This window comes from Zea mays, chromosome 1, assembly GCF_902167145.1.
Source record: "Zea mays cultivar B73 chromosome 1, Zm-B73-REFERENCE-NAM-5.0, whole genome shotgun sequence".
NCBI lineage: Eukaryota > Viridiplantae > Streptophyta > Magnoliopsida > Poales > Poaceae > Zea > Zea mays.
The window spans coordinates 297,367,735-297,430,928 of record NC_050096.1 but is presented as its reverse complement, the minus strand read 5'-3'; the positions used below and the strand labels follow the sequence as shown (position 1 = coordinate 297,430,928).

Here is a 63,194-nt window from a genome sequence, read left to right as displayed (position 1 = left end):
TAACCGCTCGAAGTGATGTCGGGAGATCACGCCAAGAAGGAGACCGGCGAAAAGCCCACTACAAGCTACGGGAGCACTTCATCGGAAGAGTCCCGCACCAAAAGGAGGGAGAAGAAGAAGAGCTCCTCCAACAAAGGGAAGGAGAAGAAATCTTCTTCTCACCACAAAGAGAAGAAGGAAAAATCTTCTTCCCACAAGCCACATCGGAAAGGCGACAAGCACAAGAGGATGAGGAAGGTGGTCTACTACGAGACCGACACTTCATCAACATCGACCTCCGACTCCGATGCGCCCTCCGTCACTTCTAAGCGCCAAGAGCGCAAGAAGTATAGTAAGATCCCTCTACGCTACCCTCGCATTTCCAAACATACACCTTTACTTTCCGTCCCACTAGGCAAACCACCAACTTTTGATGGTGAAGATTACGCTAGGTGGAGCGATTTAATGCGATTTCATCTAATCTCGCTCCACAAAAGCATATGGGATGTTGTTGAGTTTGGTGCGCAGGTACCATCCGTAGGGGATGAAAACTATGATGAGGATGAGGTGGCCCAAATCGAGCACTTCAACTCTCAAGCCACAACCATACTCCTTGCCTCTCTAAGCAAGGAAGAATACAACAAAGTGCAAGGGTTGAAAAATGCAAAGGAGATTTGGGATGTGCTCAAAACTGCGCACGAGGGAGATGAGCTCACCAAGATCACCAAGAGGGAAACGATCGAGGGGGAGCTCGGTCGGTTCCGGCTTCACAAAGGGGAGGAGCCACAACACATGTACAACCGGCTCAAGACTTTGATAAACCAAGTGTGCAACCTCGGGAGCAAGAAGTGGGACGACCACGAAGTGGTAAATGTTATTTTAAGATCTCTTATTTTTCTTAATCCCACTCAAGTTCAATTGATTCGTGGCAATCCTAGATATACTAAAATGACCCCCGAGGAAGTCATCGGGCATTTTGTAAGTTTTGAGTGCATGATAGAAGGCTCGAGGAAAATCAACGAGCTTGGCGAGCCATCCGAAGCTCAACCCGTTGCATTCAAGGCGACGGAAGAAAAGAAGGAGGAGTCTACACCAAGCCGACAACCAATAGACGCCTCCAAGCTTGACAATGAGGAGATGGCGCTCGTCATCAAGAGCTTCCGCCAAATCCTCAAACAAAGGAGGGGGAAAGACTACAAGTCCCGCTCCAAGAAGGTTTGCTACAAGTGTGGTAAGCCCGGTCATTTTATTGCTAAATGTCCTATATCTAGTGACAGTGACCGAGGTGACGACAAGAAGGGGAGACGAAAGGAAAAGAAGAGGTATTACAAGAAGAAGGGCGGCGATGCCCATGTTTGTCGCGAGTGGGACTCCAACGAAAGCTCAAGCGACTCCTCCGACGACGAGGACGCCGCCAACATCGCCGTCACCAAGGGACTCCTCTTCCCCAACGTCGGCCACAAGTGCCTCATGGCAAAGGACGGCAAAAAGAAGGTTAAATCTAAATCCTCCACTAAATATGAATCCTCTAGTGATGACAATGCTAGTGATGAGGAAGATAATTTGCGTTCCCTTTTTGCCAACCTTAACATAGCTCAAAAAGAAAAATTGAATGAATTGGTTAGTGCTATTCATGAAAAGGACGACCTTTTGGATTCCCAAGAGGATTGTCTAATTAAAGAAAACAAAAAACATGTTAAGGTTAAAAAGGCTTATGCTCTAGAAGTAGAAAAATGTGAAAAATTATCTAGTGAGCTAAGCACTTGCCGTGAAATAATTGACAACCTTAGGAATGAAAATGCTATTTTAAATGCTAAGGTTGATTCTCATGTTTGTGATGTTTCAATTTCCACTCCTAGAGATAATAATGATGATTTGCTTGCTAGGATTGAAGAATTGAACATTTCTCTTGCTAGCCTTAGAGTAGAAAATGAAAAGTTGATTACTAAGGCTAAAGAACTAGATGTTTGCAATGTTACAATTTCTGACCTTAGAACTAAAAATGATATGCTGCATGCTAAGGTTGTAGAATTAAAATCTTGCAAACCCTCTACATCTATTGTTGAGCATGTATCTATTTGTACTAGATGTAGAAATGTTGATATTGATGCTATTCATGATCACATGATTTTAATTAAGCAACAAAATGATCATATAGCTAAACTAGATGCTAAAATTGCCGAGCACAACTTAGAAAATGAGAAATTTAAATTTGCTCGTAGCATGCTTTATAATGGGAGACGCCCTGGCATCAAGGATGGCATTGGCTTCCAAAGGGGAGACAATGTCAAACTTAATGCCCCTCCTAAGAACTTGTCTAACTTTGTTAAGGGCAAAGCTCCCATGCCTCAGGATAACGAGGGTTACATTTTATACCCTGCCGGCTATCCTGAGAGCAAAATTAGGAAGATTCATTCTAGGAAGTCTCACTCTGGCCCTAATCATGCTTTTATGTATAAGGGTGAGACATCTAGTTCTAGGCAACCAACCCATGCTAAGTTGCCTAAGAAGAAAATTCCTAATGCATCAAATGATCATGCCATTTCATTTAAAACTTTTGATGCATCTTATGTGCTTACTAGCAAATCCGGCAAGGTAGTTGCCAAATTTGTTGGGGGCAAACACAAGGGTTCCAAGACTTGTGTTTGGGTACCCAAAGTTCTTGTTTCTAATGCCAAAGGACCCAAAACCGTTTGGGTACCTAAAGTCAAGAACTAAATTTGTTTTGTAGGTTTATGCATCCGGGGGCTCAAGTTGGATACTCGATAGCGGGTGCACAAACCACATGACAGGGGAGAAAAGGATGTTCTCCTCATATGAGAAAAACCAAGATCCCCAACGAGCTATCACATTCGGGGATGGAAATCAAGGTTTGGTCAAAGGTCTTGGTAAAATTGCTATATCTCCTGACCATTCCATTTCCAATGTTTTTCTTGTAGAGTCCTTAGATTACAACTTGCTTTCCGTTTCTCAATTATGTCAAATGGGCTACAACTGTCTTTTTACTGATATAGGTGTCACTGTCTTTAGAAGAAGTGATGATTCAATAGCATTTAAGGGTGTGTTAGAGGGTCAGCTATACTTAGTGGATTTTGATAGAGCTGAACTCGACACATGCTTAATTGCTAAGACTAACATGGGTTGGCTCTGGCACCGCCGACTAGCCCATGTTGGAATGAAGAATCTTCACAAGCTTCTAAAGGGAGAGCACATTTTAGGATTAACAAATGTTCATTTTGAGAAAGACAGGATTTGTAGCGCATGCCAGGCAGGGAAGCAAGTTGGAGTCCATCACCCACACAAGAACATCATGACGACCGACAGGCCGCTTGAGCTACTCCACATGGATCTATTCGACCCGATTGCTTACATAAGCATCGGCGGGAGTAAGTATTGTCTTGTTATTGTGGATGATTATTCTCGCTTCACTTGGGTATTCTTTTTACAGGAAAAATCTCAAACCCAAGAGACCTTAAAGGGATTCTTGAGACGAGCTCAAAATGAGTTCGGCTTAAGGATCAAGAAAATAAGAAGCGACAACGGGACGGAGTTCAAGAACTCTCAAATTGAAGGCTTCCTTGAGGAGGAGGGCATCAAGCATGAGTTCTCCTCTCCCTACACGCCACAACAAAATGGTATAGTGGAGAGGAAGAATCGAACTCTATTGGACATGGCAAGAACCATGCTTGATGAGTACAAGACACCGGACCGGTTTTGGGCCGAAGCGGTCAACACCGCCTGCTACGCCATCAACCGGTTATATCTTCACCGAATCCTCAAGAAGACATCATATGAACTCCTAACCGGTAAAAAGCCCAACATTTCATATTTTAGAGTTTTTGGTAGCAAATGCTTCATTCTTATTAAAAGAGGTAGAAAATCTAAATTTGCTCCTAAAACTGTAGAAGGCTTTTTACTTGGTTATGACTCAAACACAAGGGCATATAGGGTCTTTAACAAGTCCACTGGACTAGTTGAAGTCTCTTGTGACGTTGTGTTTGATGAAACTAACGGCTCTCAAGTAGAGCAAGTTGATCTTGATGAGATAGGTGAAGAACAGGCTCCATGCATCGCGCTAAGGAACATGTCCATCGGGGATGTGTGTCCTAAGGAATCCGAAGAGCCTCCAAGTACACAAGATCAACCATCCTCCTCCATGCAAGCATCTCCACCAACTCAAAATGAGGATGAGGCTCAAAATGATGAAGAGCAAAATCAAGAAGACGAGCCACCTCAAGATGATAGCAATGATCAAGGGGGAGATACAAATGATCAAGAAAAGGAGGATGAGGAAGAACCAAGACCGCCACACCCAAGAGTCCACCAAGCAATCCAACGAGATCACCCCGTCGACACCATCCTCGGCGACATTCATAAGGGGGTAACTACTCGATCTCGGGTTGCTCATTTTTGTGAACATTACTCTTTTGTTTCCTCTATTGAGCCACACAGGGTAGAGGAAGCTCTCCAAGATTCGGATTGGGTGGTGGCGATGCAAGAGGAGCTCAACAATTTCACGAGGAATGAGGTCTGGCATTTAGTTCCACGTCCTAACCAAAATGTTGTAGGAACCAAATGGGTCTTCCGCAACAAGCAAGATGAGCATGGTGTGGTGACAAGGAACAAAGCTCGACTCGTGGCCAAAGGGTATTCACAAGTCGAAGGTTTGGATTTTGGTGAAACCTATGCACCCGTAGCTAGGCTTGAGTCAATTCGCATATTATTGGCCTATGCTACTTACCATGGGTTTAAGCTCTATCAAATGGACGTGAAAAGTGCCTTCCTCAACGGACCAATCAAGGAAGAGGTCTATGTTGAGCAACCTCCCGGCTTTGAAGACAGTGAGTATCCTAACCATGTCTATAGGCTCTCTAAGGCGCTTTATGGGCTCAAGCAAGCCCCAAGAGCATGGTATGAATGCCTAAGAGATTTCCTTATTGCTAATGGCTTCAAAGTTGGCAAGGCCGATCCTACACTCTTTACTAAAACTCTTGAGAATGACTTGTTTGTATGCCAAATTTATGTTGATGATATTATATTTGGGTCTACTAACGAGTCTACATGTGAAGAGTTTAGTAGGATCATGACACAGAAATTCGAGATGTCGATGATGGGGGAGTTGAAGTATTTTCTAGGATTCCAAGTCAAGCAACTCCAAGAGGGCACCTTCATTTGCCAAACGAAGTACACTCAAGACATTCTAACCAAGTTTGGGATGAAGGATGCCAAACCCATCAAGACACCCATGGGAACTAATGGGCATCTCGACCTCGACACGGGAGGTAAGTCCGTGGATCAAAAGGTATACCGGTCGATGATTGGTTCATTGCTTTATTTATGTGCATCTCGACCGGACATTATGCTTTCCGTTTGCATGTGTGCAAGATTCCAATCCGACCCTAAGGAATCACACCTTACGGCCGTAAAACGAATTTTGAGATATTTGGCTTATACACCTAAGTTTGGGCTTTGGTACCCTCGGGGATCCACATTTGATTTGATTGGTTATTCGGATGCCGATTGGGCGGGGTGCAAAATTAATAGGAAGAGCACATCAGGGACTTGCCAGTTCTTGGGAAGATCCTTGGTGTCTTGGGCTTCAAAGAAGCAAAATTCGGTCGCTCTTTCCACCGCCGAAGCCGAGTACATTGCCGCAGGACATTGTTGCGCGCAATTGCTTTGGATGAGGCAAACCCTGCGGGACTACGGTTACAAATTAACCAAAGTCCCTTTGCTATGTGATAATGAGAGTGCAATTAAAATGGCCGACAATCCCGTCGAGCATAGCCGCACTAAGCACATAGCCATTCGGTATCATTTTCTTAGGGATCACCAACAAAAGGGGGATATCGAGATTTCTTACATTAATACTAAAGAACAATTAGCCGATATCTTTACCAAGCCTCTTGATGAACAATCTTTTACCAGACTTAGGCATGAGCTCAATATTCTTGATTCTAGAAATTTCTTTTGCTAAGCTTGCACACATAGCTCATTTGAATACCCTTGATCATATCTCTTTTATATGCTATGACTAATGTGTTTTCAAGTCTATTTCAAACCAAGTCATAGGTATATTGAAAGGGAATTGGAGTCTTCGGCGAAGACAAAGGCTTCCACTCCGTAACTCATACTTCGCCATCACTCCGAGCAACTCTCTATTCTTTGGGGGAGAAATGAGCATCAAAGAAAAGAACTTCATCCCTGGGGAAGAGAGTAAAAGCTCAAAAGCTTCGCTTTTTGGTATAATCTTAACTCATTTATTTTATGACCAAAGGGGAAGATAGCACTTCAAGGGCTCTAATGATTCCGTTTTTGGCGATTCATGCCAAAAAGGGGGAGAAATGAGAGCCCAAAGCAAAAGGACCGCACCACCACCACCAAATTCAAAAACTTAGTGCTTTCCAAAAGTCTTTATCATTTGGTATCCTATTGTGTTCAAAAGGGGGAGAAAGTAGTATTTCAAAAATGGTATATCAAAACCCTCTTGAACACTAAGAGGTGGATCTCTTTTAGGGGGAGTTTTGTTTAGTCAAAGGAAAAGCATTTGAAATAGGGGGAGACAATTTCAAATCTTGAAAATGCTTTGCAAACTCTTATTCATGTACCTTTGACTATTTGCAAAAGATCTTTGAAATGGATTTACAAAAAGAATTTGCAAAAACAAAACATGTGGTGCAAACGTGGTCCAAAATGTTATATAAGAAAGAAACATTCCTTGCATATCTTGTAAGTAGTTATATTGGCTCAATTCCAAGTAACCTTTGCACTTACATTATGTAAACTAGTTCAATTATGCACTTCTATATTTGCTTTGGTTTGTGTTGGCATCAATCACCAAAAAGGGGGAGATTGAAAGGGAATTAGGCTTACACCTAGTTCCTAAATAATTTTGGTGGTTGAATTGCCCAACACAAATATTGGACTGACTAGTTTGCTCTAGTGTATAAGTTATACAGGTGCAAAAGGTTCACATCTAGCCAATAAAAAGACCAAGTGTTGGATTCAACAAAGGAGCAATAAGGCAACCGAGGGCACCTCTGGCTGGAGGCACCGGACTGTCCGGTGTGCACCGGACAGTGTCCGGTGCGCCCGTAGACTTCGTTTTCTACCCTTCGCCAGAGGACTTCGACTTCAACCCTTCGCCCTCGGGAATTCGCGGAGGCCGGCGCACTATAATTCACCGGACTGTCCGGTGTGCACCGGACATGTCCGGTGCGCCAACGAACCGCGGCCTCCGGAACTCGTCATCCTCGGGTTTTCACGACAGCCGCTCCGCTATAATTCACCGGACTGTCCGGTGTGCACCGGACTGTCCGGTGTGCCAGCGGAGCAACGGCTCTCTGCGGCGCCAATGGCTCCCTGCGCAGCATTAAATGCGCGCGCAGCGCGCGCAGACGTCAGGGCTGCCCATACCGGTGCACCGGACATCAAACAGTGCATGTCCGGTGTGCACCGGACACCTCGGCAGGCCCACAAGTCAGAAGCCTCAACGGTCAGAATCCAACGGCAATGGTGACGTGGCAGAGGCACCGGACTGTCCGGTGTGCACCGGACTGTCCGGTGCGCCATCGAACAGAGACTGCCAGCAACGGTCACTTTTGGTGGTTGGGGCTATAAATACCCCAACCACCCCACCATTCATTGCATCCAAGTTTTCCACTTCTCAACTACTACAAGAGCTCTAGCATTCAATTCTAGACACACTAAAGAGATCAAATCCTCTCCAATTCCACACAAAGCCCTAGTGACTAGTGAGAGTGATTTGCCGTGTTCATTTGAGCTCTTGCGCTTGGATTGCTTCTTTTCTTTCTCACTTGTTCTTGAGATCACAACTCCATTGTAATCAAGGCAAGAGGCACCAATTGTGTGGTGGCCCTTGCGGGGAAGTTTTGTTCCCGGATTTGATTTGAGAAGAGAAGCTCACTCGGTCCGAGGGACCGTTTGAGAGAGGGAAGGGTTGAAAGAGACCCGGCCTTTGTGGCCTCCTCAACGGGGAGTAGGTTTGCAAGAACCGAACCTCGGTAAAACAAATCTCCGTGTCTCACTTGCTTACTCGCTTGGGATTTGTTTTGCGCCCTCTCTCTCGGACTCGTTTATATTTCTAACACTAACCCGGCTTGTAGTTGTGTTTATATTTGTAAATTTCAGTTTCGCCCTATTCACCCCCCCTCTAGGCGACTATCAATATGCCTAGGAGAAATGGTGTTAATGTTCCTAGGAAAATTAATGAACCTTCTACAATATATCATGCTTGCAATGCTTCATTTGCTATTTGTAGAAAGAATAAGAAGGTAATTGCTAGGAAGTTAGGGGCAAGATATAAGGGAGATAGAACTTGCATTTGGGTCCCTAAAGCCATTGTGACTAACCTTGTAGGACCCAACAATAGTTGGGTACCTAAAACCCAAGCCTAAATTTGCCTTGCAGGTTTATGCATCCGGGGGTTCAAGCTGGATTATCGACAGCGGATGCACAAACCACATGACGGGGGAGAAGGAGATGTTCACCTCCTACGTCAAGAACAAGGATCCCCAAGATTCAATCATATTCGGTGATGGGAACCAAGGCAAGGTGAAAGGCTTAGGCAAGATTGCAATCTCAAATGAGCACTCTATTTCTAATGTGTTTTTAGTTGAGTCAGTTGGATATAATTTGTTATCTGTTAGTCAATTATGTAATATGGGATATAATTGTTTATTCACAAATATAGATGTGTCTGTCTTTAGAAGGTGTGATGGTTCACTAGCTTTTAAGGGTGTACTAGACGGCAAACTTTATTTAGTTGATTTTGCAAAAGAGGAGGCCGGTCTAGATGCATGCTTAATTGCTAAGACTTGCATGGGCTAGCTGTGGCATCGCCGTTTAGCACATGTGGGGATGAAGAACCTTCACAAGCTTCTAAAGGGAGAACACGTGATAGGTTTAACTAACGTGCATTTCGAAAAAGATAGACCTTGTGCAGCTTGTCAAGCAGGTAAACAAGTGGGAGGAGTGCATCACAGCAAGAATGTGATGACCTCATCAAGACCCCTGGAGCTGCTACATATGGACCTCTTCGGACCCGTCGCCTATCTAAGCATAGGAGGAAGTAAGTATGGTCTAGTTATTGTTGATGACTTTTCCCGCTTCACTTGGGTGTTCTTTTTGCAGGATAAGTCTGAAACCCAAGGGACCATCAAGCGTTTCCTAAGGAGAGCTCAAAATGAGTTTGAGCTCAAGGTGAAGAAGATAAGGAGCGACAACGGGTCCGAGTTCAAGAACCTTCAAGTGGAGGAGTACCTTGAGGAGGAAGGGATCAAGCACGAGTTCTCCGCTCCCTACACACCACAGCAAAATGGTGTGGTAGAGAGGAAGAACAGGACGCTAATCGACATGGCGAGGACGATGCTTGGAGAGTTTAAGACCCCCCGAGCGCTTTTGATCGGAAGCCGTGAACACGGCTTGCCACACCATCAACCGGGTCTACCTTCATCGCCTCCTCAAGAAGACTTCGTATGAGCTACTAACCGGTAACAAACCCAATGTTTCGTATTTCCGAGTTTTTGGGAGTAAATGCTACATTCTAGTGAAGAAGGGTAGAAATTCTAAATTTGCTCCCAAAGCTGTAGAAGGGTTTCTGCTAGGTTATGATTCAAATACAAAGGCGTATAGGGTCTTCAACAAATCATCGGGTTTGGTTGAAGTCTCTAGCGACGTTGTATTTGATGAGACTAATGGCTCTCCAAGAGAGCAAGTTGTTGATCTTGATGATGTAGATGAAGAAGATGTTCCGACGACCGCAATATGAACCATGGCGATTGGTGATATACGACCACAGGAACGAAAGGAGCAAGATCAACCTTCTTCCTTAACAATGGTGCATCCCCCAACTCAAGACAATGAACAGGTTCATCAAGAGGAGGCGTGTGATCAAGGGGGAGCACAAGATGATCATGTGATGGAGGAAGAAGCACAACCGGCACCTCCAACCCAAGTTCGAGCGACGATTCAAAGGGATCATCCCGTCGACCAAATTTTAGGTGACATTAGCAAGGGAGTAACTACTCGGTCTCGATTAGTTAATTTTTGTGAGCATTACTCCTTTGTATCTTCTATTGAGCCTTTCAGGGTAGAGGAGGCCTTGCTAGATCCGGACTGGGTGTTGGCCATGCAAGAGGAGCTCAACAACTTCAAGAGGAATGAAGTTTGGACACTGGTGCCTCGTCCTAAACAAAATGTTGTGGGAACCAAGTGGGTGTTCCGCAACAAACAAGACGAGCACGGGGTGGTGACAAGGAACAAGGCTCGACTTGTGGCAAAAGGTTATGCCCAAGTCGCAGGTTTGGACTTTGAGGAGACTTTTGCTCCTGTGGCTAGACTAGAGTCCATTCGTATCTTGCTAGCATATGCCGCTCACCATTCTTTCAGGTTGTTCCAAATGGATGTGAAGAGCGCTTTCCTCAACGGGCCAATCAAGGAGGAGGTGTACGTAGAGCAACCCCCTGGCTTCAAGGATGAACGGTACCCCGACCACGTGTGTAAGCTCTCTAAGGCGCTCTATGGACTTAAGCAAGCCCCAAGAGCATGGTATGAATGCCTTAGAGACTTTTTAATTGCTAATGCTTTCAAGGTTGGGAAAGCCGATCCAACTCTTTTTACTAAGACTTGCGATGGTGATCTTTTTGTGTGCCAAATTTATGTCGATGACATAATATTTGGCTCCACTAACCAAAAGTCTTGTGAAGAGTTTAGCAGGGTGATGATGCAGAAATTCGAGATGTCGATGATGGGCGAGTTGAACTACTTCCTTGGGTTCCAAGTGAAGCAACTCAAGGACGGCACCTTCATCTCCCAAACGAAGTACACGCAAGACTTGCTAAAGCGGTTTGGGATGAAGGACACCAAGCCCGCAAAGACTCCGATGGGAACCGACGGACACACCGACCTCAACAAAGGAGGTAAGTCCGTTGATCAAAAGGCATACCGGTCATTGATAGGGTCTTTACTTTATTTATGTGCTAGTAGACCGGATATTATGCTCAGCGTATGCATGTGTGCTAGATTTCAATCCGATCCTAAGGAGTGTCACTTAGTGGCGGTGAAGCGAATCTTTAGATATTTAGTCGCTACGCCTTGCTTCGGGATCTGGTATCCAAAGGGGTCTACTTTTGACTTGATTGGATATTCAGATTCCGACTATGCCGGATGTAAGGTCGATAGGAAGAGTACATCGGGGACGTGCCAATTCTTAGGAAGGTCCCTGGTGTCATGGAATTCTAAGAAACAAACTTTCGTTGCCCTATCCACCGCTGAGGCCGAGTACGTTGTCGCAGGACAGTGTTGCGCGCAACTACTTTGGATGAGGCAAACCCTCCGGGACTTTGACTACAATCTGAGCAAAGTCCCACTCCTATGTGATAATGAGAGTGCTATCCGCATGGCGGAAAATCCTGTTGAACACAGCCGCAGAAAGCACATAGACATCCGGCATCACTTTTTGAGAGACCACCAGCAAAAGGGAGATATCGAAGTGTTTCATGTTAGCACCGAGAACCAGCTAGCCGATATCTTTACCAAGCCTCTAGATGAGAAGACCTTTTGCAGGCTGCGTAGTGAGCTCAATGTCTTAGATTCGCGGAACCTGGATTGAATTATAGCATACTTGTGTTTATGCCTTTGATCATGTTCCTTCTGCATTTTGTTGCTTATTTATGGTGCTCAAGTTGTACAAGCACTCCCCGGACCTCACAAGTCCTTGTGCAAGTGACGCACACATTAAGGGGGAGATGTGTTACAACTTGACCTTTTGAGACTAACCATGTGCTTGAGTTTGCTTGATTTAGTCTCGAAGGAGGATTGGTATCATCTCTTATACTCTTACTGCCTTCCTACTCTTAGTTGAAGATTTTGGTGAGGCAATGGGGTTAAAGGGCCAAGATTGATTCCGTTTTGGTGCTTGATGCCAAAGGGGGAGAAAATAAGGCCAAAGCAATACATGGATCAGCTACCACTTGAGAAATTTTGAAAATAGTAGAATAGAGCTTCTTGATTTGTCAAAACTCTCTTGTTGTCTCTTTTGTCAAAAGTTGGTCTCTTGTAGGGAGAAGGCTTAATCATGGGAAAAAGGGGGAGTTTTTGAATCCTTGATCAATTTCTCGTGAAACAGCTCTCATTATGGTTCAACATGTGTGTTTGACTTAGAGATAGGAAATTGAGTTTGATTTGCAAAAACAAACCAAGTGGTGGCAAAGAGTGATCCATATATGTCAAATTTGAATCAAAACAATTTTGAGTTTCTTATTTGAATTGATTTTGCACTCGTTCTACTTGCTTTATGTTGTGTTGGCATAAATCACCAAAAAGGGGGAGATTGAAAGGGAATTGTGCCTTTGGGCCATTTCTATGTATTTTGGTGATTTAGTGTCCAACACAAGTGCCTAAGTGTAGATCTATGCAAAGTGGTGGACAAAGTGCAAATCAAGTCAAAAGGTATGTTTCTAGACTTAGTACATTGTTTTATGGACTGATGTATTGTGTCTAAGTGCTGGAAACAGGAGAAATCAAATTGGAAAAGAGATGGCTTTGTTCAGCCAAAGTCTGCTCAGTCTGGTTGCACCGGACTGTCCGGTGGTGCACCGGACTGTCCGGTGGTGCACCGGACAGTGTCCGGTGCGCCAGGCAGACTAAGGCAAACTTGCTGCTCTCGGGAAGTAATTAACGGCGTACGGCTAAAATTCACCGGACTGTCCGGTGAGCCAACGGTCGGCCGCGCGATCCGCGCGGGACACGTGGTCAAGCCAACGACTAGTAGGGGGCACCGGACTGTCCGGTGTGCACCGGACAGTGTCCGGTGTGCATGTCCGGTGTGCACCGGACAGTGTCCGATGCGCCAACGGCTCCAAGTCTGCCAATGGTCGGCTTCGCCAAATAAGGAAGGAAATCCGCATCGGACAGTGTCCGGTGGTGCACCGGACAGTGTCCGGTGCGCCAGGCGACAGAAGGCAAGAATTGCCTTCTTGAAATGCTCTCAACGGCTCCTAGCTGTCTTGGGGCTATAAAAGGGGCCCCTAGGCACATGGAGGAGTAAACCAAGCATCCTTTGAGCATTGTTGATCACTCACACTCCATTCTTGCGCACTTGTTCGACATTCTTAGTGATTTGAGCTCCGTTCTAGTGTGAAACTTGTGATAGTCTCTTGAGCTCAAGTCTGGGTCTTGTGTGTGCGTATTTGCTGTGATCTTTGTGTCTTGTGTGAGTTGCTCATCCCTCCCTTACTCCGTGCTTCTTTGTGAACATCAAAGTGTAAGGGCGAGATGCTCCAAGTTGTGGAGATTCCTCGCGAACGGGATATAGAAAAGAAAAGCAAAACACCGTGGTATTCAAGTCGGTCTTTGGACCGCTTGAGAGGGGTTGATTGCAACCCTCGTCCGTTGGGACGCCACAACGTGGAAGTAGGCAAGTGTTGTACTTGGCCGAACCACAGGATAAACCACTGTGTCTATCTGTGTTGATTCTCTTGTGGTTATTGTGTTTCGCTAAGACTCTTCTCTAGCCACTTGGCATTACTGTGCTAACGCTTAACTAAGTTTTTGTGGCATTAAGTTCAAGTTTTACAGGATCACCTATTCACCCCCCCCCCCTCTAGGTGCTCTCACTCTCTCTCTCTCTCTCTGGACTCCTCCTCGATAGAAACGGTATATGCCCTAGCTAGGGAAGAAAGCTAGGAGCTGGCCTAGGGAAGGAGAGGGAAGCAGGAATCCATGGAGGGGATATGCGCTCGGTGTTCCTGTGATGGCCACGGGCATCAGGAACACAGATGGAGGCCAGGCATGGGTGGATAAGATATGTGTGCACCACGCGTACCCTCCTCTACCACTCTGCCTATGACATGCTTTGTGTCTAGTTTGTAGTTTTGTTGCCCACATATTACAACCAAATGAGTGTAAATTGCTTGTTTGAGACCGTAAACGAATTCAAATAAAAAAGTTGTAAACTACAAACTTGAATAATTTTTGAAGTTATACAACTTTCATTTTGACACTTTTTTCATCCGAGGTCGTTTGCAAAATTTGAATTTTAAATTTGACAAATTTAGATACAATTTTTGAGAGACGAAATGATTTCAAAAAAAAAGTTGTCAACTATAAAGTTTTATAACTTTCAGAGATCTACAACTTTTATTTTGGTGGTTTCATCATACGAGGTCGTTTCAAAAACTCGAAAAATTAAGGATAAAAATGATATCTAGTGGCGATTCCTTAAGAAAACCGCCACTAGAAATCGATTTGTACTGGCGGTTCCTTAAGAAAATCGCCACTGACGATTTTCTTAAGGAACCGCCTCTGGAAATACGATTTCTAGTGGCGGTTTTCTTAAGAAACCGCCACTAAAAATAGCACAGGCGGTTGGTGATGGCCACGGGCATGAGGAACACAGATGGAGGCCAGGCCATGGGTGGATAAGATATGTGTGCACCACGCGTACTCTCCTCTACCACTCTGCCTATGACATGCTTTGTGTCTAGTTTGTAGTTTTGTTGCCCACATATTACAATCATGGAGGGGATATGCGCTCGGTGTTCCTGTGAACTTAACGATCACCGCATCAAATCAAAAAAATCTAAAACCAAGAGTTTATAGTCGATTGATGATGAATGTTGTTCCCTGGGAGTGGGGAGGAGTACATGCACGGACGAAGTATTCTATTCACACAAACGGAAAGAAGATCAGATCAGAAAGAGTCGTTGTTGGCGTCATCATTGCAGGAAGTAGCCGGAGATGAAGAAGAGGAAGCCGATGAGGAGGCTACCGTAGATGAGCAGGCCCTTCTGGCCGGAGGTGAGGGAGTTGCCGCCCAGCCCGAACTGCTGGTTCTGCGCGAACCCGGCGATCTCCACGCTCTTGCTCTCGAAGAAGGACTGCGCGGCGCCGCAGGTGGGGCACCGCCAGTCATCGGGCAGCTGCGCGAAGGGGAGGCCCGGCGGCACTGGGTACGACGGGTCCCCCGCCGCCTGGTCGTAGCGGTACCCGCAGGACTGGCACTCGTGGACCCCCGTGTTCAGCACCGCGAACTTCTCCTCGAACCGCCTCGGGTCCAGCTTTGGCCCGCCATCCTCGTCCTCCTGCTGCTGCGTGCTCTCTGTCTCTGCAGCCGCCGGCGGCAGCGGCTCAAGCGGCTTGTCGTCTTTGGTGACGTCGACGGAGTGGCGCGTCAAGTGGTGGCTGCTGGCGACAGGTCTAAGGTAGAGGATGTGGTGGAGGTGTAGACAGTAAGAGGACGGCGGCGGTGTTCTTTGGTGCTGCTTGGACACCATGCCCATGCCAATGCCGATGCCGATGCCGCCGGGCCTCACCTTTGCGCAGCTGCCCGACTGGCGGTGCCCCATGGCCATGGCCATGGGCGCTGCGCTTCTGGGAAGGGAAGCTAGGATCGAGCGAGCGAATCGCAAGAGGAGAGAGCACTGGATGATGGAGAGGAGGGCGGCGCGAGCATGCAGCTAGCGCAAGAGCCGGCCGGAGCGGGTGGTGGGCGAGACCGCGGGTGGCGAAGCGGATAAGGGGATATGAGGCCGGCCAATGGGGAGTGCGGATTTTGATATGCCGGGAGTCTGCGCATCCACACACCGCCACCGCGGGCGCGTCGTCATCTTCCACTCGACGAAAGCGAGCGTGGCACATCACAATATCATCATCCGGTCGCACCATACGGCATCACCGGTAGGAGTATGCAGCTAGCGCACGGCGTACTGATCTGGCCAAAAGCTGATGCGGGCTCGTTGGCACACCTCACCTATGGTAAAGCGGTTTTTTATTGTTTTTAACTTGCAAGAATAGGACTAATATACTGATACGGAAGAAAAAAAATAATTATTTAACAGCAAAATAACTCTCGAACAGATTAGCTATCTAACTCGTTAAACTATCCGACTCTTCAAATTAGTACTCTCTATAGCCAACTTTAGCTAGTCATTCCGGCTAGCCAAGCTAACTTTTTTTATTAGAGAATCTCTTGGAATAAGATACTACATATAGAATATAATAGGTGAGTGCCCGTGCGTTGCAACGGAAACACATAATACCACGGTACTGTTATGAGAAAAGGTTTCTTAATACATTTGTGATCCTATTCATACATAAATTGTTATTTTAATCTAGTTGTTTCACCACTACATTGCAACCATCAGTACCATACAGACTTTTATATATGATATTTAGGTACAGGTGTTACTACGATTTTTAAATGAATTACCTTGTAATTGATTCAAAAGATCCATAGCGATAGTAGGTAAGCTTACCAAAGTTTAAGAGAACTTACCTGACAACCAGCCTTCATCATGTGCTTTAAAAGTTAAGGAATTAATACATAAGGAAAACATCATGTGCATTACAAGTTAAGGAATTAATACATAAGGAAAACAAAACAGGAACAAGAATAAAGCATGTCTAGTTGCATATCTAGATTTGTCAGGTGCATAAGAAAAAACATAATCAACCAAAAGTGAAATTCTAACATCCAACATCTTCGACATCCTCGTCATACCATTTGTCCAGTCAACCTTCAAGAACATAGGTCCTTTTTTAGGAGTCTCGGCCACCAACCGCTCTCATCTTTCTTGTTCTGGTAGCATATGAATTTATATCTCATCTTTCTTGATCTCTCCCTTTCTGAGAAGGATAACCATCACTCTCACCATACCTACAAAGAAAATCAGATTTAGATGTATCACAAATAAAGAAAGGAACAATTGGATCTATACCATTAAAAGATCCAAACTTTAGATATATACCATGGACCCCACATGTCATTGACTCATGTGGACCCACATGTAAGTGAGATAGTAATGGTATGGATCCAAAGTGGTGATCTTTTAATGGTATGGATCCAAATTTCCTATAAAGAAAACAAGAACATTTAAACCCACAAAATATTGAGAGCTACAAGTTTGAATGGCATAAATATAATAGAAGTAAGAAATAGCATGCCCTCTATAGGAAAGCATAAAAACATTGCACTGTAGTTGCTGCGTCATCGTGAGCGATGTCTAGCAGTAAAGGATTTAATAGAATGAGTCTGATAAAATTTGACCCATCATATGAAGTATGGTTTATATGTACATAGGGGAAAAAAGGATACTACCAGTATTTTATTGGAAGAACAGAATGGTTGGGCTTGCATCTGTGGAGAAATGCTATGGCAGCTCTCTGTAGCAGCATGTGGTCTTCAGCAGAGAGAAAATCTGGTGCTGCACTTCAGCAGACCATGCATTTATCCTACAAAGTGTGACCTTATCAAGATCTTTAGCCAATACGGTCATGTCAATGAAGTGAAGGCAGATGTTGCAAACAGTGCCAGCTCTGCCCAGGTGATCTTCAAGAGGCGCATGGTTGCTGAGGTAGCGTTTGCAGGTGCTGGGAAGATCAGTGCCCTTGGACCTGCCCTCATGAGCTTTCGTCTCACTGACTTCCCAGCTAGTGCTTCAGGAAATAAAGCTTCCCATGTTGCATCAAAGAGTGAATAGTGTTGCTTGACCAATGAGGTAAAAACGGCTTTCGTCTCACTGACTTTCGATCTAGATCTGACCACCTTGCTCTTGCTCCAATCTGCGGGCAGAAAAAGGAGGTAGACAAATTAGAAGAGAAATCACAAAGAAGCATAGATCGAGAAGCTGAGATCCTGGTCACTCCCTGAAGAATACGGTGATCTGCTCCTGCTCTGCATGCCTTCGGGCGCCATCACCACCAGCCCGAATGGGTCGACGCCGCACGAGTCCGACAAGGAGGTGTCCTTCTCCACGCACGTGTGCAGCTTGTGAGGATCATGCAGCCACTCGGGGTCCAGCTCCTCAACGTCCTCTAGGCTCTTCAGCACCTCGAACACAACCTCCATGTCCGTCTGCATGGCATCGACTATATTGCAAAAAGATAGGAGTAATATGATGCAATGAATTACTAAAATAAATTTTATAGAGGCTAGATCATGGTCTACAGTAATATAAAAACAACAAACTAAACCTATAGTAAACATCATTAATATAACTAACTGAGAACATACAATGAGATACCTGAAGACTATGTCAGTTGTGCCTGGTTGCAGCGGTAAGAAATATCTTGATAGAACATGGATTACATTTTCCATTAGTTTGGTGTCATTTTGCTCTTTAGCATGTTGCTGCAAATGGAGAGAATCATAACCAGGTAGCTAGAAAAAATGGGTACCAGAAGACTTTTTTAACAAAATAACAATAGATAATGAGCAGAACCAATCATTGGTGTTAAATAGTATGCTTCCATAAAGCATCCAATCATGCATTCATCACATTACCTTAATCAAACCAATTTTTTTTTGTCATGATGGAGGGTCAAACAGAAACAGGCACAAAGATTTTTTTGGGTGGGTATGTATAAGTAATAGTTATTATAGCACAAAACTGAAAAGTGACACTACATCAAAGTTACTGCCTTTATAAACTGGAACAGATGCCATATATACTTTAGCATTTCAACCTTGTGTAGTACTATCATCTTAAAAATGAACTTGATAGCTCATGTGTTAGCAGAAAAAAAAACAGATGCACCATTCTTTTCATTAAGATGCAAGGCACAATTTTCTATCAGGAAATCTTAAATCTGTGGAAAATCCATTAGAAACCAGATTCAAAGGAAATGGTTACAGAAATGGAAATATGCACCCAACTCGTATTAGATAAAACTAACCAAATGTGATGGTGGCTCGTCGTAGCATAGGTCAAACATAGCTTCACTCGGCTATACAACTTATTGGCTAAATTTGTGAAGTCACCTTGTATGCGAGGATCTGATGCAGAACCCAGTAAAACCACCTATTATAGGAAGACAAACCTCAGTTCTAAAGAGTAGTGACTGAACCAGCATAGTTGAAGAGTAGTGACTGAAAGCATACGTAACTCAAGCTCAAAAGTTATATTTGAAGCAGGCTATGTTATAAAACTTGCCTATATGTAAGCTGGGTCATGGATGGGTGTTAGGTTCAGTTTCCTTCCACTCTACTCAGTTCAAAGAACTGTTGTCCGATGAACCAAGTGTGAAGCTACTGCATGTCTGCATCTGCCAAATAGTTATTCCTCCTCAACAGTTTGCAATGAGTGCATCTGCCAAATAGTTATTCCTCCTCAACAGTTTGCAATGAGTGAAGGATTGGATCAGATATCACCACCAAATATAGATGATTAAGATAACAGTGCTAGTGTACAAAAGCTAAAGTTGTTGGCATAAAAACATTAATAAAATAACTCACCGTTACCAAGGTCAAAACCTTTGTTCTTTGCAGCCTCTTCAAGTCCTAAACACTTAGACTTTCTTAGCCTCTCTTGAAGCCTATCCTGCAGATATCACCACCAAATATAGATGATTAAAAAAAGCAAGTTTTGCACTAAAAGAATCATAGCTCAAATATAAAACAATGAAACAAAGGCAAGCATCAAATAAACAGGGAGAAAATCTGATAGAGACAAAAGTGCCACTTAAGTATGCATCATTCAGATTCATGTGCCCCTTCTCCTACCTTCATTTTCAACCACCTTAAAATCACAACTATCACCTATTCACTGGAACTTGTGAAATGTAGAAATGGTGGATACAAAAAAGGTGAAATGGTCATTGAAAAGCTATATTTCTTTATAATGCAAGGATTTCTACAAGAGGGTGCTTGGGCTACATAAAATATTTTGATGCACATTTCACAAACTTCACTGGTGGTGTGGAGACAATTGAGAACTGTGTTTGTTTGCATGAGGAGGATCATGGGATCCTTTGGAAACACCAAGACTGGAGAACTGGTTTAGCAGATGTAAGGCGGTCAAAGAGGCTCACTGTTTCATTTATCTGTATAAGCTGATTAATGTATTAACGTTAGGAAGTAAGTACCATTTACCTACAATACCCAATATATATATATATAAGCTGATTAATATTAGACCATCCACTGATTAATACTACTATCTGCTAGTTATTTAATTACTGGCATGTGATGGGGCTACATCTGTAAGTGGACTGACTTCTTTGCCGAGACGACTGCCGGTGGATGGATGGAGGGATGGAGCGTGGGAGGGCGGTGGGCTGCGGGAGGGCGGCGGGGCTGCCGACAGGATGCAGGGCGAGGTGCGACCGCGGGCGGATGTGGGGCGGATGCGGAGGCGCGGCAGAACCATGTGGGTGTGAACGCCTACAGTAGTAACATAAGGAAGGGAAGGGCATGCTTACATGTAGCACAAGTTATATGTTAGAGACTGCAGAGCATCTGCGGTGAACTTGTTGTCATCTCGTAGCACATGGTAATGCGTAGGACGGCTTGTTCCCTGCAATTCCACGAGCAGCTATAATCTTCAGATTCCTCATTTGGGGGAAAAATGACTGAATTAGTTGTAACATGCTACACACATACCTTGGCCCCAGCATGGATGCACAGGAAGAAATCAAATTCTGTTGGGTGGCAGATATTATTATCAACTACGGTGCCTGCAAATTCCATAAACGTTTCAGCAAAAGCATTGTAAAAAAAACAGCAAATGCGCCTGCATCCCTAACCAGCTCGAATATTCCCACTCTTGTCCGCGTATTGGCAAAAAATAACACCAACTGAATTATGTAGAAAGTGTTTTTTAAAGATAGCGTTGATTTTATAACCATTGATATGGTAATGTTATAAATCTATGCTCAAAATCTACTATGAAGCATTTCCTCCTTCGCCATCACCTAAAAGTAAGAATAGAAACAAAGTAGAGCGTTTTCACTAAGTAGAACCAAGGTACACCCAGTTGGAAATAATCGTGTCCAGGTGCATGTTAGTGTCTAGGTTCATAATATTTACTTTAGCTAAATTTCAGCATGGAGTAATAGGTAATAATAGGCTGATTAGTTGGGTAATATTCTGCATTTATTAGGGGCCATCACAGCCTGATTTGTAGCTCACATTAGCTATATTTATTAATAGAAGAGAAAACCAGAAAAGGTTAAGTCATCCTAGCCACCAAAACACTTGTGCTCTTGTGTGATACTCTGTTCCTGTGTCCTGTTGGAGGCTTTAGACCTATCACACCCTCCAAATTGAATATAAGTCATTTTATATTTTCATACTTTTTAAGTGTAAATCATCAGAGTTTCCAGGCAACTGGCCATAATTTTATTCTCCACGCTTAAAAGATTTAAGCAAATAAATAATGCTTACCTATTGACGCATTGGTTCTGATTTGTGGTACGACAGGAGTGTGCCATCCAGAAGACTTAAGCAAAACTGTTGTCCAGCAACACAATGCAATTAAGAAAAAATATAAACTGATCAAATCAAGCCTGCAATAACATTGTAACTGCAATATATGGGTTCATAAAACTGTAATATTGTGGCGGTGTATTCCAGGGTCACTTTCTTTTCATAACAACCAATGCTGCTTCTTTGGATTGAATACTACTCATTTGAAGATATTGAGTTAATATGCACACTACAAAAACTTGAATGCTTGAATGCATGTACAACAAAGATTTTTTGTATTCTATATGTCATAGAAGAGATAGCCTAAGGAACTCTAACCACCCCCACTGCTAACACCATGACCCATCTTACTGAAGTTTTTCAATTGGTCTGCAAAATCAGTTTCAAATGCTGGACCACCGTTATCCCTGGAGGAACTAAAAAGCTCAAGCAGCACGCAACACAATAATAAAGTACCAAAGACAGCATGCACGCTTAAAACAACCAAAGAAGTTCCATTCGTGCTCTTTTATTTGTCCGTAAAACTTCACTTTGTTGTTAGCATCTCATAGTGAATATTAGTGTTACGATGATATTTTGTCATATTAAATATATTGGTCAGAGTTCCTTAAACTATCTCTTTGGCAGTGTGGAAGCTCCAAAATCAGTTGAGAGGCCTACACCAGTTCAAAAGCCAACTCCTCTGTTTCTGTAGAGAGACTAAAAGATGTCGTTGCTGGCATTCAAAGTAGTAAATCAAACAATTACAAAAGTAGTAAATCAAACAATTACAAAATCAGTTGAGAAGCCTACACCAACTCAAAAGCCAACTCCTCCATCTTCTATAGAGGACTAAAAGATATTGTTGCCACTATTTTCGTGAATAACACCTGGCTTTGGGCTGAAGAGCATAGTTCTTGGTACTATTTAGAAGTTTTTGTTTCTTTGAGTTCCAGAAAAATATTTCTCCTACCCTTATTTTAACAATTCCAAGGAAAAAAAGGAATTAGCATGACCGACCTCTAACTCTGTCCCCTGCTTTTTATCCAAATAGCTTGTTGTTTTATCCACTTATCTATGTTTACCGGCGCCGTGGAGGCGCCCAGAATCTTTAGAGAAACAAAAAACAATGAAACATGCAACAAAAACATTCTAATTAAATATGCTAGAACCTCAGTTAGAAAATGAACATAGGTATTACATAGTGGCACTCGACTGCATGAAATGAATGAAACTGACCTCAGTGGAACTGGTGGAGCTCCATTTGGACCTCGGCCTTCTCAAGCTGGAGACACATCATCATGGCCATGGACTACGCTGCCACCACCACCTCCCGCAGCACCGAACACTCCTCCACGCCCACGCCCACCCCCACCGTCGTCGGGCCCGCCTCTCACCCCTCCAATCCTCGATCCCAGCCCTCAGCGTTGACATCGTGGACTACCGCTGCTACAACTTTCTGTAGCGCCGACATGCCCATATTGCTCCACCATAGTTAAAAGCGCAAAGTTCCCAACAAATAGTGATATAGAAGGAAGCACAAAAAACTCTTATGGCTAAGAAAGCTAATGTTTTCATCGATTCTAGACCAGTAAAAGGTGACAAACATATCAGAGGCATAAACACTTGTATGCTTCTTAGTTGTGCAATACACAACCGACTAATTCTCAATTAACCAAGTATCTATATGATATTAGTTGAAAATGAAATATCTTAGCTTACCATCCAATAGTATTGTTGTCAGCATTAACTTCACATAAGCACATCATCATCTCAAACTTAAAAAACATAAGTTTAGGAATGTGGAGGTTATGAGTAAAAAGTCTACAGCACATAGAGTTCAAATTACTCTATAGATGATCGCTGATCACATGTATCTGAAGATAATAAGGATAGATAATAAAGGATAGCTTATACAAGCTCGACATAACACAATTAGTGGTTCAAATCTCATGCTCGACCACACTGTCATAACACGTGACCAATGCTAGGATTGAAGCCTGTAACGCCCCGAATTTTGCAGTTGAATTTTTCTTTTCTTTACTCGCCAAAATTCGGGCGTTACCTTTCCCTTTTCTTTTTCCCCTCGCTAAACCTTGACCTTTTTCAAAGTTTAGCGGGATTCGGTTTGGATCTCCCGTGTAGGAAAAACCCTAAATACCTTATGTTGTTTGATGCACCATGCCGAACCTTGCATTTCTTTTGATTGCTTTGAAAGTGCAAATGCATGCATGTAGAAAGATCGGATTTCGAAAATGAGGAGAAGATCTTTTCTTTCTTTTTCTCTCTCTTTCTCTCTCCTCTTTTTCTCTCTCTCCCGCGCCGTGGGCCGACCCCGGCCGGCCCAGCCGCCCCTGGCGCCCCCCCTTTTGGGCCCAATTGGCCCATGCCGTCCCCCCATCTCCCTTTTTCCCAAAACCCTCTCCCTCTCCCTCTCATTTTCCCTCTCTCTCCCTAAGCCGCCGCCCCTGCCTAGGCCGCCGCCCCTCCCCGTCGCCGATCGGCCGCCCCGCTCGGCCGCCCCGTCCCCGTCCCCGGTGAGGCCCCTCCCCCTCTCCTCCCTCCCCCTCTCCTCCCTCCCCTTCCCCTCGCCGCTCGGCCCCATGGCCGGTTCGGCCGCCCGCCCCACCCCGCCCGCTCGGCCCCTTGGCCGCGCCCCCGGCCCCCCAGCGCGCCCCCGGCTCGGCCGCTCGGCCGCCCCGCGCCCTGCCCCGCGCCCCTGCGCGCCCAGCGGCTCGGCCGCCCCGCCCCCCTGCTCGGCCGGCTCGGCCGCCCCCTGCGCCGCCCGCCCTTGCCAGCCCGGCCGCCCGCTGCCGGCTCAGCCGCCCCGGCTCGGCCGCCCCTGCGCGCCCCGCCTAGGGCCGGTTCAACCGCCCCTAGGGCCGGTTCAACCGCCCCCCCCCCTCTGTTTTTTTTTATTTTATTTTATTTACTTTCTGTGATCATAATTACTGTATTTTAAGTAGGCTAATCACTGTTCATGCTATGGGAAAATAGGAAGTTTAATTTAAAATTCCGTTATGTTATTGATTCACGTAGTTAATTGTTTACCCTGTGCAATGTTGATCAACTAAAAGTGATTAGGTTTCCATTAGTATATATAAATATATATAACAGAATTATTTTGTTAAAAACCAATTGTGTCATTAGTGCATAAGATTTAACCCCCTGCGAGACCTTTCCCGTTTCTTTCTAACCATAACAAATGCGTTATCGAATGTCATACTTGGTGCATATTCACTTTATTTGTTATCTTGTATGGTGTACTGTTCTTTTGTATTAAATATGTGGATGGATGTATGTATGTTTGCGCTCGCATAGAGAACGATCCGGTCGAAGAGCCCGAGGAATTCGCAGGAGAAGCCCCTGAGCAGCAGTCGGTTGGTGGAGGCAAGTGTCCTTTGACCTATCTCTGTCCTATTCATTCTTTAATTCACCTCCCGCATTACACATTTATACCTAAGGATTGACTAGCTTTTGTTATCCATGTCCTTGTTTACCTATTTGGGTCGGATTATTACTACTTAGTCTGATGCTATTGCTCAACTCTAATCAATGAACATGATGTGATTATCTATGATACGCTGTTTTCCCGTTCTTCTTTATGATTATACTTGTGGTTTTCAAGGGGACTCGAGCGGTTTCTCGAGTGCCTCTCCGTAAGGACCTGTTCTATGGATGACCGCCCGGGAAAACAGTGCAACCATGAGGGTGGAATGGGGTGCCCTTAGCTGAATAATTAGAGGATCCGGGATGTAGTTCACTTAGCCGTCGTGCCGTCAATGGGGCTCGGTGTATGCGGCTCGCTCTGCCAAGTTTGGGTTCGCCCCTTGGGGAGGAGTGCGGTGCATTTAGGAAACCTAACGGGTGGCTACAGCCCCGGGGAATCTTTGTAAAGGCTACGTAGTGAAACCCTGCCTATTCACCTTGGTAGTGTTTAAGGGTTTGATCGGCCCGAGGCAAGAGGGAATCACGGCTTGTGGGTAAAGTGCACAACCTCTGCAGAGTGTTATGAAACTGATATATCAGCCGTGCTCACGGTTATGAGCGGCCAAGGGAGCTCCAGAGATTAGTGATACTTGATCAGAGATATTTTGGTACAGGTGGCAATGAGATTGATGGTTCTGGTTATGATTATGGTATTGGTAAGTGGTATTCTTTCCGTTTGGAAAGGATACATTGGGTTAATAACTTGGGTTAATGTTAAAACCTGGCTTTCTACTAGTAAGTAATAACCTGACCAACTAAAAGCAACTGCTTGACTTATCCCCACATAAAGCTAGTCCACTACAGCCAAACAGGATACTTGCTGAGTATGTTGATGTGTACTCACCGTTGCTCTACACACCAAACCCCCCCCCCAGGTTGTCAGCATTGCAACCACTGCTCAGGCGAAGATGAAGCTGTGGAAGGAGACTTCCAGGAGTTCCAAGATTACGACGAGTTCTAGGTGTGGGTTAGCGGCAACCCCCAGTCGGCTGCCTGTGAAGGCCGCGTTATCTACGTTTCTTTTCCGCACTTTGATTTATTGTAAGAACTATATGGACGTCTCAGACGTATGATGTAATCGACTATTTCCCTTATTAATACTATTTTGAGCACTGTGTGATGATGTCCATATTATGTAGCTGCTGTGTACGTGAATAACTGATCCTGGCACGTACATGGTTCGCATTCGGTTTGCCTTCTAAAACCGGGTGTGACATAAGTGGTATCAGAGCCGTGCTGACTGTAGGACCGCTAACCTAGAGTAGAATGGTCGTTCTAAGGATTATAGACCTCTGTCCCTGCCTTGACTTTGATATCCCTTCAAAAGTTGGTCCTACTGACCAAACCTATGTTCTACTACATATTATACCTTGCTGAAAATTATGTTTTATTCTGATCCTTCATTTATTTATGATTCATTACTTGCTGGTCATATTAATTCTATTCTTACCCTTTTGCTTGCGATGTCTTTTGTAGATGGCTCGACTTAGACACACTGCACGAAAGTCAGTCATCCCCTTCTTACCCTCCCGCCTTGCTGAGCGTCCGCTTCGCCGTCCTGTGGCCGGACAGTCCAGCCACTTGGAGAGACTACACCACCGCCTGCGTGAGGAGCAGGAACGTCGACGACAGGAGCAGCAGAGCTCTTCCTTCTCGCTCCACCAGGAGATAGAGTCTGTGAGGAGCTGCTCTCCTGTGCTTCCTCTGGAGGCGCCCCCTGCACCACCACTGGGCGTCCCAGCTTCTGGAGTAGCTGCTGGAGGAGACCCAGACGACGGAGATGGCGACGACAGCTCGAGCCACGACACCGACTTCTCTGCTAACCTTGAGCCGGAAGGATGGGTTGCTCGACCCATCACTCGCGACGCTGCTCGCGGGTGTCACTTCCACGATGCGCTCGACACCCTGCTACGTCGGGCATTTGACCGACATACTTGGTCTGTCGAGTATCGCTGTGTGGTCTACCAGCACAGTCGCGGGGTCTACCCGGACCGCTGGGAGGCAACTTGCTTGGTGCGCTGCCCGGAGAACAGTCTCTAGGGAGCGGAGGCTTGCTCAGAGCACTATTCTATCTCTGAGCGGGACTCAGCTGAGGCAGCCATGCAAGATGCTGCACGGCGTGCGCTTTCGCACTACTGCTCGGTTTTCGGTGGGGCAGCTGACGGCCTTGACCTGAAGTATTACCCCCGCCGTTCATCTGGCAGCACAGGAGGCGTGATTGTCTCACCTGTCGGTGAGGGCAATCCTAGGTTGAGCAGCACAGTCAACCTAGCCGCCGTGCTAAACACGGAGCTGGACCATGCATTAGACGAGCTGAGTAGGGCTCGTGCTGAGATCGCCCAGTTGCGGGCTGAGCGCGCGGAACGTCGTCACTTGGATGGTGGTTCCCCCGCTCCCGTCGGGACTCAGCACCCGTACCGCTCACCTCAGCGTGGACACCAGCCTTATGGCAATCCCGACTGCAAGACCAAGATAAATCTAGAACCATAGATCGTTAGAGTTGGATCTTGTAATTAATACGAAATATATACATGGAAGCTTCAGTCTTAGCGTTAGTCTCGGTCTTAGTTAGTTTTAGTTAGACAGGGCAGTTTGCTATATCCTGTGCATTTATGTTTGTCATGATGAACTATGTTTGGTTTGGATCTTTGTAATGATTGTCACCAGAGTGTGGGTATCCCCTGCATTTTGGTTTACATACTATGTCAATAAAGTTAGTTATATAGTTGGGAAAACCTTTATTCTACTTTCCTCTTTATCTGAGAAGCTGTGTGGTCTGTGTTGGAGATCAGTGAAGATGCTCATCTGTTCAGTGCTGTTGGAGAATTCTATACTCTTTTCTTATGCTGCAAGCTTTGCCAGATCAGTTCTGATGTGTGGTTGCGTTCTGCAGATGTCAGAGAACAGGCGTAGAGGAGGAAGGCGTGCTCAGCAGGAGCGAGCCGGTCAGCAAGATGAGGCGCCCCAGCAGCAGCAGCTGCCACCCCCGCCCCCGATGTCGATTGAGCAGATGTTTATGATGCAGACTCAGGCAGTTCAGGCCATCGGTCAGACTTTGGCCGCCATTCAGCAGCAGCAGCAGCAAGCACCACCTCAGCCTCAGATGCCTCAGATGCCCAGAGACAAGCGTGCTGAATTCATGAGAGGTCATCCACCAACGTTCGCTCATTCTTCTGACCCCATGGATGCTGAAGATTGGCTGCGCACTGTGGAGCGGGAGTTGCATACCGCTCAGTGCGATGACAGGGAGAAAGTTCTGTATGGTCCCCGTCTGTTGAGAGGAGCAGCCCAGTCATGGTGGGAGTCTTACCTCGCCACCCATGCCAACCCCGACACCATCACCTGGGAAGAGTTCAGAAGTAGCTTTCGTCAGTACCATGTTCCTGCAGGTCTGATGACAGTGAAGAAAGAGGAGTTCCTGGCCCTCAAGCAAGGGCCATTGTCTGTCAGTGAGTACCGGGACAAGTTTCTGCAATTGTCTCGCTATGCTCCTGAAGATGTCAACACCGACGCCAAGCGACAGTACCGTTTCCTGAGAGGCTTGGTTGACCCTCTGCAGTATCAGCTGATGAATCACACCTTCCCGACATTCCAGCACCTGATTGACAGAGCAATCATGACAGAAAGGAAGCGTAAGGAGATGGAAGATCGTAAGCGCAAGATCAGTGGACCCCAGCCTGGAAGCAGCAGCCGTCCCCGTTTCTCAGGCAATCAACCTCAGCAGTTCAGGCAGAACCAGCGTCCACCTCAGCAGCATCAGCAGCGTCAGCAGTATCAGCAGTTCCAAAGGCAGTATCCTCAGCATCAGTACCAGAATCGTCAGAGCAATCAGTCAGGAGGAGGTCAGTTTCAGAGGCAGAATCAGCAGACACCTCGTCTTCCTGCCCCAGCAAATCAGCAGAACAGTCAGGCAGCACCAGCTCAGGTTGGAAACAGGGCATGTTTCCACTGTGGAGAGCAAGGCCATTGGGTGATGCAATGTCCGAAGAAGGCAGCCCAGCAGCAGTCAGGCCCCAATGCCCCAGCAAAGCAGAATGTGTCTCAGCCTGGAGCAGGCAATCGCCCTCAGCCGCGCTATAATCATGGAAGGCTGAACCACTTGGAGGCTGAAGCAGTTCAGGAGACCCCCGACATGATAGTAGGTATGTTCCCAGTCGACTCCCATATTGCAGAAGTGTTATTTGATACTGGAGCAACGCATTCTTTCATTACTGCATCATGGGTAGAAGCACATAATCTTCCAATTACTACCATGTCAACCCCTATTCAAATTGACTCAGCCGGTGGTAGAATTCGAGCTGATAGCATTTGTTTAAATGTAAGTGTGGAAATAAGGGGGATAGCGTTTCCCGCCAACCTTATAGTAATGGGTACTCAGGGAATAGATGTCATCCTAGGGATGAATTGGTTAGATAAGTATCAGGCAGTTATCAGTTGTGATAAAAGGACAATCAAGTTGGTGTCCCCACTAGGAGAGGAAGTGGTGACCGAGTTAGTCCCACCTGAGCCAAAGAAAGGAAGTTGTTATCAGATGGCTGTCGATAGCAGTGAAGCAGACCCAATTGAGAGTATCAAGGTTGTGTCTGAATTCCCAGATGTGTTTCCAAAGGATTTACCGGGTATGCCACCAGAGCGGAAAGTTGAATTTGCTATAGAGCTTCTTCCTGGAACCGCCCCCATCTCTAAGAGAGCTTACAGAATATCTGGACCAGAGTTGGTTGAGCTTAAGAAGCAGATTGATGAGCTGTCAGAGAAAGGTTACATCCGGCCAAGCACCTCGCCTTGGGCCGCCCCTGTCTTGTTTGTGGAGAAGAAAGATGGCACCAAGAGGATGTGTATCGATTATCGAGCTTTGAATGAAGTCACGATCAAGAACAAGTATCCTTTGCCCAGAATAGAAGATCTGTTCGACCAGTTGAGAGGAGCCAGTGTGTTCTCCAAGATCGATCTGAGGTCAGGTTATCATCAGCTCAGGATCCGACCTTCGGACATTCCGAAGACGGCATTCATTACCAAGTATGGTTTATATGAGTTCACAGTGATGTCTTTTGGTTTGACCAATGCGCCAGCATTCTTCATGAACTTGATGAACAGTGTATTCATGGATTATCTTGATAAGTTCGTGGTGGTATTCATTGATGACATTCTGGTTTATTCTCAAAGTGAAGAAGAGCATGCAGATCATTTGAGGATGGTATTGCAGAGATTGCGAGAGCACCAGTTGTATGCAAAGTTGAGCAAGTGTGAGTTCTGGATCAGTGAAGTCCTGTTCTTGGGTCACATAATCAACAAAGAAGGATTGGCTGTGGATCCGAAGAAAGTGGCAGACATTCTAAACTGGAAAGCGCCAACGGATGCTCGAGGAATCAAGAGCTTCATTGGAATGGCCGGATATTATCGGCGATTCATTGAAGGGTTTTCGAAGATTGCGAAGCCAATGACAGCGTTGCTAGGCAACAAGGTTGAGTTCAAGTGGACCCAGAAATGCCAAGAGGCCTTTGAAGCGCTGAAAGAGAAGTTGACAACAGCGCCTGTCCTAGTCTTGCCTGATGTGCACAAGCCCTTCTCGGTGTATTGCGATGCTTGTTACACAGGTTTGGGATGTGTGTTGATGCAAGAGGGAAGAGTTGTGGCTTACTCGTCCCGACAGCTGAAGGTTCATGAGAAGAACTACCCCATCCATGATCTAGAGTTGGCAGCAGTGGTTCACGCACTGAAGACATGGAGGCACTATCTGTATGGACAGAAATGTGATGTTTACACAGACCACAAGAGTCTGAAGTACATATTCACTCAGTCAGAATTGAACATGAGGCAACGAAGATGGTTAGAATTGATCAAAGACTATGAGTTGGAGATTCATTACCATCCAGGAAAAGCGAACGTAGTGGCAGATGCTTTGAGCAGAAAAAGTCAAGTCAATCTGATGGTTGCTCGTCCGATGCCTTATGAGTTGGCCAAAGAGTTTGACAGGTTGAGTCTCAGGTTTCTGAACAATTCGCGAGGAGTCACAGTTGAATTGGAACCTACCTTGGAGCGCGAAATCAAAGAAGCGCAGAAAAATGATGAGAAGATCAGTGAGATTCGGCGATTGATTCTAGATGGCAGAGGCAAAGATTTTCGAGAAGATGCAGAAGGCGTGATATGGTTCAAAGACCGCTTATGTGTTCCCAATGTCCAGTCTATTCGGGAGTTGATTCTTAAGGAAGCTCATGAGACAGCTTATTCGATTCACCCTGGCAGTGAGAAGATGTATCAGGATCTGAAGAAGAAATTCTGGTGGTACGGAATGAAGAGGGAAATCGCAGAGCATGTGGCTAAGTGCGATAGTTGTCGAAGAATTAAGGCAGAGCACCAGAGACCAGCTGGATTGTTGCAACCGTTGCAGATCCCTCAGTGGAAATGGGATGAAATTGGTATGGATTTCATAGTCGGATTGCCTCGCACTCGAGCCGGCTACGATTCCATTTGGGTAGTAGTGGACCGCTTGACCAAGTCAGCCCACTTCATACCTGTCAAGACCAACTACAACAGTGCAGTATTGGCAGAATTGTATATGTCTCGGATCGTTTGTCTTCATGGTGTGCCAAAGAAGATAGTGTCAGACAGAGGAACGCAGTTCACCTCTCATTTCTGGCAGCAGTTGCATGAAGCCTTGGGCACGCATCTGAATTTCAGTTCAGCTTATCACCCGCAGACAGATGGTCAGACTGAAAGAACCAATCAAATCCTTGAAGATATGTTGAGAGCCTGTGCGTTGCAAGATCAGTCCGGATGGGACAAGCGATTGCCTTATGCAGAGTTTTCCTATAACAACAGTTACCAGGCCAGTTTGAAGATGTCACCATTTCAAGCGCTGTATGGAAGGAGTTGCAGAACTCCGTTGCAATGGGATCAGCCTGGAGAGAAGCAGGTGTTTGGGCCAGATATTTTGCTTGAAGCCGAAGAGAACATCAAGATGGTCCGAGAGAATCTGAAGATAGCGCAATCAAGGCAGCGAAGCTATGCAGACACAAGAAGAAGAGAGCTGAGTTTCGAAGTCGGAGACTTTGTCTATCTGAAAGTGTCACCGATCAGAGGAGTCAGAAGATTCGGAGTCAAAGGCAAGCTGGCACCCCGCTACATTGGTCCGTATCAAATTCTCTCAAAGCGTGGAGAAGTGGCTTATCAGCTCAGCCTGCCAGAGAATTTGTCTGCTGTGCATGATGTCTTTCATGTGTCTCAATTGAAGAAGTGTTTGCGTGTGCCAGAAGAGCAGTTGCCAGTGGAAGGTCTTGAAGTCCAGGAGGACTTGACCTACGTTGAGAAGCCAGCTCAGATCCTTGAGGTTGCAGATAGAGTCACCCGAAGGAAGACCGTCAGAATGTGCAAAGTCAGATGGAGTCACCACTCTGAGGAAGAAGCAACCTGGGAGCGTGAAGATGATCTGATGGCCAAGTACCCGGAGCTCTTTGCTAGCCAGCCCTGAATCTCGAGGGCGAGATTCTTTTAAGGGGGATAGGTTTGTAACGCCCCGAATTTTGCAGTTGAATTTTTTCTTTTCTTTACTCGCCAAAATTCGGGCGTTACCTTTCCCTTTTCTTTTTCCCCTCGCTAAACCTTGACCTTTTTCAAAGTTTAGCGGGATTCGGTTTGGATCTCCCGTGTAGGAAAAACCCTAAATACCTTATGTTGTTTGATGCACCATGCCGAACCTTGCATTTCTTTTGATTGCTTTGAAAGTGCAAATGCATGCATGTAGAAAGATCGGATTTCGAAAATGAGGAGAAGATCTTTTCTTTCTTTTTCTCTCTCTTTCTCTCTCCTCTTTTTCTCTCTCTCCCGCGCCGTGGGCCGACCCCGGCCGGCCCAGCCGCCCCTGGCGCCCCCCCTTTTGGGCCCAATTGGCCCATGCCGTCCCCCCATCTCCCTTTTTCCCAAAACCCTCTCCCTCTCCCTCTCATTTTCCCTCTCTCTCCCTAAGCCGCCGCCCCTGCCTAGGCCGCCGCCCCTCCCCGTCGCCGATCGGCCGCCCCGCTCGGCCGCCCCGTCCCCGTCCCCGGTGAGGCCCCTCCCCCTCTCCTCCCTCCCCCTCTCCTCCCTCCCCTTCCCCTCGCCGCTCGGCCCCATGGCCGGTTCGGCCGCCCGCCCCACCCCGCCCGCTCGGCCCCTTGGCCGCGCCCCCGGCCCCCTAGCGCGCCCCCGGCTCGGCCGCTCGGCCGCCCCGCGCCCTGCCCCGCGCCCCTGCGCGCCCAGCGGCTCGGCCGCCCCGCCCCCCTGCTCGGCCGGCTCGGCCGCCCCCTGCGCCGCCCGCCCTTGCCAGCCCGGCCGCCCGCCGCCGGCTCAGCCGCCCCGGCTCGGCCGCCCCTGCGCGCCCCGCCTAGGGCCGGTTCAACCGCCCCTAGGGCCGGTTCAACCGCCCCCCCCCCCCCCCTCTGTTTTTTTTTATTTTATTTTATTTACTTTCTGTGATCATAATTACTGTATTTTAAGTAGGCTAATCACTGTTCATGCTATGGGAAAATAGGAAGTTTAATTTAAAATTCCGTTATGTTATTGATTCACGTAGTTAATTGTTTACCCTGTGCAATGTTGATCAACTAAAAGTGATTAGGTTTCCATTAGTATATATAAATATATATAACAGAATTATTTTGTTAAAAACCAATTGTGTCATTAGTGCATAAGATTTAACCCCCTGCGAGACCTTTCCCGTTTCTTTCTAACCATAACAAATGCGTTATCGAATGTCATACTTGGTGCATATTCACTTTATTTGTTATCTTGTATGGTGTACTGTTCTTTTGTATTAAATATGTGGATGGATGTATGTATGTTTGCGCTCGCATAGAGAACGATCCGGTCGAAGAGCCCGAGGAATTCGCAGGAGAAGCCCCTGAGCAGCAGTCGGTTGGTGGAGGCAAGTGTCCTTTGACCTATCTCTGTCCTATTCATTCTTTAATTCACCTCCCGCATTACACATTTATACCTAAGGATTGACTAGCTTTTGTTATCCATGTCCTTGTTTACCTATTTGGGTCGGATTATTACTACTTAGTCTGATGCTATTGCTCAACTCTAATCAATGAACATGATGTGATTATCTATGATACGCTGTTTTCCCGTTCTTCTTTATGATTATACTTGTGGTTTTCAAGGGGACTCGAGCGGTTTCTCGAGTGCCTCTCCGTAAGGACCTGTTCTATGGATGACCGCCCGGGAAAACAGTGCAACCATGAGGGTGGAATGGGGTGCCCTTAGCTGAATAATTAGAGGATCCGGGATGTAGTTCACTTAGCCGTCGTGCCGTCAATGGGGCTCGGTGTATGCGGCTCGCTCTGCCAAGTTTGGGTTCGCCCCTTGGGGAGGAGTGCGGTGCATTTAGGAAACCTAACGGGTGGCTACAGCCCCGGGGAATCTTTGTAAAGGCTACGTAGTGAAACCCTGCCTATTCACCTTGGTAGTGTTTAAGGGTTTGATCGGCCCGAGGCAAGAGGGAATCACGGCTTGTGGGTAAAGTGCACAACCTCTGCAGAGTGTTATGAAACTGATATATCAGCCGTGCTCACGGTTATGAGCGGCCAAGGGAGCTCCAGAGATTAGTGATACTTGATCAGAGATATTTTGGTACAGGTGGCAATGAGATTGATGGTTCTGGTTATGATTATGGTATTGGTAAGTGGTATTCTTTCCGTTTGGAAAGGATACATTGGGTTAATAACTTGGGTTAATGTTAAAACCTGGCTTTCTACTAGTAAGTAATAACCTGACCAACTAAAAGCAACTGCTTGACTTATCCCCACATAAAGCTAGTCCACTACAGCCAAACAGGATACTTGCTGAGTATGTTGATGTGTACTCACCCTTGCTCTACACACCAAACCCCCCCCCCCAGGTTGTCAGCATTGCAACCACTGCTCAGGCGAAGATGAAGCTGTGGAAGGAGACTTCCAGGAGTTCCAAGATTACGACGAGTTCTAGGTGTGGGTTAGCGGCAACCCCCAGTCGGCTGCCTGTGAAGGCCGCGTTATCTACGTTTCTTTTCCGCACTTTGATTTATTGTAAGAACTATATGGACGTCTCAGACGTATGATGTAATCGACTATTTCCCTTATTAATACTATTTTGAGCACTGTGTGATGATGTCCATATTATGTAGCTGCTGTGTACGTGAATAACTGATCCTGGCACGTACATGGTTCGCATTCGGTTTGCCTTCTAAAACCGGGTGTGACAAAGCCCTATATAACACAATCATAGGTTCACATCAACTTGTAGCTAGACGATATTGAAGTAGATTAACAACATTAAATAAAAACTTGGAGGTACCTGCAACTTGGATTTGGTGCACAGAAACAATAGATATTTCCTAATCATGGAGAGCTTAGAACATCTAAGTTTGGAGCATAGAAACAATAGTTACTTGTGTGCCTACTGTGCCTTCTCAGTTTAGGAGCTTGGCACCAAATAGGACTTCAAACTCCCTGCTAAAACCCCACAGTTCAATCGCCTTATCAACAGGTAATTGGCAACCAGCTATCTGTCAGCAATATAGCCAACTATCTGTCCACCAGCCAATTTACAGAAACCAACAAAAGCACCATTAGTACAAGATATCGTAGGTGGAAACAGAATTGTGAATGACCCAACATTTGTGGTGCAATCAGAGAATATTTGTATCGGCACATGAATATTAGTAGTTAACCAGTTTTGGTTCATGAGAGCAAACCACCTGGTTCTCAGTTTTTACTCCAAGAATGAAGAGAGAATACTTTTTTTGGAATTTTTGTCCTTAATTGGCTGCTTACCTGAAAAACAGAATGAACTTGTAATCCTGCAAAAAAACATAATGTGTAGTCCAGTGCTCACAGTATAGGAGTTCACTAAAAATCCTGCAAAAAGCAGAATTAACTAAAAAACGGATGAGTAGTCCAGTCATCACAAGAACATCAGCACCAAACTAAGTTCAAACTGGTAAGCATTTTGCTCAGAAGAAATAGAAGGGGGATATATGATACTGGGAATATTATTTCAACAGAACAACCAAAGCATGTCAACACATTTCTTTGCTTTGATAGGACACAAGACAATATTACAGTAGAACATGGCGGTCTTGGATGTAATAAGAGCAACTGTTAGAATTAAACCATGGTGAAATTACTCATCTAGTGAATATCCAAACAAAATCTGCAGACAACGTGAAACCATTACACTTATCATGTACCTCTCAAATACACGCAAAGATACCATTTCCTTGAATATATCCAACTGTGTCACAAAACAGAAGAAAAAAATTAACAGATTGAGACAGAAGTTAACCCAATAGTCAGGGAAATTGGACAATAAAATATAAATAAAGAAGCATGCAAACAATAGCTAACTTTAACTTGAAGCATTCTATTTCAAGGCGTCTTATAATTTGGAATGGAGTAATTGATAAACGTTGATGGTAAAGTAAAAAACAACCCGGATCACCATTTTGTCCAGCCTTTTCTCCTTCCCTACTTCCTCTGTCAGGTAAAAGATGGAGTTTTGGAGTCCTTTATTCTTAAAGTTGTTAGGAGATTAAGAGATAGTGTGATTTTAGTACCTAGATTTGACATTAACTTTTCGAGTACCATAATTATTTAGTGGGATAGCAATGCAGGGGAGTCAAGTTGGTTTACAAAAAATCTGCATGGTCAATGGGTTCCCAATTTTAAACAACTGAAGTTATGCAAACTAAAATTCTATGACACTTATTTAGTGCCATGGAACCATAAATAACTTCAGTAATTAATTGCTGGTATTGCCAAAATTGTATGAAATGAAACCAATAATAGTTGAAGTAATATCTATAGTTGTTAGAAAGTTCTTTGCTAGTATAATCGATGGCACAGGATTCATGGAAGAAACATAGCATAACTTATATACCACTTATTGTAAACAAAGCAATCAAATTGCATATTGGCAACTCAAAAGATTATCAGAAATCTCACAAAATTATATCCTAACTCCTATCGACACATATATTACGGTATAAAAACTAAGCAACATAGTAAGGTGTTTTAAGACTTGTGGTTCCTTTTCTATCGAAATGATTAGACATTAGGATTCTTAAAATCTAGACTTAATGCAACAGCAGCTAAACACCTACATGATAGCCATGACTGTGACCACACCTTAGTGAAAATTTCTCGTCAATGGCATCAACATTATTGTTAGATTTTTAGGATGATTTTCCTGTAGCCATGCAGGTGAGCATCTTGTGGAAAAATGGGCACTTAATAAGGGAAAGATGTGTAATTGTTAGAACATCACATGACAGATCTAATATTTTTTATTCTATTTTTGCTGCAGGTTTCACAAAAGTATGGACTTATCTATGTAATTACCGCGAATTTGACTGTTTTCCTTAAGCTTGCTAGGTTCTGATGTATAGATTATATTATGCGTTCAAAACAAATCGAGACAGAGTAATTACCTGCTCAGCTGCTCTTCGCTCTAGATGAGTTCTTAAAGGGTCATAGGCCATCCCTTTGAAAACAAAGACAAATAGCAATTCATTAGGTCTTTCAATCAATCAAGCGTCCAATTTTAAATAAATTTTCATGATATACATGGAGATACAGCAAGGTAAGCTCATATCATTTTCGGAATACAATGGTATTAAACACCACATGTATTATGCAGAACGAACCTAATTTGGACTCTTAAAAATGTACAAACTGACCTGTCATGTGAATTCTCAAACAAAAAGTAAACTACATTTCAACACTGCAATGCAGCGTGCAAATGTGCAATAGCAGAGTTGAACATTTCATCAAACATCATGGTTGCACTGAGCAATCAAAAAACAATGTGTAACCAGTTATTGAACCTCACCACTGCTTTTCCACACACGCGGGAACCGAGGAGAACAGAGATTAGGGTGCTCATTCTATAGATCATCAAGAACCATGTCGAGCATCTACAAAAACATGAATTACTTATGGGCTAAAGAGTCTTTGGCTAGAATGGTTGCATCTGATTTTTTGGCTTACATCACACACTATATTACTTAAGTGGATTTGAATTACTGATGTTAATTTAGGCTCTAGCTTGTTGATCTTTTGTGTCGTAGCATTGTTTTTTATTTGTTAGCTCGGTTTACTTTCTGCATTGACTATAGCTTTGGCTCTGTTTTGTGATTTATGAAGCCAGAAATAAGTATCTTAGGGCAGTTTAGACATAAGGGTCAATAATCAATGGATTTAAAACAAAAGTCAAACTAAGATGATTCATACCCCATTTTGAACTCCTTCAAGCCCATGCGTTTCGCTGCAAGGAATAAACATGGCTGCAGCGTCCGTGCGCTCCGATGCTAAGCAGAGCGAGGCGTGCAGGCAAGAGCAGGGAGTTTTAGGCCATGTGCAGGAGGCGTAGGGAGCTCGATTAGTCGACCGGCTACTCTGCACCCTTCAGAAACGTGAGAGGAATGAGCGTAGAGGTGGCCAGTTCGGTTCAGGCAACAGCAGTCACACAGTCATTTTGTCGAGCATGAGGCTGAGGCCGAGGCTGGCTTGACCGTCTTCTTCTCCGGCTCCTTCGCGGGGGACGACGGGCGGGCGTAGGGCGCGCGCTCGACGAGGCGGTCCTTGCGCTTGGCCAGGAACCACGGCAGCGACGCCTTCCGGGCGATGGGCAGGTCGTCGCCGGCCGCGAGGCGCATGACCTCGGCCGTCTTCTCCGCCGGGAAGTCCTCGAACACCACCACCGTGCCGCCGTAGAAGATGGTGAGCGGCGGCGGCGCGGCGGGGGCGGGGGCAGGCTCGGGCATCTCCTCGGCCCTCGCGGCGGCCGGCTCCTGCTGCTCGTCGGCGCCGACGTCCGCGCCAGGCATCAGGCTCAGGGTCGTGGCGGCCGGGGCGCCCGGAGGTGGAGGTGGAGGTGGAGGGAGCAGTTGTTAGCGTGCGTATTGGGAGGAGAACTGCGAACGGGAGAGGGCAGAGGGAGCCATGTTGCGCGTGCGAAAGGGGTGGGAGGACACACGGAGCGCGGGCGGATGGATCGCAAGCGGCTGGCGTGGGCGGCTACCGTGTCACGGACGGTCCAGATCGATTAACGGCAGAACGGCAGAACGAGGGAGGCAGACTACCTTTGCTGTCTTAATAAGTAGTAAGATATTTATAAAGAGGTAGATATAGAGCAAATAAAAAGAAAAAATAAAGAGTCCCTCGAAAATGCTCTTATGCATACAGATAGAACTAAACTTATGTTAATAAATAGTTTGCCAAAATAAGTACACCTAGTGGAAAAAATAAAACAAAATATTTCCTTTTCATATGAGAGCGTTTTTGTGGGGACTTCAAGTTAGAGGCTTAAAACGAATATGCATTGCAGCAAAACGCGGGACTTAACCAATTTATGCCACAGTGGTCCTTGCTTGAAAGTTTTCACAACGTTTAGCATTTGTGTGAATCTTCTCCTCTAAATTTTAGTTATCATCACTAAATAAATGGTCTAAAGTTAGCTCTAAACTTTTGTTCATATTACAACATAGCTTTACATCTAAAAATAGAGCTAAAGTTCATAAAAATAGAGCTTTTAGGTCCTTTTTGCTTGGGCTTTTCCAAGTTGCTTCGGCTTCTTAAAATGTCCAAAGGCAATCAAAGGGGTTGGCTCTCAACCCAAAGCACAACTAAAAGTAGTTTTGCCTAGTACAAATTTCATAATAGCTTTGTTTGCTTTCACCTGCTATGGAGTTAGAAAATTCCATGAATTACCCACCTGCCATTGATTATGTACATGTCGTTTCATTCTTTCTCTGTTTGTAGACTCATGAAGAGAGCCCCAAAGACAGTGTGGCAAGCTCCGTCGTGGCACGACCAACCCTCACGATGAGTCGACAACCTACATTGTATAAGGAAGGTAGAAGAAAGAGTTAACGAGTGTGGTCCGCTTGTAAGTGGGAGAGGGAAAGATTTGAGTGATGAGGAAGGTAGATGACATGTAATGTTCGTTTAATAGTTTTTTTAGAACCTGCAACTGCTTAGCAAAACGACTTTCAAATTTTTAACAGCCTAAACCATATCATAGCTTCCTACGACACACAACTTAGCCAAATAAGGCCTTAGAGATTTAAAGTTTAGATAAAATGATTCAATCAAACTCACAACAACTTTTTGAGAAGCCACAACTCAACCAAACAAAACTTCAGAACTCTAAAGTTTAGAGTGAATAATAATCCAATAAAACTCTTAATATTGTGGTAACATGTAGGTCCTATTTGGTGAAGTTTTGGTCATTTCTATTTTGAATTCTTTTGTGTCCTAAAGTAAAGAGTCATTTTGTCTCTATTATCATTAACATAAATTAGAAACTGATAAAAAGCAGTTTAATTTTCTTCACCTCCTTTGCTTCCTTCATGGGCAGTAGAAAGGATACAACTTTTCTAGAGTCGTGCAAAATAAGACCTCGTCATTGAAAAAAACCAGTATATAGGGTATGAAATCCCTATATTTTGTGCTTAAGGAAAAGGAACCTTACGGTATCGTGATCTACATGAGAAATAAAACAGTCTCAAACCTATGCTCTAGCACGGAGTAGACGAGAGAATCTTTTTATAACATGTAAAATTGAACATACAAAGGTTTTTAGCATGGAGACACAAAGATGGAAAGTTAAGCCAACTAAGACCTATACTTAGCATAGAGGATATAATTTTTTACTTTAGCGTAAAGCAGGCGAGATATTTTTTATAACACATAAAAACTATACATATAAAAGTTTTTAGCGAAGAGCAACGAAGGTGGAGAGTGTAAGAGTATTGTCTTTGAAAGTTGCTTAGAGGGGGGTGAATAGGCAAGTTAAAACTTTTTCAACAAAAACTAGAAGTAAACTGGGTAAAACTGAATTGATCTCGAAATTCACCCAGTTAACTTTGGAAATGAGATGTCCTAAATGATCCACAGGGTTCAAAGTAGTAGATCTGAGAAGGGCACTTCTCAAAATCCACACACCGAAAAGATATAAACAAATCTTTCACGGAATGGTGAGAGAACGAAGAACACGTATAAGCACAATGAACAAGAACACAAGAGACACAAGATTTATCCCGAGGTTCGGTCACACCACCAAGGTGCCCTACTTCCTCGTTGAGGCGCCCACAAAGAGCCGGGTCTCTTTCAACCCTAATCCTCCCTTTGCTGACCACAAAGGTCAAGCTCACACACTAATCTTTGCTCAAATGAGTGGGTAATACAAACTTTCTTGTGGTCTTCCACAAGATTTGGAGACTCACAAGAGACACCTAGTTGTCTAGGAGCTAGAAGCTCCAAGAGTAATGAATCCACAAAGAACTCGATGTAGTACCAAAGCTCGAATGAAGAAGAGCAAGAGAAATTTGGAGATGAAGCACAAAAACCGCAGCTCTCAAACTCACTCAAAGATTTCTCTCCAAAGATTTGAAATGGGAGAGGCAAAAGATGTGTGAGAGAGAGAGAGAGTGGGAGGTATTCTTCAAGTTAGAAATGGAGTTTGGGTCGTGCTCTTGTGTGTGGGGAGAGAGGTAGGAGTGAGTATTGAAAGTCGCCTAGAGGGGGGTGAATAGGCGGAATCTGAAAATTATAAACTTTAAGCACAACTACAAGCCGGGTTAGCGTTAGAAATAAAACTAAGTCCGAAAGAGAGGGCGAAAACAAATCACAAGCAAATAGCGAGAGTGACACGGTGATTTGTTTTACCGAGGTTCGGCCCTCGAAGGCCTAGTCCCCGTTGAGGTGGTCACAAAGACCGAGTCTCTTTCAACCCTTTCCCTCTCTCAAACGGTCACCTAGACCGAGTGAGCTTCTCTTCTCAATCAACGGGTCACTTAGACCCCTTACAAGGACCACCACAACTTGGTGTCTCTTGCGTTGATTACAAGTGTCTTTAGAACAAGAAAGAAGGAAGAAGAAAAGCGATCCAAGCGCAAGAACTCAAATGAACACAAATATCTCTCTCTCTCACTAGTCACTATTTGATTGGAATGATCTTTGGACTTGGGAGAGGATTTGATCTTTTGTTTGTGTCTTGGAGTGAAGTCTAGAGCTCTTGTATTGAATGCAATGGCTGAAAACTTGGATACTTTGAAGTGTTGGTGGTTGAGGGTATTTATAGCCCCAACCACCAAAGTGGTCGTTGGGGAAGGCTGCTGTCGTATGGCGCACCGGACAGTCCGGTGCGCTGTAACATCCCAAAATCCCAACCCAGGTTTGAAACCCTAACCCCCCCTAATTTCCCCCTCCTTCATTTTATTCTTCTCCCTTAACCCTACCCCTAGGTCACCCATCATTTGCATGCACTTAAAATGATTTGAAGCACCTCACATAGACCATATTTATCACCAAGTTTATCTAGAGAAATTTTGATAAGAGGAAAAGAAACAAAAAGACACAAAAGTAGAAAAGAAAAAGAAAAAGGAATAGAATAAGAAAAGGAAAAAGGAAAAAATCCTCTCCCCTCCCTCGGCTGGGCCGAATCTCAGCCCAGCTCGCGCGCGCCCGCTCTTCCCCCTCTCTTCCGGCCCAGGCGGCCCAACCCGCGCGCCACTCCCGCCCCCTGACCACTGGGCCCCGCCCGTCAGCGCCTCCCCGCCCTCTCTCTCGCGCGGACCTCTCTCGCTGACAGCCCGACCCCACCCGTCAGCTCCTTCTCCCTCGCCCATCCCTCACCGGCGCGATCGCCGCCGAGCGCCCCTCGCCTCGTCGCCTCGCCATTAATGCCCGCCAGCCCCCGCGACAAACTCCGCCACTGTGCTTGAGCCGACCACTCACCCCCCGGCCTGCCCGAGCCGTCCCAATCGGCGTTAGCACCATTCTCGTACCCATGGCGAGCTCGCCGGTGCTCGCCGTCTCCCCCATCCCCCTCCCTCGAGCGCCTATAAAAGGGCCCGCTCGAGCACCGTCTTCGTCACACAACACCAGCCATCCTCACTGCCCTCCTCCCCGAGCCGTTCAAGCGAGCGCCGCCGTGCCCCCTGCCTTGCTCCGGTGAGCTCCCTTCCCCCTCTCTAGCGTCTCTCTATTCAATTAAGCTATGGCCAAAGCTCTGCCACACACTCGCGATCACTCGACACCACTTTGCCCCCCTGTCATGGCCGGAAACCTCACCGGCGGCTTCGCCGCCACGGGCGCCCGCCACTGCGCCGTGGACCGGCCGCCATAGGCCCCCGCAGGCCAAATTTGCCCCACCATCGTGACCCACTCCAACCGCCCGTGCTTCGCCACCCCTTTCCCGCCAGAGGACCGGACCAACGGCGGAGAACCGCCGCGGAGCTCGCCGCCGACCGGCCCGGTCGAGCCCCCCCTTCCCCTCCGTTACCAGTAGCGCCGTCAGCCCCCCCTCTCTCCCTGGCTGGTGGGCCCGCGCTACGGCGCCGTCCCCGCCGCCGTCCCCTCGCTGCTGGGCCATTTGGGCCGCAAAGCGTGCCCGCGCCCGCGCCCGCACGCCTTGTGGGCCAAAATCCCCCCCCCGGCCCGGTTGAATGGAGAATCCCTTTTCTTTTTCTTTTTCCTATTTTCCTTTCCCATTTTCATATATATATTTAGATACTAATAATTTATGCACCAAAAATTGTCTAAATAAATTATTAGGGCACAAAAATAATAAAGTATAATAATTTGCACACCCCACAAAGGGCACTATGTTTGATGTATTGTTATTGTCTTGTTTAATTAGTGGAAGAGGGATCTGATCCTCCGGAACTCTTAGCTCCGGAAGAAGGGCAGGAACCCGACCCCTCCGAGATTAACCTTTTGTGCCAGGAAAGCTTCGACGAAGGCAAGTCCATCTTTCCCTTGATGCATTATTTACCTATTTCTCTCTACCACTGCCTAAGCCTGGATTATGGGATGGGAATCGAATTGCATGGTAAGCATGAGAGAGCCCGCATTAACTATTACTTCGATTAAAAGATATGGGACAAGTAAAAAGGGGTATAAGTGAAAAGTTTTCCAAAAGAGTGCGATGAAGGGTACTCACCCTCATCACCTGGTGAAGTAGGATGATCAAGGACTCCCTGGTTTAGGGGAGGGCCTAAGGTGTTGGCTCAGCTGGTTTAGGCGTGAGCAGAAGGATTGTCCTCTCATATAAGGACCGGTTTGTCATCTTTCATTACTTGTACTCCCAAAAAGTACAACCACTCGAGGCTGTGGGGGCAGCCACTCAATCTGAACTCGTACGGTCTCGCCCTAGGGTTATGAAGGCTGGGGTAGCACCGGGAGGATAAGGAGGGGGAATGTTTTGTCTGGTTTGGACATGGTGGTGGCCTGACTCCTTCTGGTATAACCGTTAAGGTTCGGACGTACAAGGAAGGAAAGAGTTTCGGATTCGGGTCTCATTGGCCATGAGATCGCAAAGCCGGACTAGTGGGTAAAGTGTACCCCTCTGCGCAGAGTCTAAACCTATTCGAATAGTCCGTGTCCACTGGTATGGACGAGTCTGGTATGGTATGACAATTAGTGTTTCTACTACAACTGGGAACAGGGAAATGCGTGTGTATGTTCTGGAAAGAAAATGGTACCACGGGAGCGGGAAGCTCAGTGGTGGTCAAGCAAGTGTTACTTCTTTTGTCTTGGGAAAACCCTAAACATTGAGTACCGCCTTTCTATGAAAAAGTATGAGTGACTTCAACTCCACCATATAAAGCATGTACAATATAGGTCACTTTCTCTTTACGGGAGCCGGGTGGGCTTGCGGAATACCTAGTGTATTCACCCAGATTTATTTATGTTTTTCAGCGGCTGAAGACTTCTTTTCTGCTATGCTTGATTGATGGGGCTATCTTCACCCAGTTCTGCCTGTGGCCTGGGCTATTTTATCTTCCACTGCGCTTTATGTTTTTCGGCTCACTTTCGAGCTTGTATCCCCAGTATTGTAATAACATTATTCAGACTCTGTAATCATTTGAAGTAATGGATGTGGTTACTAGCCTCCTGGGACTAGTAATTGTATCAAATTTGAGTCCCAAAGGATCGGGACGCTTTAGGTGGTATCAGAGCCTATAGGACTGGCCGTAGACCACAGCCCCGACCTTAAAAGTTGCCTTAACAAGAAAACACCTCTTACCTCCAAGAAACACTCTTCCCCTTTTCCCCGATATTAATAGACCTTTCTTTTCGTCTACCAGATGGAAAACCCCTGGGTGATTAGGACTTCCTATTGCTCAGAGGAGGAAGGCTTTCCTCACCTTCTTCGAAGCTGCGCGCTGCGCTTGGGGATCCGCAAGAAGCCCGAATATGTCTGGAAAGAGTACCGTGAAAATGGAATGGAAAAGTGCTCTATGGCGGTCTACTTGGGAGAAAGCCGGAACTACCCAAACCACCCTCCTTTCCAAATTACCTTCATCGGGCACCGCTTCCTAGACACATGCCAGAACGTTGCTCGAAAAGCCCTCAAACAACTGTGCCAAAACTATAGCTGAGAGATCTTTGAGACTCCCCTCCGATATTTCCCCCCCCCCCAGCAACAAAAACACCCCAACCTGGAAGAAAAGACTCCAGGCTCTGTCAGGAGGAGATCCCATAGAAGATGATCCCACTATCGTCTACATGGCCGGATACCTCCACACCCTCGACAACCACTACGATGAGCTCTCCTCCCATTGTACCCACCTAAACTCCCGAGTGGAAAGCCTAGAGCAGCAAGTCAAAGAGCTTACGCAAGAGAAGGCATCTCTCCAGGAGAGTCTCAGCATAGTGGAAGGCGAGGAAGACAACACCCGTGAGGCCTATCGGACCTTGAAGATAGACTTTGACAAGAAGCTAAAGGCACTCGCCCCCAAAAAGAAGATCCAGAAGAAGACCACTAACCAAGGATGCCAGACAGAGAAGAAGAAGAAGAAGAAGGCCCCTCTAGCCCTGCCCCCCCCAGAATAGATGACTGGTCCGACGAAGAAGATGTATCCCTAGCCAGCCTTGATGATCTTCGCAAGGCATTTGGGGACACCTTAGACAAGGAACTCGCTAGTACCTCAAAGAACGCTCTCGTGTAGTCTCCCCCTGTAGTAGTCTTATGTTTGTAATGTGATGGTGTAATGAATAAAATAACTTGGTTGAAAACAATTTGCATGTGCATGATAGTGACTCTCTTCCCTAGCAGATGGCTTCGGATAAAACCACGCCTACCGCCTCAGGGATTGGAGCAGGTTTCCCCCGAAGAGCTGAAGGGGAAGTCGTTAGAGAGGAAAGTGAAACCCACCTCCCCACACCTCCACCCCTACCCTTAGACCTAGCCCAAGTTCTAGCCAATCAGACCTGACTCATCGAGGTCCTCACTCGAAATCTGGAGAATCAACGGCCAAATGGTGGAAGACCGCAAGACAGAATGGGGGACTTTCTGAGACTCAAACCTCCCACGTTCGCCGGATCAAGCAACCCCCTCGATGTAGACGATTGGATGCGCACGATCAAAAGGAAGCTGGAAGCCATTGGTTGCCCAGAAAATCAGCGTGTTCAACTGGCTGCCCACCAACTCTCTGGGATGGCCTTAGCCTGGTGGGACACCTTCAACGTCACCATCAGAGATGCTACCTGGGCGGAATTTGAAGCAGCTTTCCGGGAGCACCATGTGCCCCAAGGATTGGTACAGCTTAAGGAGGACGAGTTCCGAGAATTGACTCAAGATGGAAGATCTGTCAGCGAATATGTGCACAAGTTCACGGAGTTAGCCCGCTACGCGCCAGATGATGTCAATACGGAGAGCAAGAAGATGGTCCGTTTCCTTAAGGGACTCAGGCCCGAACTCAAGACAATTCTGGCTAGCCAAGACTTCCTCAACTTCTCTCACCTTTCCAACAAGGCCATGCAAGTTGAAAGAGCTAAGGAGGAAGAAAAAGGACATCTCAAAAGGAAGTTCCAGGTTCTCTGGGCACAACAGCAGGACCGGCACCAGAAGACTCGATCATTTGGGTTTCCACCCAAGGGGCCCAACTTCAGTAGACCAGCTGGACCCACTCCGTCACGATTCAGCCAGCAGAGTCAGAGCTCTTTCCATTCTCCCTCAGTGGCAAGCAACCAACCTCCGGCAAATGCATGTTGGCACTGCGGTGATCCAAGTCACTTCAAGAACAACTGTCCACAGCTGAAGCCACAGGGACCCGCCTACTCCAACTCGGTGAATGGCCCCAAGAATACCTCGGCAACCGCCCCCAAGGCGCCCTCCGCTGTCAGCCAGCAGAACAAGACTCCGTACCAAGGGAGGGCACGTGTAAATCACGTCGATGCCCAGGAAGCTCAGCAGGCTCCAGGAGTAGTGCTCGGTGAGTTCCTTGTTGAATTTACTCCCGCTACCGTACTTTTCGATTCTGGAGCATCCCACTCTTTCATAGCCACTAGCTTTGTGGAAAAATATGGCATTCCCTCTACTCCCCTAGAGATTCCTTTGGTCACCCGAACCCCAGGGTCCGACCTCCTATGCCAGCTAAAATGTTCCCAAGTCAGAATCCTTTTAAGTGGGGTAGTATTCCTGGCAGACTTAACTGTCTTGCCATCCAAGGGAATTGATGTAATCCTAGGGATGGATTGGCTAACTAAACACAAAGGCATCATCAGTTGCGCAAACAAGATAGTCCTCCTCACCGACCAGCAGGGAAAGTCAGTCTCTTGCCAGGCACAGCCACCCGCCAGTGACCCAATGATGTTCAATCTAGCAACGGAAAGTATATCAGTAGTGGAAGAATTCATGGACGTATTTCCAGAAGAATTGCCAGGAATGCCACCAGAAAGAGAAGTGGAGTTTTACATAGACCTGATTCCTGGAACAGCACCCATCGCAAAGAGACCATACCGCATGGCTCCAACCGAGTTAGCAGAACTGAAGCTTCAAATCTCAGATCTTCAGCAAAAAGGGTACATTCGTCCCAGCTCATCACCTTGGGGAGCACCAGTCCTGTTTGTCTCCAAGAAGGATGGAAGCATGAGAATGTGTATTGATTACCGATCGTTAAATGAAGTTACCATCAAGAACAAGTACCCACTTTCTCGGATTGATGACCTCTTCGATCAGCTTCAAGGAGCCAAGTACTTCTCCAAGATAGACCTAAGGTCTGGTTACCACCAATTGAGGATCAAGGAAGCGGACATCCAAAAGACTGCATTCGTCACCCGGTACGGGCAATATGAGTTCACAGTAATGCCGTTCGGACTGACAAACGCACCCGCCTTCTTCATGAACCTCATGAACAAAGTGTTTATGGAAGAGCTAGATAAGTTTGTCGTAGTCTTCATCGACGACATCCTTATTTACTCCAGGAACCGCGAAGACCATAAGCGTCACCTTCGGATCGTCCTTGGAAAACTCAGAGCACACCAACTTTATGCCAAGCTCAGTAAATGTGAATTCTGGTTGGAAAAGATAGCCTTCCTTGGGCATATTTTAACCGCATAAGGGATAGAAGTGGACCCTTCCAAAGTAGAAGCAGTGTCAAAATGGAGGCAACCAACCAACGTCAGTGAAGTTCGAAGCTTCCTAGGAATGGCAGGGTATTACCGTCGCTTCATCAAAGGATTCTCCAGCATAGCAAGACCAATGACAGAACTTCTCAAGAAAGATCACAAATTTGTGTGGACCCCAAAATGTGAAGGAAGTTTCCAAATTATAAAGGAGAAACTCACAACGGCACCCGTTCTATCACTGCCTGATATTCATCAAGATTTTGTCGTCTTCTGTGATGCCTCGAGGCAAGGTTTAGGATGTGTGCTAATGCAAAACGAGAAAGTCATTGCTTACGCATCACGCCTACTCAAGCCGCACGAGCAAAATTACCCCACCCATGATTTGGAATTGGCAGCCATAGTGCATGCCTTAAAGATATGGAGGCATTACCTAATCGGAAACAAATGCCACATTTTCACCGATCACAAGAGTCTGAAGTACATATTCACTCAACCTGATCTCAACCTCCGTTAGCGAAGATGGTTAGAGCTGATCAAGGATTATGACCTCGAAATTCACTATCACCCCGGGAAGGCCAATGTGGTAGCCGACGCTCTCAGTCGAAAACCATTCGGAATAAAAGGGACCAACTTTCTAGAAGACTGGAAGGAAGAATCAGCACAACTAAATGCATGTCTGGGAAACAACGACAGTCTCGAAGTCAAGCCAATGCTAGAAGACCTCATCTGCAAAACTCAACATCTAGACCCAGAGACGGCAAGGCTTGTGGAGAAAGCCCGTAAGGAACAACTCCCGGACCTCAGGACGGATGACCAAGGAGTCCTTTGGTTCAAACATCGTCTGTGTGTACCAAAAGGGGAGGCCCGAGAAGCCCTACTCAAGGAAGCTCACGACTCGGCCTACTCCATCCACCCCGGGACTACCAAGATGTACCTGGACCTCAAGACCAGATACTGGTGGAAGGGGATGAAGAAAGAAATAGCTCAGTATGTGGCCCGATGTGACATCTGCCAACGAACGAAAGCCGAACACCAAAAACCTGCTGGCCTATTACAACCCCTCCCGATACCTGAATGGAAGTGGGAAGAAATAGGCATGGATTTCGTAACCGGACTGCCCCGGACACAGAAAGGAAATGATTCCATTTGGGTAATAATAGATCGCCTCACCAAGGTAGCCCATTTCATTCCAGTGAAAACTACCTTTGGAGGAGCCACCCTTGCCCGGATTTACCTCAAAGAGATAGTCAGACTCCACGGCATCCCAAGGAAGATAGTGTCAGATAGAGGAACCCAGTTCACATCCAAATTCTAGACAAGCCTTCAGAAAGCTATGGGCACCAAGCTAGATTTCAGCACCGCGTACCACCCTCAGACAGATGGGCAGACAGAAAGGGTCAACAAAGTCCTTGAAGATCTGTTAAGAGCATGTGTATTAGCTTTTGATAGAAGTTGGGAGTCCAGTCTACCCTACGCAGAGTTCTCCTACAACAATAGCTATCAGTCCAGCATCAAGATGTCACCATTCGAAGCACTGTATGGACGAAAATGCCAGACCCCTCTCATGTGGTCCAACGTGGGGGAAAAGGCACTAGAAGGACCTGCCTTTGTCAAAGAGGCAGAAGAGAAAGTTGCACTGATCCGCAGAAGGTTGCTTGAAGCTCAAAGTCGGCAGAAGAGTTACGCAGACAACAGGCGGAGGGAACTCCGATTTGAGGAAGGAGACTTCGTCTACCTCAAGGTTTCTCCAATGCGTGGTGTCAGGAGGTTCCAAGTCAAAGGGAAGCTAGCCCCACGTTTTGTAGGTCCCTATCCCATTATTGGCAAGGTAGGACCCGCAACATACCGCCTGGAACTACTAGAATCCATGTCCGACATCCACAATGTGTTCCACGTATCCCAGCTCCACAAATGCCTGCAAGCACCAGAAAGTCACCTCGAAGAAGAGACGGTACAGATTCAGAAAGATCTTCAATATCGTGAGAAACCAGTGAAGATTCTTGATTCAGTAGTCAGAAGGACCCGCACCTCAGAAGTAAAGCTCTGTAAAGTTCAGTGGAGCAGAGAAGGAGAAGAGGAAGCCACCTGGGAGAGTGAGGACTTCTTGAGGAGGGAATACCCTTATCTTTTCCCAAATCCAGTCTAATCTCGAGGGCGAGATTCCTTTAAGTGGGGTAGGTTTGTAACATCCCAAAATCCCAACCCAGGTTTGAAACCCTAACCCCCCCTAATTTCCCCCTCCTTCATTTTATTCTTCTCCCTTAACCCTACCCCTAGGTCACCCCATCATTTGCATGCACTTAAAATGATTTGAAGCACCTCACATAGACCATATTTATCACCAAATTTATCTAGAGAAATTTTGATAAGAGGAAAAGAAACAAAAAGACACAAAAGTAGAAAAGAAAAGAAAAAGGAATAGAATAAGAAAAGGAAAAAGGAAAAAATCCTCTCCCCTCCCTTGGCTGGGCTGAATCTCAGCCCAGCTCGCGCGCGCCCACTCTTCCCCCTCTCTTCCGGCCCAGGCGGCCCAACCCGCGCGCCACTCCCGCCCCCTAACCACTGGGCCCCGCCCGTCAGCGCCTCACCGCCCTCTCTCTCGCGCGGACCTCTCTCGCTGACAGCCCGACCCCACCCGTCAGCTCCTTCTCCCTCGCCCATCCCTCACCGGCGCGATCGCCGCCGAGCGCCCCTCGCCTCGTCACCTCGCCATTAATGCCCGCCAGCCCCCGCGACAAACTCCGCCACTGTGCTTGAGCCGACCATCACCCCCCGGCCTACCCGAGTCGTCCCAATCGGCGTTAGCACCATTCCCGTACCCATGGCGAGCTCGCCGGTGCTCGCCGTCTCCCCCATCCCCCTCCCTCCCTCGAGCGCCTATAAAAGGGCCCGCTCGAGCACCGTCTTCGCCACACAACACCAGCCATCCTCACTGCCCTCCTCCCCGAGCCGTTCAAGCGAGCGCCGCCGTGCCCCCTGCCTTGCTCCGGTGAGCTCCCTTCCCCCTCTCTAGTGTCTCTCTGTTCAATTAAGCTATGGCCAAAGCTCCGCCACACACTCGCGATCACTCGACACCACTTTGCCCCCCTGTCATGGCCGGAAACCTCACCGGCGGCTTCGCCGCCGCGGGCGCCCGCCACTGCGCCGTGGACCGGCCGCCATAGGCCCCCGCAGGCCAAATTCGCCCCACCATCGTGACCCACTCCAACCGTCCGTGCTTCGCCACCCCTTCCCTGCCAGAGGACCGGACCGACGGCGGAGAACCGCCGCGGAGCTCGCCGCCGACCGGCCCGGTCGAGCCCCCCTTCCCCTCCGTTACCAGTAGCGCCGTCAGCCCCCCCCCCCCTCTCTCCCTGGCTGGTGGGCCCGCGCTACGGCGCTGTCCCCGCCGCCGTCCCCTCGCTGCTGGGCCATTTGGGCCGCAAAGCGTGCCCGCGCCCGCGCCCGCACGCCTTGTGGGCCAAAATCCCCCCCCGGCCCGGTTGAATGGAGAATCCCTTTCCTTTTTCTTTTTCCTATTTTCCTTTCCCATTTTCATATATATATTTAGATACTAATATTTTATGCACCAAAAATTGTCTACATAAATTATTAGGGCACAAAAATAATAAAGTATAATAAATTGCACACCCCACAAAGGGCACTATGTTTGATGTATTGTTATTGTCTTGTTTAATTAGTGGAAGAAGGATCCGATCCTCCGGAACTCTTAGCTCCGGAAGAAGGGCAGGAACCCGACCCCTCCGAGATTAACCTTTTGTGCCAGGAAAGCTTCGACGAAGGCAAGTCCATCTTTCCCTTGATGCATTATTTACCTATTTCTCTCTACCACTGCCTAAGCCTGGATTATGGGATGGGAATCGAATTGCATGGTAAGCATGAGAGAGCCCGCATTAACTATTACTTCGATTAAAAGATATGGGACAAGTAAAAAGGGGTATAAGTGAAAAGTTTTCCAAAAGAGTGCGATGAAGGGTACTCACCCTCATCACCTGGTGAAGTAGGATGATCAAGGACTCCCTGGTTTAGGGGAGGGCCTAAGGTGTTGGCTCAGCTTGTTTAGGCGTGAGCAGAAGGATCGTCCTCTCATATAAGGACCGGTTTGTCATCTTTCATTACTTGTACTCCCAAAAAGTACAACCACTCGAGGCTGTGTGGGCAGCCACTCAATCTGAACTCGTACGGTCCCGCCCCAGGGTTATGAAGGTTGGGGTAGCACCGGGAGGATAAGGAGGGGAATGTTTTGTCCGATTTGGACATGGTGGTGGCCTGACTCCTTCCGGTATAACCGTTAAGGTTCGGACGTACAAGGAAGGAAAGAGTTTCGGATTCGGGTCTCATTGGCCATGAGATCGCAGAGCCGGACTAGTGGGTAAAGTGTACCCCTCTGCGCAGAGTCTAAACCTATTCGAATAGTCCGTGTCCACTGGTATGGACGAGTCTGGTATGGTATGACAATTAGTGTTTCTACTACAACTGGGAACAGGGAAATGCGTGTGTATGTTCTGGAAAGAAAATGGTACCACGGGAGCGGGAAGCTCAGTGGTGGTCAAGCAAGTGTTACTTCTTTTGTCTTGGGAAAACCCTAAACATTGAGTACCGCCTTTCTATGAAAAAGTATGAGTGACTTCAACTCCACCATATAAAGCATGTACAATATAGGTCACTTTCTCTTTACAGGAGCCGGGTGGGCTTGCGAAATACCTAGTGTATTCACCCAGATTTATTTATGTTTTTCAGCGGCTGAAGACTTCTTTTCTGCTATGCTTGATTGATGGGGCTGTGTCTTCACCCAGTTCTGCCTGTGGCCTTGGCTATTTTATCTTCCACTGCGCTTTATGTTTTTCGGCTCACTTTCGAGCTTGTATCCCCGGTATTGTAATAACATTATTCAGACTCTGTAACCATTTGAAGTAATGGATGTGGTTACTAGCCTCCTGGGACTAGTAATTGTATCACATTTGAGTCCCAAAGGATCGGGACGCTTCATGCGCCAGCCACGTCACCCAACCATTAGGGTTCGACCGTTGGAGCTCTGACATGTGGGGCCACCGGACAGTCCGGTGGTGCACCGGACAGTCACTGTTCACTGTCCGGTGCGCCTTCTGGCGCCTGCTCTGACTTCTACGCGCGTAGTCGCACTGTTCACTGTTCACTTGCAGATGACCGTTGGCGCTTGTAGCCGTTGCTCCCGCTGGCACACCGGACATTCCGGTGAATTATAGCGGAGAGCAATTCCAGAAACCCGAAGGTGGCAAGTTCAGAGTTGATTCACCCTGGTGCACCGGACACTGTCCGGTGCGCCAGACCAGGGCACACTTCGGTTTTCTTTGCTCCTTTGTTTTGAACCTTTCTTTGAACTTTGTATTGGTTTGTTGTGAACCTTTGGCACCTGTCGAACATATATTCTAGTGCAAACTGGTTAGTCCAAATATTTGTGTTGGGCAATTCAACCACCAAAATTATTTAGGAAAAGGTTTGACCCTATTTCCCTTTCAATCTCCCCCTTTTTGGTGATTGATGCCAACACAAACCAAAGCAAATATAAAAGTGCAGAATTGAACTAGTTTACAAACCCTCTACATCTACCATTGAGCATGTTACTATTTGTACTAGATGTAGAGATATTAATGTTGATGCTATTCATGATCACCTTGCTATGATTAAACAACAAAATGATCATATAGCTAAACTAGATGCTAAAATTGCCAAGCATGAACTAGAAAATGAGAAATTTAAATTTGCTCGTGGCATGCTTTATAGTGGGAGACGCCCTGGCATCAAGGATGGCATTGGCTTCCAACAGGGAGGCAATGTCAAGCTTAATGGCCCTCCTAAAAGATTGTCTAATTTTGTTAAGGGCAAGGCTCCCATGCCTCAGGATAACGAGGGCTATATTTTATATCCTGCTGGTTATCCTGAGGATAAGATTAGGAGAATTCATGCAAAGAAGACTCATTCTATTTCTCACCATGCTTTTATTTATAAGAATGAGGCTTCTAGCTCTATGCGTTCTACACATGTTAAAATGCCTAAAAAATCTCCTATTGCATCAAATGAACCTAACATTTCATTTAAGACTTTTGATGCTTCTTATGTGCTCACTAACAGATCAGGCAAAGTAGTTGCCAAATATGTTGGGGGCAAACACAAGGGCTCCAAGACTTGTGTTTGGGTGCCCAAGGTGCTTGTTTCTAATATCAAAGGACCCAAGACCATTTGGGTACCTAAGAACAAGGCCTAAATTTGTTTTGTAGGTTTATGCATCCGGGGGCTCAAGTTGGATCATTGATAGCGGGTGCACAAACCACATGACTGGGGAGAAAAGGATGTTCTCCTAATACGAGAAAAACCAGGATCCCCAAAGAGCTATCACATTCGGGGATGGAAATCAAGGTTTGGTCAAAGGACTTGGTAAAATTGCTATATCACGTGACCATTCTATTTCCAATGTTTTTCTTGTAGATTCTTTAGACTGTAACTTGCTTTCAATTTCTCAATTGTGTAAAATGGGCTACAATTGTCTTTTTACGGATATAGGTGTTACTGTCTTTAGAAGAAGTGATGATTCAGTAGCATTTAAGGGGGTGTTAGAGGGTCAGCTATACTTAGTTGATTTTAATAGAGCTGAACTCGACACTTGCTTAATTGCTAAGACTAATATGGGCTGGCTCTAGCATCGCCGACTAGCTCACGTTGGGATAAAGAATCTTCATAAGCTTCTAAGGGAGCGCACATTTTGGGACTAACAAATGTACATTTTGAGAAAGACAGGGTTTGTAGCGCATGTCAAGCTAGGAAGCAAGTTGGTGTTCATCATCCACACAAGAACATCATGACGACTGACAGGCCACTGGAGCTACTCCACATGGATCTATTCGGCCCGATCGCTTACATAAGCATCGGCGGGAGTAAGTACTGTCTAGTTATTGTGGATAATTATTCTCGCTTCACTTGGGTGTTCTTTTTGCAGGAAAAATCTCAAACCCAAGAGACCTTAAAGGGATTCTTGAGACGGGCTCAAAATGAGTTCAGCTTAAGGACCAAGAAGATAAGAAGCGACAATGGGACGGAGTTCAAGAACTCACAAATAGAAGGCTTCCTTGAGGAGGAGGGCATCAAGCATGAGTTCTCTTCTCCCTACACGCCACAACAAAATGGTGTAGTGGAGAGGAAGAATAGAACTCTACTTGACATGGCAAGGACCATGCTTGATGAGTACAAGACATCAGACCGGTTTTGGGCCGAGGCGATTAACACCGCCTGCTACTCCATCAACCGGTTATATCTCCATCGAATCCTCAAGAAGACATCTTATGAACTCCTCACCTGTAAAAAGCCTAATGTTTCATATTTTAGAGTCTTTGGTAGCAAATGCTTTATTCTTGATAAAAGAGGTAGAAAATCTAAATTTGCTCCTAAGGCGGTAGAAGGCTTTTTACTTGGTTATGATTCAAACACAAGGGCATATAGAGTCTTTAACAAGTCCACTGGACTAGTTGAGGTTTCTTGTGACATTGTGTTTGATGAGACTAACGGCTCTCAAGTAGAGCAAGTTGATCTTGATGAACTAGATGATGAAGAGGCTTCATGCATCGCGCTATGGAACATGTCCATTGGGGATGTGTGTCCTAAGGAATCCGAAGAGCCTCCACAAGCACAAGATCAACCATCATCTTCCACACATGCATCTCCATCAACTCAAGAGGAGGACCAAACTCAAGATGATGAGAATGAGGATCAAGAAGATGAGCCACCTCAAGAGGAGGGCAATGATCAAGGGGGAGATGCCAATGATCAAGACAAGGAAGATGATGAGGATCCAAGACCGCCACACCCAAGAGTCCACCAAGCGATTCAAAGAGATCACACCGTGAACACCATCCTCAGCGATATTCATAAGGGGGTAACCACTCGATCTCGTGTTGCTCATTTTTTGTGAACATTACTCCTTTGTGTCTTCTATTGAGCCATACAGGGTGGAAGACGCATTAAGGGATTCGGATTGGGTGTTGGCAATGCAAGAGGAGCTCAACAATTTCACGAGGAATAAGGTATGGCATCTTGTTCCACGTCCTAACCAAAATGTTGTAGGAACCAAATGGGTCTTCCGCAACAAGCAAGATGAGCATGGTGTGGTGATAAGGAACAAAGCACGACTTGCGGCCAAGGACTATTCACAAGTCGAAGGTTTGGATTTTGGTGAAACTTATGCACTCGTAGCTAGGCTTGAGTCAATTCATATATTACTTGCCTATGCTACTTACCATGGCTTCAAGCTTTATCAAATGGACGTGAACAGTGCCTTCCTCAATGGACCAATCAAGGAAGAGGTCTATGTTGAGCAACCTCCCGGCTTTGAAGATAGTGAGTACCCTAACCATGTCTATAAACTCTCTAAGGCGCTTTATGGGCTCAAGCAAGCCCCAAAAGCATGGTATGAATGCCTAAGAGATTTTCTTATCACTAATGGCTTCAAAGACGGCAAGGCCGATCCTACTCTCTTTACTAAAACTATTGCAAAAGATTTGTTTGTATGCCAAATTTTTGTTGATGATATCATATTTGGGTCTACTAACAAATCCACTTGTGAAGAATTTAGTAGGATCATGGTACAAAATTCAAGATGTCTATGATGGGGGAGTTGAAGTATTTTCTAGGATTTCAAGTCAAGCAACTCCAAGAGGGCACCTTCATCAGCCAAACTAAGTACATTCAAGACATACTCACCAAGTTTGTAATGAAGGATGCCAAGCCCATCAAGACACCCATGGGAACCAATGGGCATCTCGACCTCGACACGGGAGGTAAATCCGTAGATCAAAAGGTATACTGGTCGATGATAGGATCTCTACTCTATTTATGTGCATCTCAACCGGATATTATGCTTTTCGTATGCATGTGTGCAAGGTTCCAAGCCGATCCTAAGGAAATTCACCTTAGGGCCGTGAAAAGAATCTTGAGATTGGGCAGGGTGTAAAATTGATAGGAAGAGCACATTAGGGACTTGTCAGTTTCTGGGGAGATCCCTGGTGTCTTGGGCTTCAAAGAAACAAAACTCAGTAGCTCTTTCTACCGCCGAAGCCGAGTACATTGATGTAGGCCATTGTTGCGCACAATTACTTTGGATGAGGCAAACCCTTAGGGACTATGGCTACAAATTTAGCAAAGTCCCTCTCCTATGTGATAATGAGAGTGTAATCCGCATGGCGGATAATCCCGTTGAACACAGCCGCACTAAGCACATAGTCATTCGGTATCACTTTTTGAGAGATCACCAACAAAGGCGGGATATCGAGATAGCCTATATCAACACCAAAGAACAACTAGCCGATATCTTTACCAAACCACTAGATGAGAAAACCTTTACCAAGCTTAGGAATGAACTAAATATTCTTGATTCTAGGAATTTTGATTGAAACACATAGCTCATTCTAGGAGGTGTTCTTCAAGTTAGAAATGGAGTTTGGGTCGTGCTCTTGTGTGTGGGGAGAGGGGTAGGAGTGAGTATATTTAGGTGGAGCTCAAAACTAGCTGTTGGGCAGATTGTTCTGCCTCAGACCGGTTGAACCGCCCCTGGCAAGCCTGGCAGCCTGTCTGCCAGTCTGACTGGCAGACTGACGCGCAGACTGACCTGTAGACTGGTCAAGTTGACCAAGACCGGTTGAACGGCCCCTGACAGCTCAGACGACCTGTTCGCCAGTCTGACTGGCAGACTGCAGATCAGAGGTCAGAGGGGTCAGAGACCAGTTGAACTGCCCCTCAGGACCAGTTCAGCTAGTCTTGACCAGAGAGTTTAGGAGAGAAAACCCCAGCTCAACTGCCCGGAGGTAAGTTCAGCTGGTGTGTGGTCAAAGAGGTTCACAGCTGAAGTTGAGTTCAACTGAGGTTGAGAAAGCTCAACTCAGCTGAAGTCCAGCTCAGCTGAAAAGCTCAGCTGCAGTTGAAGAAGCTCAACTCAGCTGAAGTCAAGTTCAGCTGGAAAGCTCAGCTGCAGTTGAAAAAAGTTCAGCTGCTTTTCAACAAGAACACTCTAGGTTTCTCAAACCTAACCATGGTCAACCATAAAATTTTAAAGAGATTTTTGCTTTTAAAAAGTAGCTTTCGAATAGAGGGCTTGAGCTTTGGCAAACACCAACCTTCTTTTTGGATCCCCCTTTATAGTACGACGATTCCTATACTCAAGTTAAGTAAAATATAATGAAGTAAAACTCCTTGATTAATTGGCGTCTCATGTGTGATTTCTCTATGGTGTTGCTTCATAAGGATCACAAACATCTTTGTCTCACCTTTTGAAGCAAACACAAATCAAACCCTGTGACTTGTACCATATCACCATGTATGAGTTCAAATCATGGCTTCAAGTCACCTCACTGATGCATCAACATGTTATAACTCTTCATAGCTGATTAGTTCATCGACTTAGTGCAAGTACTCTCTCTTCTTCACCTTAGCCATGGTACCTCGGTCCACAAGCCGTCGCTTGGCCTTCACCTTCGCTTAGTTCCTCGAAGCCCTTTCCTTGCTATCTTCACCCTATCAAGCCATTATTGAGTCACGTCATATTGAGCATCCATTGAGAGAATCATTTCTTCAATATTGTGAACCTTGCTTGAATGTGTTCTAGATATAACTGTTAAGATCAATCAAGCTCTAGTTTGATTCTCATAGAAGCATATATGGACTGGTAGTAATATGGTCAAGCCAATTCATGATTCCTCATATCTTATTCACTTTGGCTTGACCAATCCTCTTTGAGAGCACCTAGAGGGGGTGAATAGGTGATCTTGTAAAATATCAAATACTAATACCCACAAAACTTGGTTAAGTGTTAGTACGATAAAACCAAGTGGCTATAGAGCGAGCTCTTGCGAATCACACAAGTAATCATAGAAAAGCAGTCACAAGAGACACAGTGTTTTATCCCGTGGTTCGGCCAAGTATAACACTTGCCTACTTCCACGTTGTGGCGTCCCAATGGACGAGGGTTTCACTCAACCCCTTTCAAGTGATCCAATGATCAACTTGAATACCACGGTGTTCTTCTTTCTTATACTTTCTCCCGTTTGCGAGGAATCTCCACAACTTGGAGCCTCTCGCCCTTACAATTGATGATCACAAAGAAGCACGGAAGTAAGGGAGGGGAAGCAACACACACAAATCCGCAGCAACACACACGCACACAAGCCAAGACTTGATCTCAAAATGAAGCACAACGCGTTCACAACTAGAACGGAGCTCAAATCACTAACACAGTCGATCAAGTGCGCGGAGACGGAGTGTGGAAGACTTAGAATGCTTAGAGTATGCTTCGGTGTCTCCTCCATGCGTGTAGGGGGCCCTTTTATAGCCCCAAGGCAGCTAGGAGCCGTTGGAGGCAATCTTGGAAGGCTAATCTTACCTTCTGTCGGGTGGCGCACCGGATAGTCTGGTGCGCCACCGGACAGTCACTGTAGCTGTCCGATGCACGATCTCCTTCCTTTTCTGGCGCATCCGACCGTTGCAGATTTGTGGCAATTGGCACACCGGACATTGTCCGGTGCACATCGGACAGTCTGGTGCCCCTGCCGACCGTTGGCGCGCCCATGCGTCGCGCGAAGATTACACGGCCGATCGTTGGCGCAGTCGACCGTTGGCTCACCGGACAGTCCGGTGCACCGCCGGACAGTCTGATGAATTTTAGTCGTACGCCGTTGATCTTTTCCCGACAGCGACGACTTCACCACGGACGACTCACCGGACAGTCCGGTGAATTATACCCGTACGCCGTCGTCGAGCCCCGAGAGTGGCCTGTTCACCGAGACTGGCCTGGCGCACCGGACACAGTCCGATGCACCCAGACCGAGCAGCAATTGGCTGTACACAGCCAACTCTTTTCCAATCTCTTTTCTCCTGTTTCTAGCACTTAGACACAATACATTAGTACCCAAATCAATGTACAAAGTCTAGAAACGTACCTTGCATGATTTGCACTTCTTCAATCTTTGGCACAAATTCACACTTAGGGAATATGTGTTGGGCACTTAATCACCAAAACACTTTAGAAATGGCCCAAGGGCACATTTCCCTTTCAATCTCCCCCTTTTTGGTGATTTATGCCAACACATCAAAAAGCAACCAGAAGAAGTGCAACATCAATGCAAAAGAGAACAAGAATTGTTTTTTATTCAAATTTGGCATATTTGGATCATTCTTTGCCACCACTTGGTTTGTTTTTGCAAATCAAATTCAATTTCCTATCTCTAAGTCAAACACACTTGTTTCGGCATAAAAAGAGATATTCCAAGAGTGTAATTGATCAAAGATCCAAAAACTCCCCCTTTTCCCATAATCATAAATTCTCCCCATAAGAGGCCAAATTTTGACAATAAGAGTATTTTGACAAATCAAAAGTTCTAACTCTACTATTTTCAAAATTCGGTGGCTGATCCATTTGCTTTGGCCTTAATTTCTCCCCCTTTGGCATTAAGCATCAAAACGGGATCATTCTTGGCCCTTTGACCCCATTGCATCACCAAAATTGTCAATTACGAGCAAAAAGGCAATAAGAGCATAGATATGAACTTGGAGTTAATACCGGAGTGTAGTGGAAGTCTTTGCATGGTCCAAGTTCACCTTTCCCTTTCAATTCACTTTTGAGACTAAATCAAGAACTCAAACACAAAGGTTAGTCTCAAAGGGTCAAGTTGTAGCATGCCTCCCCCTAAGTAAGTGCATCACTTGCAAATGGACTTGAGAGGTCCGGGGATTATGTGTACAACTTGAGCACCATAAATGAAGCAAGGAACCTATCATAGACCAGTATGCCTTTTGATCAACGGACTTACCTCATTTGTTGAGGTCGACATGTCCGTCGGTTCCCATTGGTGTCTTTGCGAGCTTGGCGTCCTTCATCCCAAACCGCTTGAGCAGGTCTTGCGTATACTTCATTTGGGAGATGAAGGTGTCGTCCTTGAGTTGCTTCACTTGGAACCCAAGGAAGTAGTTCAACTCGCCTATCATTGACATCTCAAATTTCTATATCATCACCCTGCTAAACTCCTCACAAGACTTTTGGTTAGTAGAACCAAATATTATGTCATCGACATAAATTTGGCACACAAAAAGGTCACCATCACAAGTCTTAGTGAAAAGAGTTGGATCGGCTTTTCCAACCTTGAAAGCATTAGCAATTAGGAAATCTCTAAGGCATTCATACCATGCTCTTGGGGCTTGCTTAAGTCCATAGAGCGCCTTAGAGAGCTTACACACATGGTCGGGGTACCGTTCATCCTCAAAGCCAGGGGGTTGCTCCAGGTACACCTCCTCCTTGATTGGCCCATTGAGGAAAGCGCTCTTCACATCCATTTGGAACAACCTGAACGAGTGGTGAGCCGCATAGGCTAATAGAATGCGAATAGACTCTAGCCTAGCCACAGGAGCAAAAGTCTCCTCAAAATCCAAACCTGCGACTTGGGCTTAACCTTTTGCCACAAGTCGAGCCTTGTTTCGTGTCACCACCCCGTGCTCGTCTTGCTTGTTGCGGAACACCCACTTGGTTCCCACAACGTTTTGCTTGGGACATGGCAACAGGCTCCAAACTTCATTCTTCTTGAAGTTGTTGAGCTCTTCCTGCATGGCCAACACCCAGTCCAGATCTTGCAAGGCCTCTTCTACCCTGAAAGGCTCAATAGAAGAGACAAACGAGTAATGCTCACAAAACTTAGCTAGTCTTGAGCGAGTAGTTACTCCCTTGCTTATATCACCCAGAATCTGGTCAATAGGATGATTCCTTTGAATCGTCGCTCGGACTTGAGTTGGAGGGGCCCGTGGTGCCTCTTCCTCCACAACTTGGTCTTCTTGTGCTCCCCCTTGATCATACGCCTCCTCTTGAGGAACCTGTTCATCATCTTGAGTTGGGGGATGCACCATCATTGAGGAAGAGGGTTTATCTTGCTCTTGTTGTTCCTGTGGTCGCACATCTCCAATCGCCATGGTGCGAATTGCGGCCGTTGGAACGTCATCTTCATCTACATCATCAAGATCAACTTGCTCTCTTGGAGAGCCATTAGTTTCATCAAATACAACGTCGATAGAGACTTCAACCAAACCCAATGATTTGTTGAAGACTCTATATGCCTTTGTATTTGAGTCATAACCTAGCAAAAAAACCTTCTACAGCTTTGGGAGCAAATTTGGAATTTCTACCTTTCTTTACTAGAATATAACATTTACTCCTAAATACACGAAAGTATGAAACGTTGGGTTTATTACCGGTTAGAAGTTCATACGAGGTCTTCTTGAGGAGGCGATGAAGGTAGACCTGGTTTATGGCGTGGCAAGCTGTGTTCACAGCTTCCGACCAAAACCGCTCGGGCGTCTTGAATTCTCCAAGCATCGTCCTCGCCATGTCTATAAGCGTCCTGTTCTTCCTCTCTACCACACTGTTTTGTTGTGGTGTGTATGGAGCGGAGAACTCGTGCTTGATTCCTTCCTCCTCAAGGTACTCCTCCACTTGTAAGTTCTTGAACTCGGACCCGTTGTCGCTTCTTATCTTTTTCACCTTGAGCTCAAATTCGTTTTGAGCTCTCCTTAGAAAGCGCTTTAGGGTCCCTTGGGTTTCTGATTTATCCTGCAAAAAGAATACCCAAGTGAAGCGGGAAAAATCATCAACAATAACAAGGCCATACTTACTTCCCCCAATGCTGAGGTAGACGACGGGTCCGAAGAGGTCCATATGAAGTAGCTCCAGAGGTCTTGATGTGGTCATCACATTCTTGCTATGATGAGTGCTTCCCACCTGTTTACCTGCTTGACAAGCTGCACAAGGTCTATCTTTTTCGAAAAATACATTGGTTAGACCTAACACATGTTCTCCCGTTAGAAGTTTATGAATGGTCTTCATCCCAACATGTGCTAGACGGCGATGCCATAGCCAGCCCATGCTAGTCTTAGCAATTAAGCAAGCATCTAGATCGGCCTCCTCTTTCGAAAAATCAACTAAATAAAGTTTGTCGTCTAGTACACCCTTAAAAGCTAATGAACCATCATTCCTTCTAAAGACAGACACATCTACATTGGTAAACAGACAATAAATTGTACCCGAGCGATTCAACTAAGAACACATTGGATATGGAATGCTCGGATGAAATGGCTATCTTTCCTAGTCC

General features: G+C 46.1%; 1 protein-coding gene and 2 pseudogenes across 3 annotated transcripts; all 3 read right to left on the bottom strand.

Annotated features, from left to right (window-relative positions):
- Window positions 1–14,568: 14,568 nt before the first annotated feature.
- LOC103644215 (Rubredoxin-like superfamily protein) lies at window positions 14,569–15,638 on the bottom strand. Its single transcript, XM_008667411.2, has one exon. The coding sequence runs from the start codon at window positions 15,357–15,359 to the stop codon at window positions 14,718–14,720; it is 642 nt and encodes a 213-aa protein (XP_008665633.1). The 5' UTR covers window positions 15,360–15,638; the 3' UTR covers window positions 14,569–14,717.
- A 671-nt stretch (window positions 15,639–16,309) lies between these two features.
- On the bottom strand, window positions 16,310–18,799 carry LOC103644214 (LOC103650678-like pseudogene; annotated as a pseudogene). Its single transcript, XR_002266589.2, has 4 exons — window positions 18,676–18,799; window positions 18,024–18,130; window positions 17,099–17,868; window positions 16,310–16,657 (listed from the first exon to the last, which is right to left on the bottom strand). The product of XR_002266589.2 is annotated as a protein-like pseudogene (transcript).
- A 1,400-nt stretch (window positions 18,800–20,199) lies between these two features.
- LOC109943559 (argonaute 18 pseudogene) lies at window positions 20,200–35,175 on the bottom strand (annotated as a pseudogene). Its single transcript, NR_163463.1, has 5 exons — window positions 34,893–35,175; window positions 22,424–23,184; window positions 21,164–21,229; window positions 20,381–20,454; window positions 20,200–20,294 (listed from the first exon to the last, which is right to left on the bottom strand). The product of NR_163463.1 is annotated as an argonaute 18 pseudogene (transcript).
- Window positions 35,176–63,194: the final 28,019 nt, after the last annotated feature.

Excerpts from the sequence above, each read along its gene's own strand:
- LOC103644215 (XM_008667411.2), bottom strand. The coding sequence starts at position 15,359 with ATGGCCATGGCCATGGGGCACCGCCAGTCGGGCAGCTGCGCAAAGGTG.